This window comes from Lepeophtheirus salmonis, chromosome 11, assembly GCF_016086655.4.
Source record: "Lepeophtheirus salmonis chromosome 11, UVic_Lsal_1.4, whole genome shotgun sequence".
In the NCBI taxonomy this organism is placed as follows: Eukaryota; Metazoa; Arthropoda; class Copepoda; order Siphonostomatoida; family Caligidae; genus Lepeophtheirus; species Lepeophtheirus salmonis.
Genome location: NC_052141.2, coordinates 1,941,175 through 2,013,263, shown reverse-complemented (window position 1 = coordinate 2,013,263; position 72,089 = coordinate 1,941,175). Strand labels below are relative to the sequence as shown.

Here is a 72,089-nt window from a genome sequence, read left to right as displayed (position 1 = left end):
TCCATTAATAATACTTGATTTTTTGTAATGTCTGTATTTTCTTACTTTAAAGAGATATCCATAATCATATTATGTACATTGAGACATATTTTACTAATTACTAAAATAGAAGTACTCTGTGGCACATTATAAAGCTCAAATGCCTACAGTTATTTTACTTATAATTAAATAATGACAATATAATTTTGATACATCAAAATGAAATGTTATTATCCTTCTATAGTTGGTAATTGGAATGATTAATTTGTAATTAAATAATGCATTTCAAGACGAAGAAATAGCAATTTGTACAATTTGCTTATACAAGTTGGAACTTGTACAGACATCAAAACTTGTACAGTATTGTATTAATATGAATTTGAAATGACACTATATTTTTGTAAATTTTGCAAACTAACAAAATTATAGAACTTTTGTTTTCAAATGATTATTTGACAACTCTTTTTTTTAATAAATTATTTTGCATAACTTGCTCCATCTTCTTTGAATTCCTTTTTGTCATTCTGCGCGTGGGCCATAAGGCAGGCACCCATTTTTGTTTTGCAAACTCTTTATTTTTGTTGTCATTACAAAAATTATAATCATAAATTTTGTAACAATATCTACTTCAAATGATTTTTTAGATAAAAAGATGTTTTACATTTAATTACCATCAAGATGTGTTATATGATTTTATGAATATGTTTATGATCGTTTTGTTTTAATTTCTTATACATATGTACATGAGGTCATAAACGTCTGTCCCATCTACTCTCAGCTGTCATCCATCTCGTAAAAAGTAAAATATATGTGGAGTGATCCTGTTCCTTCGATAAAAAAAAAACACAAAAATTGTATACTTCTATAAAGATAATAAATATTTCTTGTGTTAATCCACGAGTTAAAAGTGTTACAAAAATATATTTATAGATTGGAGAAGCCAGCTGCTCCCTTGGTAAATTGCGCTTCTGTTTTTTAAATCCACATACTTGAAATGTCATGGAAGTTAAAGTATAAATGCTTATAAAGGAGACATCCTTTTTTAAAATGATATTTGTTGGGAGTCGACTCTCTTAAAACGTTACACTCTTAAGAGATTTAAATAAATAGCCAACCCTTTAACAAATATAGCTGTTATTTTAGAAAAATAATTTGATGTCGCGGATTTAATAAAAATGGGTTCAGAAAGGCACAGCCTTCTTTTCCTTGGGGCCCATTTCCAGACTACGTCTGACTGGTGTTGTTATTATACTAACATTTTTGTATCAGTTCGTGTACCAAAATAAACCTGTGTACTTTGTTTATTTTCGATAAATTGTAGACCTACTATACATTGTGGAAAACAATGCCTATTGGACAATTCACATACGTATAAAGAGTGGAAACCCAAAACTTGTGGTAGCATGACTAAGTTACGAAAAGGTGGTTTCTATGGAATCAAGAAAAGACAACTCTACACCAATTAGTACTATGTCTAAATGCTATATTTAGTTATATTTTTATATATTTATGTCCTCGTTCCCAAGTAATAACAGCCTCGACACACCGGTGAACTGACTGACAGCTCTTCACGATGAAGAGACTATCCATGGCAGTCCTTACTGTCAATATATCAGTTCGAAGTGAATCCACATTTGACGAGAGGTGTGGCAGACATTATTCTTCAAGATACTCAAAACTGCAAAGTCCAGGGGATTGATGTACTAGGGGAATAGGGTGACATAGGGGTAGGCCAGAAGTTACCCATATTGTTGATGCATAAGTTTTCATTATTCTTGACTATATGGGTCTGTAATGGACTTATTGATGTTGTAGCCAACTGGGGATGCCAACTGGCTCCATTAAACCATTACTTCAAATTTTTCAAGGTAATAAACCATTTTTCAAATTTTTCAAGGTAATGTCTTCGATTTTTTTTCTAAATTTTAACCGTTTTTTTTTTGGGTATTTTTTTACATAAATAAAAAATTATCTTTGCCTAAAACCGTGTTAAATCTGCAAAACTAACTTGTATTTAATTTTCGTACAACTTCATTTTACTTGCACAAATATGAGTATTTGAGCATCAGCATTTCGTTTGCAATTTCTTCCCCTGATATGATTGCAAATACACTTTCTTTATATGAGTATATTTAATCACGCAATAAAAAGTGAAATTTTAAGAATCAATATATTTATTTTGTTAAAAACACCATATTTTTACCACTGCCTTATTATGGCTCATTTGAACTAGACCGTTGCATTTTTAGACCTTTACAAGTCTCTTTGCATCCCTTGAATGTGTGATATAATCTTCTTTTCATGTGACATGAAAACATTACTCAGAAGAGATGGAACGTGTTATAGGTGTATTACTTTTTTCAGATTGGAATACGGTTTGAGTTGTGAAAATATGCAATTGTCCTTTGAAAATGAAAGGACATTTATCCAGAACGTTTAATATGATTCGTTAATAAAATAATAATTGAAAACATGTCAAGCCTGTATGTTCAATTTGAATTGTACTGTTTCATTTCAAATTGGAAATGGTATATAAAGTGGGGCCTTGCAACTTGTAGTTGCATGACTAAGTTACGAAAAACCTGATTTTTATGGAATCAAGAAAAACAACTCAAAACCAGTTTGTTATACGTGGAAATACTATATTTTTATTCAATATAACCTCCTTCACAACCAATAACACCCTCAACATATCTTTGGTAGGTTTGGCGGTTCTTGGCAATGATGAAAGTGTGCTTGGCGTACAATACTGTCATAATAGCAGCTCAGAGCGAGTCCAAACTTGAATGAGATGTGCGGTAGACATTATTCTTCATGTCACCCTAAATTGCAAAGTCGAAGGGGTTAAGGCCAGGCATGTAGGGGGACAACATGCAGCCGTTGTTGCAGAAGGTTCTACTCTTCTTGGCTGTAATGGAGTTCTTGATGCTGGATGCAGTACAGAAAGAGACGCAAATAGTCTCTGTAGCCTTTTTGGCTACTCACTGATCAAAAATTGTTTAAAAATCTATCAAGTATATAATTGAATTTAAAAATTTTTTAAAAATTGTGTGATTCAATCACGTTATTACCATTTCATATTAGCGAATTTTTAATTTGTTTTTTTCATAATAGGTAATATTTTGTTTGTTTATAGATATATATAATTTTTTTTAAATATTTTCCACATGAAAATGAGTAAAAGTATATTACTAATTATAACTAATTAGTATTCAAAAAACATTGTTGGTCCAATTGAACAATTCATTGAAAATGTTGATTTGATTGCAAAATCTATTTTTAAGTAAAATTTAAGAGAAAATTCAAACTGTTGGGGTTCAGCATAGTTTTAAATAATTTGCAATTTCTATGGAAGACAATCTTGATAAGCCTTGGTAATAAATAAATCTTATATTGGATTTTTTACCCAATGTAATGACCAAACTTTTTCCGCACTCTTTCTGAGAAATGCATAAGTCATAACAGATGCATTAATTTATTCATCTAAGTGTTAGTACTCTGTTTATTAAGCCATATAATACTATAAAGTAAGTGGCTTTTGGAATTTTTTGAAAAAAAAATATTAAAAAAATATTTTTTTGAAAAACTTAAATTTTTGGTCAAAAATTCCGAAAATTAAATTTTATGTATTCAATTTTTTGAAAAAAAATTTCAATAGTCTATATTTATTTTAAAAAATAATTGACTAAATATATATTTTTTTAATTTCAAAAATCCACAGTTAGTTGTATAAAATTAAATTTTTTGGAAAAAAAATTCAAAACTGTTCACAAAAAATTTCAAATATAAAATTTTTATATTTTAAAAAATTCAAATAATAATTTTTTCAATAAAAAGCAAAAGATATTTTATTGGGGGAAGGCCTACAACCCCTCCACTCACACTCTGCGGAAGCTATCTGTAAGATTTTATGGAAAAAAAAATAGTATTTATTAGATTTAAATATATATTTTCAAATAATCAGGCCTTTGAAATTCATAAATCACTGTTTTTACGTAATTATTTAATTCAAATATCAAGCCAATCAATTACATGCCCCTTTTTTAGATATAGCCTAGAGGTAAGCCATTCGACTAATTCAATTTAAATTATAGGCTTGTTTTTGGTTTTTTCATGAAGATAGAGCAAATGGTTAAACAGCATTATGATCTTTTGTCAGTAATTTCTCAGTTCTTCTACCCCATTTGTAGCGGCGTGTATGAGCCTTCGCTTACAGGTATCTAGTATGTATAGTATTAAGCCTTGCATCAAAAATGGAACAACAATATTTTTTCCATTCCCTTCGTTTCTCTAATTGCAACTCATAAAATATCAGAGCAAATAACGAATTTTTTAATAATTTTCTCGGATATCGATACAATGCAGATATTGAATATTTTGCCTGGTATATTGGTTTTCAGCCTACGTCAATACTTTTATTCATGACTGAATACAATCAGATCCTTTATATTTTCTAAAAACAAAAATAAAATCACGACTTATAATTCAATTTTTTTAGACATTAATATTTTTTTTTTTGCATTAATAAAATATAACCACATAGAGAAAGAGCCGTAAATGGTCACTTACAAATTTTTATATAATAAAATGTGTGTAGTACATGTAAATTAGGGGTGTTACTTTTTTTAGTTCGAATTTATGTGGTCCGGACCGAAAAAAATTCAAATCGTGGACAGATATTTTTGGTCTTAATCTATGTAACGTTTTTCTCCACACTCCGGATTAATGGCTACTTACAGTAGTACCCGGGATTGGCCAGAGTTTGTGATGTTGGCTAAACGACAAATTTTCCTTTAATCCTTAGAGGTACTCTCGATTTTCATGAGCACACTTAACTACTCAATACAATAATACTTGTATCAATTCATATGACGCGTTCTCTACTCAAGAATGATATAATAATAATTAGAGTTTGAGGAAAAAACATTATATGTCGGGATGAGTGATAAGTACTTTAGTCTTAAGAAGGCAAACTAACAAAAACAAACAAAACTCATTCCAACATACCAGCGTTATCATTTTATTCAAGTCTTAAAATATACGCACATGACTTCTAATATACATAAGAGACCAATCACAAAAGCAAACACACTCTTGTTATACGCATTGTTAGTATTTGGACCAGTATATTTTTAAGGATGCAAGTTTGATCTTATCTAGTGGTCTATATTTCATTTTTTTTAACTTTGAAAGAGTCAAATTTAAACAAAAGTTTTCGATATAACATTTTACTTCATCAAATCATCTGGAAACAGTGCTTGACACAACTTTTATTACATATGTGAGCCTTCAAATCTAAGAATTGCCTCAATACGAGACCAAAATCTCTTGAAGACCTTTACTATATAGATAGTTAGACTCGAGCTTGGTCCACTCCTTCTTGATGGAATACTTTAGGGACTGGACACTCCCATGAGAAGTAGGACACACCCTCTCCTACACCTAGATAGAGTAGTACAAGGGGTTCGTGTCCAGAGTGGAGGGCCGACACATGACGAGGTCCCAAAAGTCTGGAAAGTTGACTCTCAGAAAGGCATGGGTCTTGGCTCTGTGAGGGCACGGAGCTCCATCTTGAGTGAAAACAAAGTTGTCCCCGAACTTTTCTCTGGCCCAAGGCAGTAATTTCTTATGCAAAGTTCAATATAAGCATCTGCATTGAGCCTCACCATGCTCTCCACAAAGCCCAAAACCATGGTTAAATCTATATTTTTTGTTCTGAAGACATGTCTACCTGAAGCTGAGACATTTTTTGGAATTTTGTTTGTGATGTAGCCGTTGTTGTTCTCCTTATTCCCAGTGGCATCAATGGGGAAATTTTTAGTAAACCTTCTCAAAATTTAGAATCTTCTTAGCCGCTCTTACAAACCGTCTCGGCTTGCTCTGTTCAGAGATAAGATTTTTTTTTTTTTTTGTCATTCTCCGTTATTTTGCACCAATTTCATTCCGATTGAAAATAATAAAATGTGTACCCCTAGTAATATCAACCCAGCATTCATCAAGTACACTGTATTCAGTGCACCCTGTACATTTGATGATATACATCATGGAGCACTACATATAGTGCACCCGGTGACTCGTTTTCTTTTATTTACACTTCTGATTAACAGACGTAGAGAGAGACAAAGTTTGCTTTATTAATATAGATATAAATATGATTGATGCAACACATTTAACATCGAATGACGTCATTTTAGTCCAAGAAAATCCATCCATACAGATTTTTCTTTGAGATCGGACCAGATTGAACTTTTTTGAGGAACGAATATGTTCGGTCCACCAAAAATGACAACGGCCTCAGACCGGTCTAGTATGTTCAGACCGAAATGCAAAACTAATTTATATATAGGTCTATGTATGCATTTCTTTTTAATACAATATTGTTATGTCATTTTTTAGGTAATAAAAAATTGGGTATTTTACCCATTAATCATTTGGTGTCTTTTCTTCGGCTCTATATAAATAATATAAAACCCTTTATGTAATTCAATTTGTTCTATGCATTTCTATTAATGGGAAAAGTCCATTAAGAAATAAAAACCTTTAAAAAAGGCTGAACGTCATGTAACTTTGAGTATCTGTTTTGTTGAGTACTATGTCAATAACCAAGGGGTTTCCATCATTTTAATTAAGAAATTCATATGATTTCAATATAAATAGAATCTTGAACAAAAATCAATAAAAGTTGAAAATCAAAAATATATAGGGCTACCCATAAGTCTTGAGACAGCAACTTCAAATTAATATTTGTACTAGACAGGTTTTTATTTTGCAATTATATTTAATGCATATGATTTATGCAACCTTCATCTTTGTTTGTTGTTAAACAAACTTTTTTCTAAAATGTGTTCTTGAACTTCTAACGATAACGTTATGAACTCAAAGCGCGCCATCATTTCGCTTCATTTTGAAGGAAAGAGCTGTATGCCTATTACGAAGGCCCTGAAAGACCTCAATGTACACCAGTAATCGGTCCAATACACGATCAAGCAGTACAAGGAGAGTGGGAGTGTCGATAACAGGCCAGGAGCGGTTACCCGAGGTCCATGAGTACACCCAGGTTGATCGAGGCAACGAGGTCCAAGATCAACCACAAGAAGAAGCGGTCCATTATAAAAATAGCTCATGTGGGTGGTGTTTCCAAGGAAAAAGGAGGATGAAGCCGTATCGTCTACAAAAGTGACAGTCCTTATCAAGGCCAGAATGACCTGAGAAAAGGTGCATCTGAAATTTTGTTTCTTCATATACAGGGTGCATTTTTACAATTAAGATTTTTTTTAAACCCGTTTTTCTTGGAGACCCTTAGTCGTAGAGCTTTAAAAACCAGTTTCTCAGATTCAGCAGACAATTTTGTATAAGTTCTGTCTAAAAAACCTTGAAAATGTCCTCCGAGTACGTCCCTCGTGAAGCGGTCATTGTCGCTCTCTGTGCAGGGAACACAAGCAACGAAGAAGGCAGATCGATCTGAGTCTAAAAAACGTACTCTGGCCTTTCCGGAGGAGCTCCACGAGAAGATACATGACGATCCCAGCATCTCTATGAGGAACCGGGCTACAAGGATGAATGTGGATGAGTAAACAATCAGAAAAGTTGTCCATGATGACCTCAGGTGCAAGAGCTACGTGCTCAAAGTACGGCAGATGCTTTCCGAGGCCATGAAGGCCAAGAGAGCAGAAAGATGTCAGAAGCTGCTTGTTTCTCTTAAGCCTTTAATTACGACAAAGAACTTTTGCTTCCTTTTGGTAGGGGGGGATGGTAAAAATCAAATTCAATTTTAGCCCTACTTCTGGGATATAAAAGCATCTTTTAAGCACTCTACAAAAAATATTTTTCTATTGCTGATCGTTTGAGTATCCGAAATATTTCGATGGGATACCAAAAATAAGGATTATATTTTTATGTATCACGTAAGAAAATGAACTTTAATGAAACTTTAGAAATTCAACAACATAGCTTTAAAATTGAAACTTCTGAAATTCAGCGACATAAATTTAAAATTGAAACTTCTGAATCCCTTTACAAATAGAGAAACGCGTTAAAAAATCATTTCCAAATGGCTCTAGAGGTCAAAAACACTCTTTTGAAGACTAAAACTATAGAAACAGACTAAAACTATAGAAACAGAACTTTTCTGCTAAAATACAGCAAAAATTTTATTTTTCATGATGACTGAAAAAAAATTGAAATTCAGCCAAATAAATTTAAAATTGAAAAACTTCTAAATCCTTTACAAATAGAGAAACGCCTTAAAAAATCATTTCCAAATGGCTCAAGAGCTTTAAAACTCGTGCTCAAATACGGCAAAAATTGAATTATCTGGTCACCCTAAAAATTACTAAAATAAAAATTTGAAAAGAGTTGACCTTTTGGTATTTTATTAACCTAAAATGTTGTATAACTATTGCTTTAAGCAGAAAAAGGCTTTAATGATCATTGACTTTATAACAAACCACGCAAGTCTTATAAATTTATGAGAGAAGAAAGTTCCATGCACTTTTTTGTTACTTCAGAATAGATAACTCATGAGAAAAACGTATTTCTGTAGCCAACAAAGTTTTGTTACATTTTATAAAAAATGAAGGAAATTTTCAAGAAGAACAGATGAACCGAAAAAAATTGAACAGGTCCAAGCCTAGTAATCTTTACATGGCAAGGTCTTTAAACCAACATGGTCTGTGCAGTAGAAAATAATATACTATTCTATTGACGTTACTTGGGGAAGAAGTCAGGAATATATTTCAAATGAAATAATTCTGAACATTGATAAGGAATTTTACGGTCTCTTGGTATTCCTTTGATATTTCTAAAAGCTAAAGAGTACTTGATTTGTCCCCAGGGTGCTATATTTTCTTAAATAATTTCTTTAAATACTAATTGTAAGATAAAAAATAGATTCTACTAGCAAAGGGTTAGCCGGCGTTGCTTGGGCCAAGGACATTAATAATACTCCATCATATTCCTTTATTTAGACCACTTTAGTGCGGGCGAGTATTATAATATAGCGCCTGTATGTAATGTAAAACGTATTATTTTAAATTTTAATGAAAAATTTTTGTCTGATAAAATTTCTAATAACATAGCAAGATATACAAGTATGCATGAAAAAAATTGTTTAGATGAGATGTCCATCTATTATTTTTGTCTAAAAATTGGTAAATCCAAATTTGCAAAGAAAATTGCAAAAAAATGTGTTTGGCACTATTGCTTTTCCGAAAAAAAAGTAGTAATTATCATTTATTGGCATTGTAAAAAGAAACACAAACATACCAATCTATTTTTTCCTAATTTAAAAACAAAAAAGTTATGAAAAATTATGTCGTCTATAAAATAACCCGTTATAACCAGTCTATTTGCAAATATGATAAAAATTATGAAATAAACTGTTTCGGAAAAATTTAAAATAGTAATATTAAAAGATTGGGTTCATTGGGTAAATTTAGAAAACGTACTTAATATAGTTGTTTTTTTTAGAGGTAAGTCACTCAACCTCCTATTTAGTCTCCTTGATCTTCAAAAAACATTTTTTTGTGTTTTAAATATATAATTAGGATCCTTAAATCATCCCTACCGAAAATTGGTAACCCTGTCTTAGCCAGACCAGGTTCAAAAGAGGCACCCATACAAAGTTTCAGCCTCTTAGGCCCAACGGGTGGGCACCCATCAAGGACACACACACAAACTGTATTTTATATCTCATTAATATTTTATTGATTATTAGTATTCCTTAAGTGTTGTCGTCCTAAGATGACCATTAACGTTAATTATAAGCATTACCATAAATTGTATTTTTAATTAACTAATTATTGTCTGTCATTGTTGATTCGCCAAAAATACCAAACATATATTAATGGCTTGTTTAGCATCATGGTTAATCAGTCAATACATATTCTCAAATCAAATGATGTCAAAAAATTGTCATAAACAAGTCCTATTGCTTTATCATCGTGGGTTGAAACTATCTTTGTTTGTCATCCATTGTTCATAGTTCACTATCTCTTCATTGAAAGCCAGTTCATCTAGAATGACCATCATTTACTGATTACATAACAAACATTTAATATGCCAATCAAATGGTAATGATTTCGCAAGGAAAGTAATCGGTGGATCTTTGAAAAAGAAATCTTTAGATATCAAGTCAATCATATGAAGAAAAAATACATTTTTTTCAAAATTAAAGAATACGTGATATTAAGTTAAGATGTAATCCTTATAGTCTGAAGTTAAAAAAGTATGAAATTTTAACATGGCACTCTTTAAGTTTAAATACTAGCTGAAAATAATAATTATTTTTATTTAGTACAGCTGTCATCATTATTATTGTATTGTTGAAGAAGAAATAATAAATTGGAGGGGATACCGATGCATCGGAATCGGCAAGAATCGGTCTTTTTGAAGTATCGGAATCGGCCCAATACTGCCTATTCCGGAGATACCTATACATATTTATTTATATAGATTGTTTGACTTATTTGAGCTCATTTTAATTATGGATACAAATCAATGAAATAGCTATATTAGACGACGTTGTTCAGACAAATTAAAAAAAATAACAAAAGGGGGGGAAAAATATAGAAAAAATTATTCAAATTTACAAGTTTGTACAGGAAATTTACATGAAAGTCAAAATTCAAAAACAACCACATTCTAAAAATGTGGTAATTTTTGAATTTTTGACAACATTTGACTTGTATAATGAGTCGTTCAAAAAGTCTGGGAGCTGGGTTTACTCTGAAATCATTAAGTAAATGTGTACTAAATATTTCTTTTTGTATGTTTGTTGAATAATATTATTTATAACAGAACTGAAGTCGAGTCCACATTTTCCGAGTCAAGGGGGAGTCATCAGTATCCTTCCCGGTCCATTAAAAAAGAAACGAGTCCAGACTCGAGCATTGTTTTAGACATATTTCAATTCCTAGGGCATGCATATAAAACTCAGTTAGGAACTGGAGACAGTTCATGACCATTTGATCTTATGTGGGCCGAGGCAAGAAAATAATAGACAAAACCCTATTGTCAGTGTTGTAAGTTTTTTTTTATCAGTGAGGCAGTTGAAATTAGATCAGAGATCCCTTGGCGAGGAGGTTTGCTTTGAGTATCTAACAAAGGAAGGGTGTCAAGTTTCCTAATTTGAGCCAACTAGAAAATTAATTGACTCCTGAGAACATAAAGAAATTAATTTTTTTTAATTTAAATTTATTAACAACTAATTAAAAGTTAATCATTAAAAAAAGTAATCAATTTTGTTATTTGTTTATGAAATTACTTTATACGTATTAAGGAATCAGTATCAGAATCGTCCAAAAAGATAGTATCGGAACTGGCTGAAAATTTTGTATCCGTACATCCCAACAATAAATATAAAATAATCACCTCTGCGTGATAGACGAAGAATAATTCTGAAGATAACATACAAGTGTTGAATATATTTGAATCTCTGTTAATAGTTCAAAAAACTCCATTCCAGTATTCATTATTTTTGCTCTAGAAAGTGGATTTAGAAGAAAAAGAGAAGGGCCTTAATGTTTTCAGACAAGGAATGGATTTTGATTGTATTTTTTTTAACGGAGTAGGCACGAGTAATGGAACTTTGGACTTAGATATAATCACATATTTTAATACTTGTGAGTACGTTTGTGTGTTGTTTAGACTTTGCTTAATTACGAAGAATCTTCAGGAGTACTGTATACTAAAACAATTAAGTAATGCACCTAAGTCACTGATGAGTGATCAGAATAGGCAACGAAGCAGAGGGACCAAGGAGTCATTGTGCCATTATTTAAAATAATTGCTTCTGGCGTACCCTGATGATGAGTGAAAGAAACAATTCTTAACTCTATGAGACAAGATCGTAAATATTTCATGCTAAGTTTTTACGACTTACGATAACGTCACAAAAACTACTCAGTCATTATTATTACTAGGGACGGATTTTTGTAGAGTGCGATGAAAAGGTGGGAGCGAAACTGATGATATTATTTAATTAAGACCCTTGTTAACAACAGAATTAGCCCAGGCAAATACTATAATTATATTTAAATTCACATATATTTATTTAATTATGCTTTTTAAAACAGTTTACCGCAAAAAAAATTGAATTATTGATTCAGAGAACGTTTATTCTACAAAAATCACACCTATTGTCATCATTTGTACATAAGAGTTCATACAAAATGCAACTAGGAATTAACTTTCAATATATCACAAATACATGGGTTTAAATGGGTACTTGCTAATAAATAAAGACGCTAATACTATTTTCTTAAGATAGACCAGCCAACAATTAATTAATCCAATATTACACTGTAATGCATTTACGAGTAATATGTCATAACTTTTTACATTGATGCTCGGAGGACGATTAATACTCGGTGCTATAACTAGTTTATGAGATACCACATTCTAATAAAGGATATCTTACAGAGTAATAAAGTTTACTGGGCCCCTAAAAATCAAAACCAACACGACTCAATGCATTTCCCCCCTTAATTTTTATCTGATTACATGGAGCATATTTGCTACACTAACACAAAGCACTAAGTAATATCACCAGATTTGATACAACATATTAAAAACAAAAGATTGAAAAAATTATCAGCATGAGTGTCAATTGAAGAAACATCTTAAAGCTTGACTTGATCCAACGAAAGTCAGTCTAATATAGTTTAAGAATAACTGAACTTGATATTTTTTAATTTTTGGACCAAGAACAGGTTGTGAATCCAATCTCCATAGAGCGTTTTCACTGACGTCATAAATGGCATCATAATGGAAGGCAACGCCATCTGGGGGCAAATAGTTGGTATTTTTACTACATAAAATGTACAAATGTAGACAATAAATCTTTGATAAAACCTTCATTAAATGGCTTTCAGAATTCAAAAAAAGACTTACTATCTGCAATGAATACAAATTGATGCGAATGAATAACATTGATATTTGAACTAAAAGAAAGTATCATATACTAAAAATTCCTAGAAATGGCATCTTGGTATCGATTAAGAACGGTTAAAGTAAGATAATTAAATAATAATATTTTATTTTTTCCATTGTATAGTTTGATTGTCCACACTATGGAAATAAAAATTTATTATAAGGTAATACCATATTTTTTATGAGATTTTAAGGTCAGATATACATATAATAGAACTTGGCAAAAGAAGGATAGATTTTGATAGACAATAAGGTGTGAGCCCTTTTATTTGTTGGTTCTTTTTTGAACTGATCCAATAGTTCACTATTTTCCTTAATATTTATGAAAAAAGAGTTTATATTATTATAAAACAAGGTTGTTTAAGCCCACAAAATGGCTGACATCAACAATGATGACATTGACTAAAAACGCACTTTTAAGTAGTGATCGGACGATCCAAAAAAAAAATCCCGATTCCTATGCGATAATTAAAAAATACACTTTTGCTATCATGGGAGTCCACGAGATTATATTTTATGGGGGTGGGGGGGGGCTTGGTTTTTAGATTTTTTTAGGAAAAATATTTTAAAGATTAAATTTTTGGAAAAAAAATTCAAACATCCCAGTGTGTGTGTCCTTAATTTTTTTTTTTTTTTTTTGGAAGAGTAGTCAAATATTTTATCCAATTCAACGTTTGTGTGACAGAAGATATTTTTTCTAACTTAATAAAGGCAAATATATTATTTAGAGCTTATAAGAGAAATAAAAAATCTTCCCCTGTTTTCAAAGCCGTGGAGTTTGCTCTATTAAATATTAAATCAATGATTGCTAAAAAGTTAACTATTGACTCTCCGTTACATGTGGAAGAATTAAGAGCTATAATGATAAGCGCAGTTGCTCGATATGCAGCACTTTCTATCAAAATCCCTCAGTTATCATCTTTGTCGTGGGCATGGACCGGAAATATCATCAAATTTGTTCCTTCGAGGTCCATGCAATATTTTAATCTCATCAAGTCAATAATTAGAAGACATCGTCGTTTTTATTAACGTTAGCTGATGTTTAGAATTTTTTTTTTTTTTTTTTTTTTTTTTTAATATTATATCAGGTTATTTTACTTCAGAACATTAAATATGAACTATGATGTTCATTTATGTTTTTTTAAACGTAATTGTCCTGTTGCTTTTTATTGATATGATCTACTTTTATCTTTATGTGTATTCATTATTTACACTGTTTGTAATGTAGAAAAACAATAAATTATTTTAACCAAAAAAAAAAAAAAAAATTATCATATAAAATTTTTATAAAAATTCAAATATTTTAATTTTTGGGGAAAAAAATTACAAAAACGCCAAGCTGTTATCAAAACAAAAAAAAATCCCCAAAAAATTTGAAAAATTAAATTTTCAAGTAAAAAGTAAAAATTCCTTCATTTAAGGGAAAGACTAATAGAAATAACACCCGATTCTGTCATCCCCAATTTCGATTAATCGTCCCATCACTACTCATAAATACACTTTTGTACCGCTTTCAAAATATCCTCTAGGTTTATAAACAAGTCTTTTTTTTTAATTATAACAAAGCATTTTATTAAGATATGTAGCTAAAATGTTAGAATCCAGTTTAATTAAATGGGATGTTTCTAGACTCATAAACGAAAGGTAACAAAACAAAAAAAAAACCTTCTGCAAAATACATAGATTCAATGCTCATTTTACTGTCCATAAAATTAAAAGAAAATATTTTCATAGCAATGATACTTAAGATTAATTTTTTTTACGACTGCATAGAATATACCTAATATAATATTATTTAAAAATATTGTATGATTTCACTTTTTATGATAGAAGCATTATTTCTTATTTCCTTTAGCATATATTAATTATGATTAGGTAATTACGCTCATATTATTATTTTATTAATTTAATGGGTTATTAAGTTCTCGATTGCATCATTTATTACACTATATATTCAGGTGCTTGTCAACACAAAAGCAAACTAGAACGCTTTTTTGTTATCTCCGACAAATATTTGTCAATTTAAACCATTATTAACCCATTTAAAGTGTCGTAAATTGCATTTAAAGTTGCCAAAATCGATAGTCACAATAGATCCAGAAATAAAAAGGTTTTATTCTTTTGAAAAGGGTCATATTTGGGGCAATATAAGTCTCTTAAATACAAAAAAAGTTTTTAAAGTATAGACAAAACTATTGGGTATCTAAAATCCTACATAAAATTTGAAAGCAATGTGTATGAAAGATTGGGCAGTAGGTACAGTGTTCTGTTGGTAAATTATGTCATATACCTATATAATTCCTGACATATTGTCTATATGAACCATTACAATCACGACAAGCATAGTTTATATTATTAGGGGTTCATCAAGTCATCAAAATATGGGACTTTATATCAATTTCGAGAAGAATCATCAATGGAGCTGTCTAAAAGAGCAATCTTCATTAATCTTTAGTGTGCCCACATCGCGATTGCGGAAAGGACCAGGATCACTGGATTCCATAGGACTACTATTTGAAGAATTGTGAAGTGTTGTGAATTAAGCAATTAAGCTTTTAGTTAAAGCTATTTTTGTAGAAAATTGCCTAGAATGATTGCTTCCTCAAATGAGGAAGAAAATTTCCTCGAAAATTTTCCTAATTTAGATTGGCCCTCAACCTAGTGATGAAGTCATAAATTAATTCCCCAATTGCTCATTTTATTTTGTAAAGTGTAGACTGTTCAATAATATTGAGTCAGCAGGAGAAAATGCCTATGGCATTACTCTACTCCTTGCTTGAAATTCATCTTCTTCCAGCTCCAGAGACACACTGAGGTTCTTGGAACCATATTAACACTTCCGCTCCAGCACAATGCAGCAATAAAGCTTTCTTTTTCCCCGCTGACATCTCCCCAAAGAGTGAAGGGTAGCTCTTCAATTCGTGTCTGTCCAGGACGCCCGTTGGAGACCTATACGAGCGCCACTTATGTTCAAGGGAAGAGGTTGGTGTATCCCTTAATATCCCGTAATCGATTGTCACGGCTCCTTATCTTTGGGAAAGGAACTGTATGGCCAGAGGTCGTAAAATGACTAGTCCTTATGGTCACAGTCACTTTGAAAAAGGTGGTTATGAACTTATCTACCAGTTTAGCCTTTTTATTTCCTTCTAAATTATCTACGTTCTCCACAAGTTTCATGCTCACACACGCATCACGGAGCTCAGCGAATTCCAAATTCGGTAGGTATTTGACTATCCTTGATACCACGTGTATCAAGATAAATACCTTATGTAAGTGATTATTTTAGCATTCCGACGTGTACCCTTTGGGGTGAAACTGTGAAATAGTTAAATTAAAAGGTAGGAAAAATAGAGTTTAGTCGTAGACTGTATTACATTCCATAGAATAAATTGTATCAACCCGCCTTGTCACGTCAGAACATGAAGGGATATGAGGTCCTTGTAAGTCTAAACAAGCTCTCCAACACACAAGGTTACCCAAAAACCGCACTCCTATGTTCCTAGACGGACTTGAGCTAACCATAAAGGCTAAATCCATGATGACCCCCAATGAGAGTTATACAGGGACGTTTGAAGGAGTGGGTCTGTCACCCCCCAAATTAAGGAATTTTTACTTTTTACTAGAAAATTTAATTTAATTTTTAAATTTATTTTCCAAACACATTTAATTATTTTTTTTAAACAGCTGTAGATTTTTGAGTTTTTTCTCGAAAATTTAATTACTTGAGAACAGCAGTTTAAATATTTGAAATTTAATTTTTGATTTTTTTTTTTTTTTAAATGTATTTGATTTTTGAAATTTTTTTCCGTAAATTGAATTTTGTGAGAATATTATAAATAGATTTTTGAAATTTTTTAGAAAAAATTAATATTTGAAATCTCTTTTAAAATTAAAAAATTTAATTTTTCAATTAGTATTCGACTTTAATTTTTTTTTAATCGAAAAAGCTAATCCCCTCTCCCCCAAAAAAAAGCACCTCTGCAGACACTTGAAGTGATCGGTGGCTGAACAAAACCATTCAATGAGCTATGAAAGATTTTGGATGGAAGTTATAATGTTAAGTAAAAAATAAACGAAATTTTTCTCATTTCATTGATTTTCGTTCAAGATTATTTTTCATCACATATTTACTTTTATTTAATTTTTCAAATATATACATACCTACTATATAGGTACTTAAAGTCAACCTTATAAAATGTACAAGTCAAACAGCTTACATAGAAGGAATAATTGAAGAAAAAGGAATCAGCATATTATTTGCTTAAAGTAATGGAAAAAGTTAATATATTGACGAATATTAAATCTAATATTTGTTTCATTTTTCATGTATGTTACATAAATCTTAAGTACATTAATATCTTGGATTAACCAAGGAATACTCTATATATTCAGAGTATAACAAAAGAAATCCCGCGCTTTCGATCTATCTACTTTATATTAACATAAAATGGTCATTTTTAAAGATTTATTCAAAAAAAATAAACTGAGCATCAGATAAAATCATTGAGAATATATTTCACTCAATCTATCGCACAGCTTACACGAACAATGTTATTCATTAAAGTCTTAATATAATTAAAATTAATCATGTCTGGTCGTGGTAAAGAGGAAAAGTTAAGGGAAGGCAAAGTCTCGTTCCAGGCGTGCTAGTCTTTAATTCCCTGTTGGTCCTATAAATCGTCTTTTAAGGAAGGGAAATTATGCTGAGCGTGTGGGTTCCGATGCTCTCGTCTACTAGGCTGTTGTCATGGAATGTATCGCTCCTGAGCTCCTTGAGTTGACCAGCAATGCTGCCCGTGACAACAAGAAGATTTGTATCCCGTCATCTCCATTTGGCCATCAGTAACGACGAGGAGTTAAACAAGTTGTTCCCTGTGTGACTATTGCCCAAGAGGGCGCTCTTTTCAACATCTGGCCCAAGAAAACAGAGAAGCCTTCATAACTAACTTACTTAAAGTCTCAAATTATTTCTCACCGGTCCTTTTCAGGCCCACCACTTGAATCCTTTCAAAGAGGGTTGTTTGAGCTTGTGATTATGTCTAATACACAGTATTAACTATTTAAAGTTAAACTCTCTAGATTGTTTCCTTGTACAAAATTAATCATATAAGTTCTACTTCTAGTGACTCAGAAAATAAACTTTTTATGAACACTGAAAAAAAAAAAGAGGTCCTGAACTACGTTCAGATCCTGGAAATTAAAGACTGATATAAATTCGTATATTCCAGGACGATGGAGTCAATCAGGAAATTAATAGTAATGTGAATACCTCTGTTGACCTTTGACCTTGGAATCAAGGTCAGTCAGGACAAAATAATTCATCAGATTCAGGTCAAGGGAGTAAGGAGGCAAAGTCATTGGACTCCTATTCGTAGCAAGAGCGTCCGGAGGGATGGGCTGTAGGGACTATCACCCTCCTCCCCCCCAAAAAAAAAAGTTTTTTTTTGGCTCTTTACTTGCAATTTTTTTTTTTTGGCTCTTTACTTGCAATTTTTGGGGGCATTTGGATAAATTTATGGACTATGCAGCAGAGTAAAATATTTAATATTTGAAAATTTTTGTTAATACCAATTGATTTTGCATATTTTTTGCAAAAAATACCCAAAATATCATTTTTTTTTTCCTTTAAAGTAAAGGATGTAGTCAAAATTAATGTATAAGCCCTTCGAACAGCTGACTTAAATTTTATACTAAAAACGATTTATGGACTATGCAGCAGAGTAAAATATTTAATATTTGAAAATTTTTTGTTAATAGCAATTGATTTTGCGTATTTTTTTGCAAAAATACCCAAAATATCATTTTTTTTTTTCTCCTTTAAAGTAAAGGATGTAGTCAAAAATTAATGTATAAGCCCTTCGAACAGCTGACTTAAATTTATACTAGAGAAGAATGCAAAACTACATTCCCACTTAGACATCTCAGACATAAACGATTGAACACAAAAAGGATTGATGGTTTTTGAGACAAGTTTGAACCTTATCAGACAAGTTTAATAAAGATAGTTTATAATTAATCGAGTGTTCCTTGTCAACCCGCCGTTTGAATTAACACGGTTTCTCTTCTGCATTTTATACTAAGGAGTTGTGTTGTGATAGCCCTTATTTATTGGTTCTAGTGCAGTTCAGTCTTAGGACTGTTTTTTAATACCTTCAGTCCTTTGTATTGTCCGTTCTTGAACTGATTAAAAATATATAGATAAGTGAAATCATCAAAGACCGAACTTATAAGTTCTAAGATTGAACAGGACTGGGCCGAGACTAAACTAGACGGGATTTAGGGTTGTAAACCGTCCCTTGAAAAACTGAATCGTCCCGTATAGGAAAAAAAAGCACCCGTCCCGTATTCAGCTGAAACAGGACGCACTTTATCTAGTATTACTTTCAGTTTTAAAAAAATGGTCGGTAAAATACCAATGGAAAATGAATAACAATCCGCATTATATGAAATTGTCCAGTAAACATGTTCCCAGACCATGTCCTGCTCTGAATAAGAGCATATTCACACACGTGTACGATGACACAGAATACTCTGATCCCATTGGCCGAGGAGGAACTCTTGCGCACGTAGAATAACAAAGTAGCACAGCTGACAGTGTCTCAGACACCGACAAGACCCTACGCAGGGGAAAAGTTTCTAACAGCCATTCAACTCACACTCCTCTAATGAAAAAATAAAAAGTTTGCAAAAATACCGGGAGGAATGGGATAAATTTAAAATATGGATAGAAAATGTGCGTGAAAGCATCTATTAAGTGCACTTCACGGTATGTCGTCGAACTTTTTCTGTGGCCCATGGTGGCCTGACGCACCTCACCGCGTAAGGAAAGGTGAAGGTAATCGGTTTGTCCGACTCCGCCAATGAGGTGTCCCTTATTTTATAAGGTAAAAAAAATCTTTTTTTTTTCTATTGTTATAAAAGCAAAAGCTTTGCCTATTCAAAAAATGACTGTGTTTTATACAATACTAGTAAAAAGTTACCTGGCGTTGCTCGGGCTAAGGAGGGAGAGAGAAATCACATTCAAAATGGTCAAATTTATTGAGATTTTTTTTTTTAAATATTTGGAAAATACTTCTACATTCTTATAATTGTAATATGAATGTTTCGTTGATGTCGACAAAGATCCCGATAATTATCATGGATTCTTCACAATATATCAATCCGGTTAAGTAAGGTAACCTACAAAATCTCATCATCAGCCCCCTTCCCCCCCCCCTAAAAAAAAAAAAATACTCTTATTATTGCCTGTTGTAGCCTTAGTAGTAGCATTATGAAAATTTAAAAAAATTATGTGTTATAACCTTCCAATAGCATACCAACATATATGCCTCCAAGGAATTCTCTAGATGAGAAGTCTATCTTTATTTACTTCAAAAAAATCCCAAATAGAAATTTGCGAAGAAAATTGCAAAAAAATAGTGAATAGGGTTTATTAGAATTGTAAAGTAAACACAAACCTATTAATATTTTTTTCATATGCAAAAACAAAAAAGTTATGAAGAATACTGTTGTCAAATAATTAAAGGTCGATGATCACTGCTTCATTTTGTAAATATTGCAAAATTTTGTAATAAAATGTTCTGGAATTTGAGAATACTCCGATAAAGATGTTGCGTAAGTATTATTGTGTGCAAAAAACATCGTCTTATGGATTTTCTTCTTAAAAACTGAAAATTGACATTTGATGAAAAAATGAAGAAAAAAAAGAGAGAAAAAATGAAAAAAATTTAAAAATTATTCAGGAAATGACAGATATTTCAGTTAAAGATCAATTTTTATTGCTCAAATTTATATGCAAACCAGTCTAAAAACAAATTTCTACACACTTTATTCTATTTACTAATCCCATATTCCATTGGAAGTTCATTTTTTTGCACTTGAAATAAACGAAATAGCAATTTTCACGGATTTCTTTTTTAGACCATAACTTTTTTGCTTTTGAATAAATTTAGAAAACGTAGTTATTCGTTTAGTTATTTTTTTAAACGCAAATCACTTTTTGATAAATAACTCAACCCCCTATCTAGTCTCATTGAACTGCAAAAAACGGTTTTTGGGTTTTGGATATAGTATAAGCCCCCTAATAGGACCTCCCCTAAAATGGGTACAACATTCTTAGCCTGTCTAAGCTCAAAAGAGGGACCATGCAAAATTTCAGCCTCTTAAGTTAAATTATGTGGGAACGTATAAAGGACATCTACACACACAATCACAATCTTTCTTTTATATACATTTTATACAGAAAATATTCATAAAGTTAAAACCGTCACAACTATAAATGTTGCACGACCCTTTGTGTATTAAGAAAATTGACGAAAAAAGATCACACTAGAAAATTTAGGTAATATGTTATTTTTAAAGATTGTACATAATAAAAAGGATAACAGACATTTAAAATTTAGCTAATATGTTCTTAATCTAAAAAGATTATTATTTTTACATCTATGATATATTTATTTATTACGGACAATGTGAAAAATAGTGCATTTTGCAAAATGCCCGGTTTGGCATTTTAGCTTTTTTTAAAGCAGTTTGGCCATGAAAAATTAAATTTGGCATTTAATTATATTTAGTATAAAATTAAAATAAATTTGTATTTAATAGTTTTGTTTTGTATAACCATTTTTTTAGGAAATTTAACTTAATGGGATATGTGGCCCATTAAAATATTTCAAGTGGCAATGCAGCCCATTATATTAAAGGTTAGCCATCCCTGAGGAAGTACTTTTTTTGAAATTTATATAATATATTCAGGCAATCAAACTATAGTATGATAAGAAATTGGAACATTTTATTTTGCAAAATATTCCTCCGTAAACAGGCTTTGAAGGAGGATCAAAATCTATCACTACCACTATCTTGAGAATCAAGAACCTCTTTGAATATCCTATAATATAACCCAGCCCATGGATTGTTGAATTGAACCGCTTGTCCATATTACCCGTAACTTGATACTAAGACTTTGTTGTAATTTTGCTTAGCTTTGATTTTGATTAAAACCCGTGATAGCTCATTTTTTTGTACGCGTGAAGTTATGCTTTTCCCTCAACTTGTTTGTTTGTTAGTCAACAGGACTACTACAAAATTTATGGATCGATTTTGATCAAACATGGTACGAAGAATATGTATACCAAGTGGTACATTAAAATCGGAACTCTTTCAATTTAAACTTTGACAAGGAATAATTTATTAATTAACAATAGAATTTCTACCAAATTAATAATATGAATAGATGTGTGTCTGAGCTCTCATAATCATTATTTTAGCCGCGCTTCCAGACGGCGGTGGAAGACATAGCACCCGCTGCGGATGTAATCTGTTGTCATGACGTCCCAGTGATGGCCGACAGTGGCTTTTGAGGGCCTCGGTGTTTGGATGACAGACACTACATACTCTCAACATATACCCCCAAAAGCCTAGGGGGTTGGTATCAGGGCTGTGAGGGGCCTAAAAGTGTCGAAAGTGGCCCCTTTATCCATAGAAGGTTCTTTCCAAACACTTTTTTATATATCTCTGGTCACTTTGGTGTGAAACCCCAATATTTCTTGAGGCAATTGGTCTGGCCTGTTTTCTTTAACTCCTGCGTCTCCCGTTTGGCCTTTTAGACAGAGCCCTTCTTCCCCTCGAACGTTTTGGACTTGCTGACTGCGTAGACGGTGGTCCTTGAGACGCCCAACTGCTTAGAGACTTCTGTCGGGAGTTTTTTAGCATCAAAGAGTGTGCGAATGGAACTTTGTCGATCACGTTCAAGTTTCATTTTCTCGACTTGTATTTAAGCTAGAAGGTTCAAGTTTCTTTTGTTAAGTAACTTATTGTTCATTCATTAATATATTTTGGAATATGAATTAGTTACAATCTCTCAACATTCATTCATTATTAAATTAGTAAGTGTTTAGATTTCAATGGACCACCCGGTAATCACCGGTGAGATGCCATTAAATTTTGCGAGTCAATGTAACTGAATGCCCATTCTATTTTTTTTTATGAGATGTTAATGTTTTTTTGCTTTGTTTTTAACAAAGATTTATGAATATTTATGTTTCTAAGTCTTAATCTGTTGAAGGAATATTAAACTTTAATGTTTAATTATATTTATTCAAATGCAACTTCACTAGTGAATTTTCGATAAGTTATGTATATTATTTGCTATATAAATAATAATATTCTCCGTCCAATTCGATTGACATGGCATGTTCTATCTTATCCATCATTTCCGGAAAGCACAATGATTAAAAACTCTCTTCTTGTTCGTTTCATGCTGATCCTTAAATCCCAGAGCCAAAAAAGTTTTATCCAATACAGTCCACCAATTTACAAATTCTGAATAATAGAAGTATTTCTCAAGCTCAGGTGAATATTTTATTAGAATTTTCATTTTTTGATTTATTTTAATGACACTTTCTTCCTCCACAAGTCATTTCTCTACTTTGTCATTATTTTTGCTTTTGAATACTTTAAAGATTTTCCCCACTATTTCACGGTGTTGGTCATCTGCTCTGAAGGTACATTGAGCTATATTTTCCAATCCTTTATAATATCAAAATTTTAATGGTCCGATGTGATAGCTTATAAATGATTTAATGTACCCATAACCCATGTAGAGGGTGACCATAAGTTTTAGGAGAACAACTTCAACTCATTATTTCTCCAAGACGAGTTTATAGTTTTTAATTATATTTATTGCATATGATTTATGCAACTTCCATCTTTGTTTGTTGTTAAACAAAAAAATCTAAAACGTGTTCTTGAGGCTCTAACGACGACATCATGAACTCGAAGTGCGCTACTATTTCGCTTCATTTGAAAGGGAAGATATGTAGGGCCATTAATAACGCCCTGTGTCCAAGTCATCGGTTCACTACACGATCAAATGCTACAAGGAGACAGGGAGTGCTCGCCAGATGTCCACAAGGACATTCTCCTGAACAAGTGTAGCGTATTAAGGGGGTAAAAGCTGAACTCAGTGATGGTCTGGGCGAGTGTCACTTCCTGCAGGATAAAGTTACCCTTGATCTTAACTCCTGAGGGTGTGAAGGTTAATCAACTTGTCTCTCTGGGCATATTACAGTCCCAAATACTTCCTAAGATTCAGGAACAGCACTGGGAAGGGCCTTACGGCTTCCAGTATGACGGAGTACCTTCACATACTGAAAAGTCTGTGCAGGAGTGGTGCCAAACCACTTTCGAGTACTTTTGGAGCAACGAAATCTCAACGTAATGGACTTCCAGGGAGGTTATACGACTTCCTACCACAGCACTGATGACTTGAAGGTCACCATAGTGTCATCATAGGAACACTTGTTGGAGGAGACCATCATAACAGCGCTTAGAGCAGTTCTGATGCGTCTGAGAGCTGTAGTTCTGCAAATTGTGTCCATGTGTAATGAACTGACACAAATTTAGAAGGAAATTTCATTGTGATAGAAATGGTGTAAAAAGATGTTTTGATAAATAAATGTTTGTCTACTTTTTTAGCTGTTGAAGGTATCCTAAGACTTATGGGTCATCTTGTAGGTATTGAAATCTGACTTGGTATTACCTCCACAACAAAGGGGCGGTTTGTTTATTTTTTATTCACTAGGATTACGGCAAAAGTTACAAATTTACTTTGATCTAACTGTATATAAATATAATTAAAGAAAGAGGCTATTAAATTTTGAGATATCTTGGTCAAAGGTCAAGGTAGCACACAACTTAAGAATTGCATAATCGACCATAACTTTGGAACAAATTGAGATATACAACTCAATTTGATTGTAAGCGGAGGTTTTTCACTCTACCAAGTGCCCATTTTAGTTTAATATTAGGTCACTTGGATTTTGATGTCGTTCATACCAAAGACCATTTAAATTTTCTCATTTAAAAAAAGGAAAGAAAATTAACACTATTTGAAATGAGAACTCATTTATATCTTCTTCGCTCAATAAAAAGGAAGAACAATATATGAAGCACAAAGAAAAGCCTCCAATTTCCACATTAAAGAGATATAACTAATCTAATTACTTTTGTCTAGTCAAATTTTTTGCTTGGGTGGTCATACAAAAAAAAATAATGCTTATTTCTTCAAAATATAAAATAAGTAAAAGAGTTTTTTCATCTTTTTCATTTCTTTATTTAACAAAATATATATATATTTGTTTTAGAAATAGTTGGTGTTCTTTTCAAGAGGCTTTTATGATGCCTTAAAAAAAAGACATGACTTGGATAATGTCGCCCTATCTTTCTTTCTTTCTTCATAAATTTCAGTTGTTTTTTTTTCTTTTTTTTTTTTTTTTCATAAATATTTTGTTATATATAATTTATGTTAAAGTCCATACCTACGTGTCTTGCCCATTAATTTATCTAATTATCTCTCCGCAGTCAGAAATATGATAATTTCATGGAAATGTTGTGCGTGTCATATACAGGGAGCGGGGATCAAATTGTCGCCAAAATATTTTTCTACAAAAAACAACACAAAACATACATTTTTTAACTTTTTTATTGAAAATCAAAACTATGACGAGCATATAGGTATAGAGTAGCCATTCATTCGATATAATCACCGTTGGCATCAATAACGGCCTCAATACGGCCTCTGAACCGGCCGCAGGCTCTTTTGACCATCTCATTGTCCATGTTGCCGAATACCTCCTTGATGGAGTCCATCAGGCTGGCCTTGGTGCTATGGGGATGTCTGTTGGCTATGTCTCTCAATATAGCCCCAGACAAAATAGTCCAAAGGATTAAGATCGGGAGAGAGTTAGGAGGCCACAAATCCTTGGTTACGACGTCATAACAGTTCTCGGTTAACCACTGCATGGAGATTTTGGACACATGGCAAGGCGCTGAGTCCTGTTGCCAGATCCAGGTAGACCTCTGTATTGACCTTTAGACCCGTTTCAAACATGTGGGGAGGCATAACATGACCTTCACTGCTGACCACCCCGAACACCATGACCATTGCAGGGAACTTGGTCTTCATTGCCTTCCTCACATGGCTGGTGCAGGTGGATATCCACCTGTTGTTCTGCTTGTTGACCTTCTGATCTTGACAGAAATTCTTTTCATCAGAGAAAACCACAGCATCCCGGGCTGCTTTGGGTGCTTGAGCTTGTTGAGCAATTTTGTTGACTTCATCAGCCTGTTGTCCTTTGCCTTCTTGGTCAAGATCCTCAGATACACAGTCCCTTATTGTTTTCTCATGGCAGCCCAGATCCCTCGCCATGGCCTTCATGGACCTGGTAGGGTCATCCTCAACCATCTTCCTCACCTTGTTGACAAAGTCGGTGTCCCTGACCTTCCTGTCGGCGCCCTCCTCCTTGGGTGCCCTCTTTATGGTAGCATCAACATCCCAGGTGTCCTCTAGCTTCTTACGGATACGCTGAACAGTCCGTAAATTCACTCCTAAGGTTGAAGCAATCGTTGAATTGGAGATTTCACCTCCATTATTAACCAATGCCATGACTACGGCGGAGCTCGAAAGCTCCTCGTTCCACTTATAGCTCTTTATCTCCTCATATGATGACGGCATGATGCTAACTGAACTACGTATCATTAGCTGACGAGAATAGCTTTCCTATTTGGTAACCGGTTTTTATTTGATAATGTCGTCTTCAAGTTATCAAGGTTTAAAGTAGGCGATAATCTGATCCCTGCTACCTGTATATGTATAAGGTGTGAAAGCTATTTCTGCAGCGAAAAATTGTGTATTCTTTGAATACGCAACTTTCTCTCCAACCAGTTATAAAATTAAAAAAATAAAACAAGATTCTGAAAGTTAGATGAATTTTAATCCATATAATCATATCCAGTGTCTATTACAGTCTGTATACGATGCCAAAAACGAGAAAAGGCCTGCCCCATTTGTTATCTTGGCAAATCCTGGAATTCCTTGTTGATCCGACTAATAAGTTCGTCGTTGGTGTTGCAGGGGGTTCAGTTAGTTTGTCATTCGATTACGTCACACACATGCACACAAAAACCCATCAGATTTATATCCGGCAAGTTTGGAGGCCAAGACTACAGCAAGATGAAGTCATCAAAATTATTTTGGAGCCATTTGACACTTTTTTTATGTGTGACATGGAGCCAAGTCCTTTAGAGGCCTCATTTCTCTCCTAACCTTTCGAACGAACGTCTCACTGAGTCTTTGATTCCAAACATTTGTTATGCTGTACCTCCCGGCACAGATTTAAAAAACAACAAGAAAGTGTGTCAAAAATACAACATGCCTCGGAGTATGGTACGGACCGGTAGATAAATCTGCATTATTAACCCATTAAGACCGAATTGTAGATTTTGAAATAAATTGATTCACTTTAATCTTCTTTAAAATCTGTCATTTCTATCATTGTCCACTAGGGACGCAGTGTTTTAGTACTTGTAGACAACATGAAAGCAACACTCTGGCGGAACCAACACGAGTAGGTTGTAGAATTTGAGTTTGTTTACCGTATGTTGTTGGCAATTGCATTATTACTATTTCCGTTAGCCTTACACCCTCATTTGCGAAAGGTAAAAAAGGAGCAAAGTGGACACAGATTGTAGGACTTTCCAAGAAAAATGAACATTTTCTTATATGTTTGCATAAATGAGTGAAACCTCTGAGTACCTGGTATTCCAACACAAAGTTTCAATGTTTAAAAGACACAATATTCCGGCCCATTATGAAACTCAATAGCTTTCAGAGAACTGAGAAACCCAATTGCTGTGGAAGTCATTCAGTTGTTCTTAGTGCACCTGATGTTGAAAAAAAATAGTGTTTTAAAGTTCCATGAAGCTGTGATCAGAGATTTTGCAACATCCTTACTATCACTCCGATCAATTATTCGTAATGCACTTAAATATAGGTTTAACTGAGTAAAATGTTAATTAAATTTCACATACTATTTTGGAGTCTTAGGTTATTCATTAAAAGGAATAAAGGTTTTTATGAATGTTTCTTGGCGCTAATTAATAGTATTCGTGACAAATAAAAACAGAATAGAGTAGACTTATTGATACTTATATGTAATTTTGTCCGTCATCTATTATGATAGTAAAACTCGACTGGTGCATCCATTTTTAATATTTTGTTATATTGCTTTCAATGTATTTTTTCCAAAAATGTAAATTTTAAATACCCATTTCGATAATTCTTCAAAAAAGTCAAATTTTGAGGGATTCCAAACGGGCCTTCGTCCACGCATGAGTCAAAAATTTTAAACATGGTATTTTTTTGCTAGGATAAACACCCTCAGTAAAAATGATCAAACCGTGATGACCATTCTATAAATTTCCAACATGATTATACACTTGACTTGAAATTGAACATTTATTCTACAATAAGAACAATAAAAAACTAACTTTGGACAAAGTTTGAGACTTCTCAGTCTAATTTTGAGATGTATCACAGACAGGGCCGGTGTTATAATTTTTTTTTACAAATTTTGATGTTTTTTCTCGACTAATATTTACATTTTTGAATACAAAATAGTATATTTTATTTTTTCAAACAGCCAATCTAAATAGTAAAAAATTTTGAGTGATATAGCATTTTTCTTACTCATATACAAAATCCCCCTCCCCTACCCCCCCCCCAAAAAAAAAAAAGAGACTAACAGCGCCACTGACGTTCAATCTTCTTGTTACATTTTGTTTTTATTATTTCTCTTGATCATTGAAACCACAAATAATTGAGAACAGCTGAAACTCCTTAAATTATTATGAAGAAAGTGCACGATAAGTTTTTATGAAAAATATATAAAAAAGTTCAATTTAGGACGGTACACAAGGGTTATAAATATCCAATTACGACCTCAAATTACCATTTTTTTTTCAATAAAATTTATCTGTACTCCGTAAAAAAGGACGTGAGAGTCCTTAAATTTTGCAAAAATATGTTTTATATTGTCCCCATATAAAAAGGGTATTGTATGTGCAGAGGAGATATTTAACCGAAAACGGGGTAGTCTAGTATATATATAAATATGTATTTCATCCACAGTCAAGAACTGATAGCAAAGATGAAAAAGTTTTTTTTTAAAGGGATTTATGAGATAAGTTTTTGGGAGAGTTTTTGTCGTTTTTGTTTCTCCCCAAACCAAATATAATGTTCATATTTAAGTATTATGTCTTTATATATATTCGTTGTCTTTATTTAATGTTATGAGACGTGCAATGTTTTCGGAAATATTTAGTCATTTGTCACAAAATCACGTAATTTATTAGTTAGGTTGTATTAGTATTTAAAGTCAACGAGTATTTGAGAGGCACGTTGGCTCACACCTTGTTGAAGCAACTTAAGACATACAGAGTTGGGGACTCAAAACTTGCAGGAGTACTTAATTACGATTTTATACATACTTTATTTTGTTAGGACGTTCCTTTCTGCAACCAAACGATAGCTGAAACAAAAGCAATCAAGTTTTTCTTATCCCATGCCTCCAAGGTTAAAGATGTAGGAGCAACAACAAAAAGGTAACCCGTGTGCACTAGAGTCCTTCAGCACTGCCCTAAATTTCCCTTGACTTTGCAGTTTAGCGTCCTCGAAATGAATGTCTGCCTCACTTCTCAACCAAAAGTTCACAAGCAGTAACAGCCTCAACACGCCGGCGAAGAGATTGGCCTATCCATGGTATATCACAATGTCATGATGGCAGAGGTGTGGCAGACATTCTTCTCCAAGACTCTCGAAACTGCCAAGCTCGGGGGTTGAAGTAATGGCCAGAATAAAACTACATGGAGGCAGGCCAGAAGTTTTGATTTTTTTTAGTTTGTTATGAACTTATTTATGCTGTAGAGCCATTTTTCTCCGACATTTTTACCCTTAGAGAGTTTTAGGATAAAAAAGTAAGTTGTTATGCTTGTTTCAGCTGTTGCTTGATTGCATAATGAAACCTTGTAATTAAATGCTACGGCAAGTTTTAGGTCAGTAATTTGTATTTGATGTGTAAAATATTTTCCACCGGATATTATAGACAAATATTTATAAATATTGAGCCATTTTTTTATATCTCAGTTCAAAGATTGGTACTTTTTTTACAAAGATTAGTTTTATGCTCTTGTAACACACATTTAAATAACGAAAAAGTGAGTTCCTTAATTTAAAAAAAGTTTTTAATAGTATTTTTAAAAGTTTGACCCTTGGCTCAACATCACCAATGTTTTTATGTCACTCTGGAAACGACAAAATGAACAAAAATATAAGTATTATTAAATATTCTACTGGTAGTTAAATTCCTTTATATTTTTAGGCCCTCCTCTATCATAAAAAGGCCCTACTCATAATGTAGGTATATATAAATAAGTACCTACACTGTACAATAAACAACACTCATTCCACCTTTACAGCTGCTTCTCCAACCACAATACAACATATAACCATCATAAAGTAAATGTGATTTATGACTAAGAAACTATCCATTTGATTAGAATGGATAATCGTTTAAATACTAAGTATGATAATACAAAAATGAGAATAAATTAAATATAAAAATCGTTAAAGAGTTTTACATACCCGTAAAAAAAAGAGAATTTATAATAAAAAAGTTATTGCTTTAAATCTGCTTGGTACTATTGCACAGATATTTTTTTGCCATTCATAGAGAAATACATACAAACATAGGTGCATACTTTCATATATACCGGGTAGAAAATAAAAATTTACACAATTATACAGTTCAAAATTCATTTATCCATTAGCCGGCACGTCCTATTTTATTTGGTTCTTGGACAATTGATACAAAACATTATTTTAGAAGGATAATTTGCGGAATGAACCCTTTAGCCAAAGTAAATTTGCCGAAGGACAGTTGGCCGAATTGGAGTGGATCTAGACCCAACATGGGTTCTTTCTCACACATGCTACACCGTCTAAAACTACCTTAAGAGCAATTTGGGGTGGAAGGGATTTTGGTCAAAGGACTTCTAGCCGCAACAAGTCCTAACCTGACCCCCCGGGCTGTCTTGTGTGGACAAATGTGAAGCAAGTGGCCTGGCCCTGTCCTATCCAACATTTCAAATATGGAGACTCTAAAACAGCTGTCGACGTTCAATGGAACAACATTTCTGCCTGAAGTCCGTCTCTAAATCCTTCTGTCACCGTGTTGAGGCCTGCATCAGCGATAATGCTGGAGTCCTTGAAAAATAAATAGACGATACATACAACAGTATTACTTTTTTTTTTTTTAATATTGTTGTGATAGCAGCCTTTGCGATAGACCTTGAAAAATTGTATTAAAAAGTGTACAACATATAAAAAGTATTCAAGAATAATATGCAAAATGAGTAATCTTTTATTTTTCACCCGGTACATAAGTATGTATATTGAGAATAATTTTTAATTTAATAGTCATCAATGTCTCAGGTAGAGAAAAAAAAGGAATAAGTCACTCATATGACAATTTTAGGCTTCAAGAAGGCATTCATGAATTCAAATAGTTTATGCAGTCAAGCCCCAACATCTCATCTTTATAATAGTGTATATGTGCCTCGTCAACACAAAAGCAACCCAGATGATTCTATTCAATATTGAATGTGAATTTCATTTGTATTTTTTTACAAAGAATCGTTTATTTACAAGTTATTCTTTTTAACCCTTAGGATGTGTTGCAAATTACACTTAAAGTAACATAAATTGATTGCCACAATAATAAAATCATAAATCGATCGATTTTATTTAAAAAGGGTTATATTGAGAACTATATAAGTCTATTAAATCAAATAAAGTTTATAAACTATAACTAAAATTATTGGGTACTTTAACGAATCTCCTTAATTTAAATACGAAGCCTATAATTCATTCAAATACATATGTGAAATATAGGGTTATGTATATATATAAATGAGGGTAGTCTGAAAAGTTTCCAATCAACAAATACAAGTTATTTTTTCTGATTTTTTTTTTCTAAATGGTATCTGTGTAACTTTATCCACATATCCCAGCGATACTCCCGTCACAGTAACTCGTCCAAATGGTACTCGGCGTTTTTCTCTGCAAAATTATTGTTCACAAGACATTTTTTGGTTTACTACTCAGAGTTGGATTGACTTAGACGCGTACAATTTTTACAAAAAAAGATTTTATATGTCTGCTATTCTTTGCATCTATTTAAAGGTTGCACTTTCAAAAACAAATATTAAATGACAGTTCAATATTCAATTTTGTCCATTTTCACAAAAACATCCACATGAACTCCCTTAAACGATATTTACATAACAATTCTGTGCCCAAAAAGTCAGGAACTTTGATGAGTAACAGTCATATGAAATAAGGAAGGCAGAGACTTGAAACTTGCAGAAACACAGGCCTCTGTTCTCTTGGGAATGGGCCACCCTCACCTGCTAGGGGGTTTCTGTTTTGAAATTTTTTTGCCCTCTTCGGGACGGGGACTTATCTTGGTCTTTTAATCATTTTTTGGTTCCCTAAACAGGGATCCCTTGTGGAACATGTTCCCTATCGTTATTTCCTCTCTGCCTCCCTTTGTATATTCTGTTCTAGTACGAATATTTACATTCATATATGACAATTCAAAAAGTTGAGGCATATACATGTAAAATAAAATAAAAACAATATACATTGAAGTAAAATATGTCAAAGGGATAATGGAATAGTTTAATATTGAAAATAATAGTTTAAAACGGCATTGGCTCCAACTTGTTAATCATGCTATTAAACGTCAGATGGCCATCCGATAAAAATCCTTGGAGAATGTTTCAAAACCTATCATTTCTCCATTGTTTAAAATTATGCCATTCCATAAACCAATTGGAACCAAATATTTAACTAGAGGTTAAAGATATTGGGTTAGTAAATATAAAATTTAGAACTAGTATTTTTTTTTTTTAAATGAATAAATTAAACTTAACTATTCACTCACTTTACCCGCGCTATGAATTGGGGAGTAGGCTACTGGCTGAAAAAGAATATTACACTTAATTTTTTTAGACTAAGTACTAATGGGATCCTTTCTTTGATTTTTGTTTGAAATTGCTTTTATAATGATTCACTACATTTAAAAATCCTTTCAATAAAAAGGTACCGCATTTTATCCTCAAAAAAAAAAAAAAAGAATCTTAAAAATGTATTCTAAAAAAATTAATTCAATGGAGTGTCAAATTTGCAAGACAATGGGATTTTTTTTTTAAATACATTATCCATATGAAATCCCGTAACGAGTAAAAAAAAAAAAATTTTAAGGGCTCCAAAATTAATGTTGTGTAAATGCTCATGAATTGCATCAATTTCTTACTCTTTTATTGTGACAATCAATTTTGGCTAATTTAGGTGCAATTTAGGACACACCATAAGGATTAATAAGAGTAATTTGTTAATAGACATTAATTATAATTTGCCAAAGAATAAAATTAATTCTGAGAAAAATCCTTCTGCTTTGATTTTTTGTTTATCGGTCGCATATAAACTCTTATTTGATCAGTTCGAAACCCCTAACTTATGCTGTGAACACAACACATATCAAAGCAACAATATAAAAAGAATCTAATAGGAAAAAGTCCCATAATTTTTTTTTTTCATAAATAAAAGCAGCCCAATATTTCATAGACATAATTTAGTCAATTATAAGTTGTATTCAAATTTACGGGATGAATTAAGATACTTTAGAATTTAAGCTATAGTTTAGAACCTTTGTTTGATTTATGAGACATATATCGGCACCAATATAACTCTTTCAATTAAAATATGTCCATTTTGACATTTTTTAAATCTAAGTATTAATTTTAGAATCTTAAAGTGCAATTTGCGGCCCTCCCAAAGGGTCAAAAAGAGTCATTTGCTCATAGAAATTGAAGATTATTTGTCAAAGAGTACAAATGAAATTCGCACATAATATTGATAAATATCATTCTACCTCGTAGTCCATTGAAATCTGAACACTTACTAATTCAATAATTAATGAAGGTTTAGGGATTGAAATTAATTCATATTTCGATATATTAACACATAAATAATTGGTTACAAAACAAAACATAGTTCAGCTCTCCACCTTACGTACAAGTAGAAAAAATGACACTTGAACCTCATTGACGAATTTCCATTCGCGCACTCCAAGCAGTTGGCCGTCTCTAGGGCCACCGTCTAAACCGTCAGCATGTCCGAACCCTGGATAGGAAGAAATACTCTATCAAAAAGGCAAAACTGGACCTGGAGAAGTTAAAGAAAATATCCTAGGCCAATTCTCTCAAGTCTATGAGGGTCCATGCAAGAAATATCAGGGAGAGTCCACTTTTAACACCAGCCATCTCTTCCATTGTAAGAATTTTTTTAATTCCTTTGAACTCTTTTTGACACTCCCCCCTACAACCCTGATGTCTTGACTACAAAGGCCCTCATATCCACTGTTATCCAACACTGAGAGAGGAATAACTCCACATATGGCGCAAGGCCTTTTTTCCCACCTCGAAGCCATCATTTCAGCTAAAGGCGGCTACATTTATGATTAAGAGAGATTAGACACACATGTATTTAAAAATATTAATTTTGTTGAAATTCTATTGTTATTAATAAATTATTTCTTGTTGAAGTTTAAAATTCAAAGTTTTGAGTTTACGGCCTAAATATATAGAGGAGTGATAAATAGGGGTAAAACGGTTTGATTTTCAAATTAATTTTTATTATTATTATAATATATATTTCATAAATTAATAATAGGAATAATTATCACTATGAATATTTAATTACATTATTAATAGTTACAAGCCATAAACAAATTAATTTAGGAGAAATCAAATTAATCAAACTCTTTAATGTCTACCCAATAAAATATTTAAAAATAAGTAATTAAATACAAAATAAATGTTCCAATTTCCTATATTCTAAATTAACTTCCGTTTCCCACAGAGATAAAGAATTCAATCCATATTTGTACGTGATTGTTTCATGACATAATCTTATCATATTTAAGAAGAGAAATAAATTAACAAAAATTAAAAATAATTTCTATTTAAAATATACACCATTTCAAAAATAGAAGGTCAATGGGGTCATTAACTGTAATTGAAAAAATACACATTTTATTGCTGGATTTGCTGAAAAAGTGGGGAGGGAATTGTCTCCCTAGAGCCACCGCCCTAAGCATTGGATTGTCAAATTTTTAAATACGAACCAATATATTGATCTAGATGAGAAAAATGAAATTTACAACACTATATTAATAGAATAGAACGTTTTGTCTGACGTCATAAGTTGCACAATAATTGAAGGTAGCCATTTTGGAGTCTAATATTTGGTATTTTACTGCTTAAAATGGACAAATTTACAATTAATCTCGATACAACTTCATCAAAAATTAAAAAAGGACTTATACTTGTATTGGATAATGCTTGATGTCAATGATAAACATTGATATGAGAATTAAATAAAAGATATATGTACTGAAAATCCCTAAAAATGACTCGATTTGTACAATTATTATTATTTTTTTTTATTTATGGGTGACAAAAAGCGTAAGAAAATTAGAGTAAATTTAATTCGTTTTTACCATTGTAATAGTTAATTTTATATACAATATTAAAAATAGATTATATAACGATGTAATCACATAAATTTAATCCATTTATTGTCTGTTATACTAGGTGGTCGATTGAAATCTGAAACCTTACTAATTCAAGAATTAATTAAGCTTGAGGATTTTTTTTTAAAAGCCCAATAGGCATACACTTATTTACAATTCTGACAAACAAAAACGAACAAACATTCTAACTGAATATAACACACTCCTAAAGTATAAGTGATATGAGTTAATGAAAAAACAATCATAAGAAAAACAACAATAAAAATCACAGCTTCTTTCATTTTTTTCTTCCGTACTAGTACCTAAAATTCCGAATTAACGACCATTGTCGGAAAAAATTAGCTAAAACATCGATTTCTTTTCTCTATTACACCTTCCAAATTTGTTTGGTATGGATTTCTTGCTACATCTACAAGAATATATTATAACTTGCGCTTTACTGATGATGGCCTCCACCTTAAAAGCCCTGGGAAGATTCAGATGGGTGGCCACTACCTAATCAGTTTCTGACGTTAAGACTTGTAGTTTTTCGTTTAATTTTACTTGACACATCCTTATCAAAGGATTCATCCTATTACACTCCTAGAAAATGTGGGCTGACGTTTCTATTTTCTCGCTAGAGAATGTGAAGTTCATACTCTCATCCTCGTTATTCGACTTATTCGTATAGATTTGTTTTGGTAGCAATTCTGTAGTGGAACCATTTTTGCTTTGACGACGTAAAAGGGTTTTTAAATAGTATTTTTGTTTCGAAGTCAAACCTCGGGAGAGCTATTCTTTCCAACCGCTTGGTTACGAGCTTTTCTGCTGAGTTTTCTCCCCAACCTAGTAGTTCCGTTGGTATTCTTTTATTTTTTATGATCCCCAAAAGGAGTTGGTGGTCCAAAACGCCAAGTTCCTTTGTACTTGAGGACAAGTGAAGTAGTCCTCCTGTGATTTATAAAGTTTGGAAGGCCAACTCCTCGTTCCTTCCAAAGCCAGAGTTCTCCAGTGGTAGTAATATTTAGGAGTGAATAGTATTCATTCCTTAAATCCAGTTTTGGTTATAGTTGAGGGGTTCTTCTTAGTCTAGGATCTTGCTAACTTGCACAAATGTGTTTGACCACCCTTGAGACATTCTTTTCTAGTACTAACTAAGCTTGTTCGTCACTTGAAGAAGGTCTAACGGCCCTTTGAATATTTTTTCCTTGAAAATACGTCCTCTGGTTTCTTTGTCCTTTGACTTAATTAATATCGCCCAAAAATCTTTACTTGTACTAATTCTTTTGAGCCAGCTAATGTTCAAGGTTCTCCAAAAAAACAAAAAAAAACAGGTGGACAAGTCCTAAACCCCATTTTGAGGTCGAAGCAATCAATCTCGATTTGCAAATATCCTTCCTTCGTCCTTCCCATAGAAACTTATCCTAAAATGGACTAATCCTTCGACTACTTTGGTAATTATACTTACCACTTTATCCCCGTTTTCCTGTACTGATTCTTCCTCACAATGGCAGAAAATTATAATAGCCAACAGTGATACAGACTCAATGTATGAATAAAAGTTAATTTGCCATAGATTTAAATACTTGTGTCTTTGATAAGTTGACCTTTAATCCAGATTCCTTTCGGAATTGGACCTTTGATTAATGGGTTAGAGATCACTTTTTCGTATAACAGATTAATGGCTATAATGAACAATGAAGGCAATAGTGGGTCACCCTGCATGCATCCTCTATTTATTTTTTCTTATTGCCAGGCCAATCGAGTATTGAAAAAGATAATCTAAGAATTGTTCCCACTTTTGAAATGTAATTTGGAGATAAACCAGCCTTGTATAATTGGTTTAAAATAAATATATGACTTATAGAGTCAACCACCTTCTCAAGTAACGTTACAAACTCTTTATTGGTCTTTCTAATCCCTTCTATCGCATCTCGAAGGGATCTTGGTATGTCCACTGCGAATCTTCTTTCCATGAAACCCTTTTGAGAGGTGGACACTATATATGGTAAAACTTTCTTTAGACGACTGTTCAAAATACGCGTTAGAACTTTGTAGGTTGTATCAAGTAGTGTAATGGGTATACAGTTATCAATACACAAGGATCTTTACCATTTTTTAATTATTTTTTTTTGAATGAGAGTTATAATACCATTATTCATAAATTTGGGGATTGTTCCTTCTTCAATTATTTCAAAGAATACTTCCTACAGAATGGGGCTGAGACGTTTTACTTGCGATTTGTAGAACTCAAATGGGAGTCCAGACGGGCCTGGAGACTTAAATTTTTTGAATAATTATTTAAGATTGAGTTATTGAAATTAACTTATATTCCGATATATTCAAGCAAAAAACATTAGTTATATAAGAAAACAAACCTGAGATATCTAGCTTACGTATACGTCGAGAAAACGACACTTAAATTGGATTGACGAATGTCCATTCGTACATTCCTTAATGGTGGGCGTCTCCAGAACCACCGTCTACACCATCAGCAAGTCCAAAACGTTAGAAAAAAAGAAAGGCCATGTCAAAAAGGGCAAATTGGACCCGTAAGAGTTAAAGAAAACAGGAGTCATGCCAATCTCTTCAAGTCCATGAAGGTGTATATAAAAGATTTTGGGGTTTCACACCAGACTGTCAAGAGAACTATCAAAAAGAGCCTGGAAAGAGCCTTATGAGGGTAGAAAGGCCACTTTTGACATCAGCAATGAAAGAAATTCGTCCCCTCCGTTGCAAGATTCTTTTGAATGAGTCTTATGAGTACTTTTGAACACTTTTTCGTTGGCATGTCGAGGGGAATGCCTACAGTTTTCCTCATCCAAACAACAAGGTACTTAAGCCACTATCAGCCAGGGCCGTGACGTCATGACAGAGGACTACATCTGTAGCGGGTGCCAGACCTTCCGCCACTGTCTGGAAGCCACAATTCTGCAAAGGGCGTGTACATTAGTGATTAGGAGAGCTCAGACGCACATCTATTCATCTAGTAATCGTTTTGTTCAAATTATATTGTTAATTAACGATTTATATCTTGTTGAATTTGAAAATTTAAAGTGTTCAGATTTTAATGGATTACTCGTTATAATCAAACTAAGAAATGGATAAATAAATTATTTTTAGACAGAATGGTCAATTTATATGTTGATCTCTTCTTGAAATCCAATAGTTCACTATTTTCGATACTAGGAAAATTGCCGAACAGGAAAATTGACTGCGCAGAAATTGGCCGAAGAATAAATGGCGAAGGGGAAATTGACTGACGGATAATTGCTTCAGGAGAAAAATTAATCAAAGCGGAATATTGTAACCAAAAACCTTTACTTTTCGTTAGTTTTGAACATCCAAATTTACTTATGTATAACTAAAGCAATAAAACTATTGAAATTATCTTAAATCAACGAAGTTTTTTCTTAAAGACACTTAGGTTTTTTGAAAATGCAATTCATCAACTAAGATGAATATATCTGCGCCTCAATTGATCTTTTGTTCCATAGCCTACTTATTCAAAAAAAAAGTTATGTGGTTCAAAAAAAATTGTGAAAGTAATTGTGAAGTAATTTTAGACTGTGACAAACGTTAAACTTTAAAAAATTAATAAGTTATTGTGGAATGATTTAGAGGTTATCTAGGAAATTTGAAGTACCTAAGTATGTTTAGGAAGTTTTTTGAGAAATCAAAGCAATGATTTTAAGAAAGAGGCATTGAATATAAATAATACTTATAAAAACAACCGACAAATAATTTGCAATATGTTTAGGAAAATTTGAGACATTTTGAGTCAAAACAATTCCTACTGTTAATTGAGCCAAAAGCAAAACGTGTTGTAACTCTCCCCATTCACCCTACATTACTGTAGGGTAAGAATTTGAACTCAGTGCTAAGTTTAAATCTCATTATCTTGGAAACCCTGAGATCTATGTTTATGAAAAGTGTGTCCTTCAGACTCAATAGACAAAAAGGTACAAGAATATTAAAAAAATCCTTAAAATGTCCATCGAATACGAATGCCGTGCAGCTATGATTGTGTGCCTCCGTGACGGCCACACCAATATTGAATAAAAATCAAAAAATTAGATAGTCCCTATATATTTTTTATGTATAACCATACTGCCCAATACTTCAAAGACATATTTGGGTCAATTATAGGCCTATTATTCATATTACTGGGATGACTTAAGACGCACAAGAATTTGAACTATAGTTTAGATCCCTTATTTGACGTAAAATACTTATATGGGCCCCGATATGGCTCCTTTCAAGAAAATTTGTAAATTTCCTATTTTTTATTGTGTATTTTGGCATCTTTAAGAGTGGAAAAAAAGATATATGTTTTGTTCAATTTGGATTGACCACTAAAATCGAATGTCCATAGGACTATATATAGTGCCTAAACATTAAAACAATCTTGAAAAAAAATCAAGAAAAGGATAAAAAATCCCAATGTATATTTTTACTTCATATCACACAACCCAATATTTCATAGACGTATTTGCTTTAATTATAGGCCCATAATTCAAATTACTGGGATTACTTAGGATGCCCCAAGGTTAATAAAAATACAAGGTCAGACCATCATGTAATCGGGCTTGCTAGAATTTTCAATTTGATGTATCGTACCGACTGCTAGGTAAGAAAAACAAAATTTGAAAAAACACGCAACCACTCATGTACTATGACGTCAATATTAAAAGTGTGGTGGAAGTCAAACATCACGCGTTATGGTATAATCTTGTATTTCTATTAACCTTGAGATGCCCAAGAATTTAAGCATAACAGTGTTGACACCTTGTAGGCTTTTATTATCTAGGCAGTGGTCAAAATGGAAAAGGAGTTCTTCATCAAGGCCTGACCAAGGTTTAGGGGCTTGATGAAGGTTGTAGTTGAAGCTAGAGGTGGTTGGTTTGAGTGATTGACTTCACTTTAGATCCCTACATGTCAGAAAAAAAGATGACTGAATTAATCTTGGGAAAATAGTTGTAATATACATTTTCCTTAAACTTCCTGGATTTAAAAATCTCAGCCTGTATAATAGTTGATATTTAAAAAAATTGAATTATAATGGTGCTATGAATTGAATTTGCAGGGAATTGTCGGTTCGCCATTTTTACATTACTTAGATTGATGAAATTATTGATCATGCATTTTTTGTAACATGAAGCCATTTATTTGCTCATGCAATACATTGTCTTTCTACCTATTGATGAAAATCCAAGATAAAAATATGACAAACCATGTCTGATTATTTTTTTATCTATAAATTTATAACATTATTTTTTCCACCGTATTATTTTTTCAAGTCCAAAAAAAAAAAAATGCAATTTCTCTCAAGCTACATATACAGAGGATTTCCTTATTTGATCATTAAAGATAATGTCTCTTGTGGTCTCAATGCCTTTTATCTCTTGAGGGACAAGACAAAAATAATCATTATAATCAATGTACATATATCTAGAGAGAAAAAACATGAAGAATCATGTTTCTTTTAATGTCAGCGAGATAATTAATTAACTATACATACGTGTACTTTGATAGGTAATCTTGAAATTAAATGATAAGTAAACATGTCAAAAATTGAGTAAAATCGGGTGTCTTTAAAGTATTTGAGAGTCAAGACTTAATATGTTATCTTTTATTAAATAAAACATTAATAAGGAAATCTTGCCAAATGCGTAGGATCGAGCAAGTTTCTAGAGAGTTTTTAAATACAGTCTCGCAACCTTTTAGAGGATAAGGGAGGATTTATTTGAGGAAAAATTATAAATTTTTTATTACATATGTAATATTATAATGTTATGAGTCTGTAATTGATTCCTATGTAATTTCTTGACACTTTTATCTTTTACATAAGGAATTGAAACTCTCGATATCTGAAATATAGACTGCATTTTTGGTTTTCTCATAGGAGTCCATTTTTCTTTTGTTGTGCAATTATTATGTACCTTTGAAAATGTTGTAAATCTTCGTGAGTGTAAATCAAAAAGAAAATTATTGTCTGAAAACTTTGATAGACAATATATCTTGTTACAGAGATCGCAAAACAACTACAGTGCTCCTTCCTGTCTTCTCACAGCGATTCCTACTTTCTTGTCAGCTGTCGATGCCCTTGTCTCACTTGATACGTCATGGCTATTTCATAATTTATAATTTTTGATAAATAAATGAAGTAATAAGGGATATCCATCACATATTCACATCGGAACCAAGAAACATGGAACGGAACAAGCTAAGATCAATAGGGACATTTACGAAGAATTGTTGAATGCATGACGTCATTATTCACCTAAATTGGTACATTTGCTGTGGCATGTACAACTGGGACACACCTCCATTAACGAGGATATTTATAAAATGTTATTATAGACATTTCTGCGAAGATTGGTCTTACTCACACTTAATTGTTTATTTCCTATAAACAACCAACAAAAAGGCATCTAAATACAAGTTATATACTAAGTACTGTAAATATATAAGGTTTATAAAAAGAAAAAAGATCTATGACTCAAGTGGAAAACAAAAATGAGGGGAATGCCGTCAATAGACGTCCATGTATTGTTGTGTCGGTCTGTATTTATTCGGTCCAGTCCAGTCTCAGAACCGGTTCTTTTGACTCTCAGTCCTTGGGAGAGTCAGTATTAGAATTGATTAAAGAAAGAAGAAATAAACTTGAGTGACGTCACACAGTGCTCTATTCCTTTAAAAAAGCGCCCCAAAACTATAAAACTTGATATTCTATATATTGTTGTTTACAATTACAGTTGAACTTTAAGTTTTATATTACTTATTTATGAAAAATATATTAACTTCAACGGATTTCATATTTTTTTTTAGCATTCATCTTTATATTTATGAAAATAATTGAATTATAATTTATTTATTGATACAGGGCAAATAAACACAACCATAAATTTGATCTTTTTCATTAAATCATCGTTATAAATATTGATTTAGAATCTGCCCATAACTTTATATTTTCTAAGGTAAAATAACAGGGGACACTGCTTATCAGAAGACGGTGAATCTGATCTGTAAGGGTGTTAAATCTTGATGCTTCTCCACCTTCTACAGAATAAAGGCCAATTGGAAAAACAGATGATTCAAGTACTTGTTTGCCATGCATTAGATGGAGGCATAAAGTATATAGAAATATTGTTTTACAGACTCGAGGAGGGGAACATGTTGATTACAGAAAGTATCGTCCCAAAATAAAAATTGAGATAGGAAAGATTTAACCATGACAAAAGTTGTGTCTTGGCAATAGAAGTGAACATACCGGTAGTTGCATAAATACGCGAACTATTTGTGGCAAATAATTAAATTGTATTATAAAATTCGTATGACGTATTTTTTTTTTAGAATTATATAATACAGAATTTATTCTGCTATAAAATTTAATATAATTACTGAATATAACCCCATCAGCTGCTCTGACACCCTCCAAGCCCCATGGAAGGCCTTGCACACATTGAGGATGTAATGGTCTTCCATGGCTGCCCATTGCTTATTGACGCTGGCCTTCAATGAGTCAAAATCTTCTCAATTTGCCACCACACACTGTAGTCAAGGGGATCAAACCAGGTGATTGAGGTGGCCAAATGTTTTTGTGAAGGCCTCCTTCACCTCATCCACATTGATTTTCCGTGGTTTGCCGGTCCGAACACCCTCCTTCAGATATTTTCCCTCCTTGACAAGCTTCTGGACCTTCAACACAGTAGTCCTGGATAGTCCAGTTTCCTTGATTATCTCCTTGACAGACCTACCGGCGCGGAGGAGAGTGGCAACCATATGACGTTTGGCCTCGTCATTCATCGTAAACGAATTTGTTTGATGCGCGTAAGAAAAACAAAAACAATGCCAAAAGATTTACCGAGTTGTTTGTGTTGGAATTTTTTATTTCCGGTTACGGAACCTCGAGATATAAGCGTTTAAAAATTAGTCCGCGTATTTATGCAACTACTGGTATATGCATATATTTTTGGGGAACCTACTTTTTATGTCAAACAGTGCGCGCACAAGCCTTTATTGCTTCTTGAACCCTTGGAAAATCCCTTGATAATTTTTTTAACTACATAAGGTATTTATTATAAGATAATACACATATTTTTTATAAATACAGTTTTTTAAATGACGCATGACCAAAAAAATTTACTTCATAGGGAAACCGTTGAGCGTCAAATTGGGAGGGGTGGAGTTTAGGGGTATCCCTCAAAAATATATTTTTTCTACTTTCATTTCAATTCTCAAGACGCAAATTTCACCACAGTTTTGTTTTGATTGATACCCGCTATAGTGCTCAATCTTGTAGCACACTATAAAGCAAAATCCTTATTTTGGAAAAGTGCGCAAATATGGGGAGATTTATTTTTATTTTATACCCTGCATTGATGATGTGTCTAACTAACCTCATTGAGTTTTTGTTGTGCACACTTGTTCTTCTATACTAAAACATTAGGTATATAAATAACTTTATATATTTAATTCATAAAATAGTAAAATTTTCAAAAAACAAAAGAGTATTTTTTATATAAACTAGTATGTATATAATATAAAACTGACAAAAAACTACTGTAAAATAGTTATTTTTAACGAATGCAATGAGCTATTTTTATTAAAAAATGTATTCGAAGCTCTAAATAACCTTCAAAACTTAACTGGATTATAGAATATTATTGGTATATTCTCATACGTATAATATACTCTTGAATTAAGTTATATAAAAAAACAATAATACTTTTCTCTAAATTGTTTTTTAATGCCTGAACAACAAAATATAGACATATTTTTATTTGATGTATACAAAAAAATCTAATTCAAAAGTATTAATATTCAGGGGTATTGACCGTTTTTTCTGTAATATAAAGCATTATACGCATCAAGGACCGAACTTTACCAGTTTTTAGGACGGATATACAGGATTAAAGACTGAACTAGGGGGGATTTCAGTCTTTAGTCCTAAATAAGGAGAGACACAACATGTACTTTTATGTATCTAGAATTCTATGAGTAACGATAACGCTCTGCAACAAAATTAAGGTTTTGGAACACCCACCGGCTAAAACAAATATTTATTATTTTTAATTTAAGCCATAAAATGGTCATTCTAACTTTCAATCGCAGTAGGTTTGACATTTAAATCCTTCTTTCAAACACCACTTTTTTCTGTATAATTTCGATTTAGAGTCATATTTTAAAATTAAATAACTATATAGATGAAAATTTAATGTAATAACAAGTGATAAAAGACATTCCAACATTCAAAAGATAAATCCTTTTTAGTGAGGTAAGGGCGTGTTTTATCAAGAAAAAAAAAAGAACATAATTCGTAAAAATAAAATGTTAACTCATTTTTTGAAAGAATCAATTAAAGTAACCACTGCGAAAAATTTTAACATCAATTTTAAAAATCATTTTTGATGAGGACTCCTTCAAATATTTCAGTACCCAAAGAATTAGATAGTTTATGACATTAATTGTTTTTCTTACAAGTCATTTACAATCCTATTCGAGTCTTGAACCTCGATGTAAAGACGTGTCAAACGTATTACCATATTTTTTTGTTTCACATTCTCTAAGGCGTGATTTTTACACTTTTTCCAATTTAGACAAATTTATCATACCTTCTCATGAATAATGATCAGTAACACAGAGGATTTATTATAAAGTTATTAGTAGAGACGTGAAATTGTCAAAATCATTGTGAGCGTAATCAAAAAAATCGGTATAAGTCATTAAAGAGAACGTATATTGTATATTAATAGAGCAAAAATTATCTGCATATATGCATCTTTGAACCAAATGACGGTACTTCTGTTCTAAATATAAGATTATAGTAAATCTAGATCTTTCAGTAGTTTAGAATATAGCATGCAGCGTATACATAGTGCTCCCTAATATATCCCTATAATATACAGGGAGCTCTGTATAAAATGAATTAAATCTTGCAACGTTCAGTTCAACTTATACTAAAAAAGAAAAAGTTGGAAGTACTTTATATAAAATTTTAATAATTTCAAAAATGAATGTGACTTTCGATAAGATTTAACAACAAGTTAAAGTAAAGGCTCTTTAAATCATATTATTAAAAAAATTATAAACTGCTATAGTTATTTTACTTTTTACTTGAGGAGAGAACGTTTATCTATTGAGTGAGTCAAGTGTGTTCATAAAAAACGGAGTCTAACACCCAGGATTTGTTCTATATTATTAAAGCAAAATTTGTATGTTCGTCGACACCTTATAACTCTGGGGCAATAAAGGTATTACGGGTAGTATAGTTACAGATAAGCTGCTCTCCTTCAAATCTTTCAGGATTACCATATCAATTTTCGATTTCTTTTTCTACATACGCAAAGTACGTATGATTTACAACTCTACTCATTCTCCGAAATGTTTGAGCACAAATTAACTATTTGTCTATGTATACAGTTTGTTTTACTCTAAGGATCCAGGGTATTTGTGGGCAAACAGTCCATAAAAATATATTATTCATTAACGATCCAATTATGGTTCTCATTCTATGTACGAGACGAATGGAACTAAATATAATAACATAAATATTTCATATTTAACAGAGGGCTGTTTAGTTACACAAACAAAGTACTTATGTATTTATGTACATAATATTCTAATTGAATGTTTCTTATATTTACATATATAGGTGCCTACATGTATGTGTAACCCCTTTGACCTTGACTAAAGGGGTAAACAGGCTCAATATTGACTTATTCATGATGGAAAATAATTCATGAGAGTCGTGTTCGCTCATGATTTCATTCATAATAGCAGAGAAGCATGTTTTACGAACATGGTTATTCGGAGGTCATCTGGTATACATATCTGCATTTCTCAGCAATCCTAGGAATAATTGAGAGAAGGACTGGAGACAGAATTGAGACAACTGTTAGCTGCAGGCCTCACATTTCATACTTATTGTTTTATGTCTGTGATTGAATGGTTTGTTCAATGAAGTTAAAGGACTTAATAAGGCGTGTGGAGCCAAAACTTGCCGTAACATGTCTAAATTAAGAAAAATGTGAGGAATCAAGAAAAGACAAGTCACAAATCAATTGGGGATATGTTTAAATACTATAGTTATATATATTTTGTATTCAGTATATCTTCCTTCACAGGTAATAACACGCTGGCAAACGGATTGTTTATGTACAACGCTGTCATGTTGTAAGCTCAAAGAGAATTCAAATTTGGATGAGAAGTGCGGCAAACGTTCTTCTCTAATACACCACAAACTGTAAAGTCCAGGAGTTGAAGTCAGGCCTGGAGGAGGGTCACATGGAGGCGGACCAAAAGTCAGTTATGTTGTTGCTGAAAAAGTTTTTGTTCTTTTTGGCTGAATAGAGCTGTAATTGAATTTTTGTAGTCGTAGGAAGTCCAGTTGGAAATTCCGAAGGTCTCTGCAGCCTTTTCACCACGTACTCTAGCCAGGAGAAGATCAAACACGGGTATCGGGATTACCTCTTTGTTATTACTCCGATATTTTACGCTTAAAGACATTGGATAAAAACAAACTTGTTCACTTTGTAATCAAACCCCGTAATTAAATTATAAATTTTAGTTTTTGTATCACTCTGTACAGTCAACAGCTAATTCAAGACAAAATTACGAAAAAAACGTGATTTTGACTGAATCATGGAAAGACAACTCACGACCAAATTGGTGATATGTTTAAATACTATATTGAGCTATATTTTGTATTCAATATGTCCTCCTTCATAGACAATAACAGCCTCAACACCCGAGAGCAGGTTAGGAGTTGTTGGTGATGAATGTCGCGTTCATGATGTATCCCCCAGTCATGATGGTAGTTCGGATCGAATCCAAATTTGAATGAGAGGAGTAGCTAATATTCTTTTCCAAGACAATCCAAATTGTAAAGTCAAAAGGTTTGATGTCAGGCTTGGAAACGCGCCACATGGAGGCAGGCCAATAGTCAGTCATATTGTTACTGTAGACGTTTTGGTTCTTGTTGTCTGCAACGGGCTTCTTGTTGTCGTAGGCAGTCTGGAGATGCCTTCTTCGCAATGTGACAGATGAGTTGTTTTTTGTTGTTGCTCTAACATTTTTACAATTAAAGACATGGAATAAAAAATCTATATTAGCTGACTTTTGGTTGTGTAATGAAACATCGTAATCACAATTTGGATGAGAGGTGCGGCAGAAATTCTGCAAGACGTTTTAAACTGCAAAGTTCAGGGGGTTGAGGGCTGAAGGAGGGACAGATGGAGGCAAGCCAAAAGTAAGCCATATTGCTGCTCCAGAAAATTTTGTTAATCTTGGCTTATGGGGCTGTATTGTACTTCTTAATGTTGTAGGTACTCCGGATGGAGAGGTCAACTATTATTCTGTCTTCAGCTCTTTTTTCTTATAGTCCTTATTTGGATACATTAAATAATGAGAAAAACAAAAATTATAAATCCAACATTTAGAAAATTTAAATAATAAAATCCACCTTATCTTACATGTAATGAACAAAAATGTCTATTATTATAATTGTACAGTAATATCATGAAAAGAAAGAGAGAGAAAAAAGATAAATCAAACTAATCGTTTATGGAACACATGATATGTACAATTTAGAAATACTTTTCCTTCCAATAATCAATTGGTTCTCAAGTTATAAAAACTTGACCTTATACTACATAAAATTTATTGAATGAAACTCACAAAATTAAATTGATGAATAAAAAAATATTGTTTAAGGATTTGTCTTTGTTATTTTTAATTAATATTATTAACTACCATGATGGAATATATTCATATTTGAAGGTATATATACGTGAATTATTATTTTATTGTATCTTTTTTTAAGAATCATAAAACCATATTTCATAAATGCGTGGGTTTTTGTGGAATATGATTAAAAAGTTGTAAAATAAAGCTCATTAATATTTGTGCAATAAATTAGTCAGACTTTTCAAAGTTGTATTTCCTTGTGGTTATAATCTCTTGTAGCTCATAGATATTTATGGGTAAATAATATTTATAATGGAATTAGTCTCGTAGTGAATTAATGATGGATACCTGTAATAAAGGTTTTCACTAGTGTAGGGCTTGGGTGAGAAAATCCTAGGCCTGTCTAAAGCCACTATAAATTTTAATGGACCTAGCTTATTTTATCCTTATAGAAGTGTGTCCTAGAATGGTCTTAATGAAAAATTCGGTCTAGATAGTTTCCAAACATAAAATCGCTTTGGATCATTCTGATTTAAAATTTAAACGAGACCAATTCTATAGATTAATAGTTAATAATATTTTATCTGGTTTCGATCTGAAAATCCTTCGACCGGTCTGAGACTTTAATGAAATTTAGAACTATTTCTATCCTCCAAAGAAATTTGGTCTAGACCTGATTATTTAAAAATTCGGCTTAGATTAGTTACAAACTAAATAAAAATGATTTAGATTGGTCTTACTTAAAATAAGGTCTGTACCAATTCTATAGATTAATTGTTGAGGACGTTATGGTTCCTGTCAAAAAATCCTAGACCTATCTGAGACCATTGTGGTTTTTAGTGGACGGAACTAATTCAGTTCTTTTTATAAGTTTGGTCTGGATCGGTCTTACAAAAAAAAAATACTCATAGATCGGTCTAATTTCAAATTCGGTCTAAACCGTTTCTTTAGATGCATTTTTGATGGCATAATGGTTTCAGTACAAAAATCCTAGACTGTTTTGACACCTTCATGATTTGTAGAGGTCCGAACTAAATCGATCCTTTAAAGAAGTTTAGTATTTTCCTGTTTACAAAAAAACTTTGGTATCGATCAGTCTTGCCAAAAATAAGTTAGTCTCACTTAAAATTCGGTTTTGGACCGATTCTTTAGAATAACTTTTGATGCGTTATTGTTCTCGTTATCTCGTTATATATATGGATACTATAAACTAACTATTGATGAAGTCAGTTGTGTACATCGACCTACAATAAGGTCATATGAAATTAAAGGTGTTGGATAAATCATAATTATACAATTCATAAATCAGGATATTATGGGAGAAAAACGGTTCATAGATTGAGACCAAAAAATGATTAATATATTGAGATCGTTCCTCCATTTGAATACAATTAAGTTAAAGTGTGAGATCACAAAGTATGGGTTCAAATGGGCTTAAAAAATCACTTAATACCGAAGAAAAATAATTCGGCCTGGATAGGTTCCTAAGAAAAAATGTGTCTGGACCACTCGTAGAAAAAATTGGCCTGCATCAGTCTACATACATATCAATTTGAACAATCAAGAGTTTGAATTTAATGAGATAATCAAAAATATGAGAACAAATTGGTCTATTAAAATTTGTTCTTCAAATAAATTGTTGCTAATGAATCAATTTGGCAAGGAGAGCAAATTCATTTATTTGGTAAGGATCTTGGAAGCATTTTAAATTAACTTTGATAAATAAATAGATGCAAAAAATTACAAGTAATAAACAGGAAAATACAATCACTTAAGCGAAGTTTATCATTTAATAACATGATTTAATGAGGAATACAGTCCAGTTCAGTTCAATCTCGGTACAGTTGAGTTCTTCCATCTATATGAGTCCTGAAACTTAATGACGTTACTCAACTTTAATAATCCTTTTTAAATCAGCTCTAGAACTGAAAGTCCAAAGGACTTATGGTCTTAAGGATAGTCCGAAGGCTGGACTTGAGTGATTGAATAAGGACTATTACAACATTAAAAGAGATTGTAACCTCATTACTAATTTTATTGTCAAGGTGATTATATATAAGGTATGTCGATAAGAGATTTTTTTACTTTTGTTTACTAGCTATTTTGATGACGTCAGAGAGGAGCCAATTTAGGAGGAAATTAGACCAAACGAATTGTATTTATAGATAATATAGTATTTAATTTTCTCATCAGACATGACTATTAGTGTAAATTTTTACCTTCCTACGATTACTATACTTAAATCATAAATTAAAAAATTAAAAGTTGCTTTCAATGAAAAATAGGTCAGAACATAAATATTCAAATGAATATACAAAAATAGTGGACTTTTGATGGATGTGTATAGGTTGCCACAGTACAAATGCGCCTAGTACCACTAGAAGAAGATATCATTCTTATAATAATATGAGTTTACACTTAATAAGAGTCAGTAACACTGAGCTTGACTCCGTTGTGACGTCATCAAATAAGTTGTCAACTAACGTCAACCGGATGCGTTGCAAGTCTCTTATCAACACACCTTATATACAGTCACCTTGGGGCACCTACTTTAGTTGAGATAGGATATAGTTTTGTTGTAATTATTTCCAAATTGAACTAATTTAGAAAAGGGGCGGTAACCAATTGGAAGGATATGTTCCACTCCCTCTAAGTATAGTTTAAGCATATAATACTAGAAACCTGTAAGCGCGCCCGCAACAAATGAGGTAGAAGAACAGAAAAATTACTACAATCACATAACATAAGTAGACTATTTGTCATATATTTAGGCAAAAAAAAAGTGTTTATTACATGTGAATGGTCAAATATATGAATATATATAAAAAATGAGAACTGTGAAATTAAGAAATCACAGTTTTTATCAAATTATTTCATTCCAATTTCAAGCGTATCACATGACCTCTTTTTTAGGTACATTCGACTATTTGAATCTAAAAATATGAAAAATGGTACTAAGAACCTACGTTATGTTATGTTGCCATTTTAGTACTTTCGCAGTTCTTTTACCCCATTTGTAGCGGGCATGCTTGAACCTTCACTTACTGGTTTATGGTATTATATAGTTTAAGACACGCACATATTATGACTCCAGTTTATTTTTGGTACTTGTCCCTTCCCTATGACAAATGGAGAACATGGGGCATTGCAGATAATATATATGATAGAACATTTAAAATAAATTCGAAAAAAAAAAAAATGTTTCGTAGAAATGTTTTCTAAACTTTCGTTATGGAATCATTTACAAAATATATACGTAATTTCTTGGCATTTTTTTCGGATTTAAAAGGGGTTGTACTGGGTATGTATTTGAAATCTGGACACTTATAAAAGAGATGCATAAAGAAAACACATGAGGGGAATTGAAATTTCCTCCCACCAGCCGAGAAACTGTGTGTATTGATACCCCGCCAAAAAAATTAACAAAATCAGTCGAAAAATGGCCTCACAAGGAGGAAAAAGAATCCAGATAATGCATATACATCGTGTGGAACACAGACAGATCTGACACATGATTTAGGCAAGAATGCATACCATTTACAACGTCAAGGTGACCATTAATGACGATATTGATATCGAGACAAGCTGCAACAAGATGGTGCACCGGTTCAACCAGTAAAAGTTATAAATTCCTTTTTGGAGATCAACAAACCATTCTGGACGAAAAAATGGGGCCACCGTATTTGCCAGATGTCAAGTTGCTTGACCTTTCACTCTACCCGCATGTCGAGGTAAAGTCCTGCCAGACAAGGGCACCGAATCTAGAAGCGCTCAAGGATTTTGTGGATAAGCTTTGGAAATTCTTGAACCTCAAATTACATTATTACCGCCTGTCAGAGCTTCCAGAGGTGCATCAAGGTCATTATCACATTCGATGGACGCTAAATTGAAGATTAAATTTGGCAGCACATGTGCCAAGATCCGTACAAACTTTCGTGAATGTATTTCTCCTAGTTTCCCCAACTAAACTAACTAAAATTACATATTTAAAATGTATTGTTTTCAATTATACATTCGGTAGAAATGGGGAAAATCCTGGTAAAGGGATATGTAAGTTCCACTCCCTCAAGTCCCTAATTTAAGACATAGAAATTTAAACAAACTGCATGATTTTTGAACTTTTGCCATCCAAACAGCGAAATTAGGGGAGAGGGAAGGACCATGGGACATTTTATATGTATGTACATGATATTGCATAGAACAGTGGTTTTCAACCTTTCAAATAATATAGCCCACTTTAGTACTAGTAATCACACAACGACGCCAACTCTGAAAATATCTTATTATAAAGGACTGATTTTTTAATTATTTTTTTGTAGAAGAAACTGCCTTGTATTGCAATTATAAATTATTTGTTGGTGAAGTAACTATACATTCCATAAATTATTCGTCAGAGAAGAAAATCACTCAGTTGCCATGATGTTTTAGGTCATAAGAATACTCCTACAACACTTACTAAGGAATTTTTGATGTTATTTGGAGCAAGAAAGACCTTCCTTCAAATCTCTTTGACTTCTACCAAGCAGCCTTGACTACCATTGACAGGGTATTCTTACTAGTCTAAAAATAAGCTAATTTGGCATTACCGGTGGGAAGAACAATAGGGGTCGAGCAACCAAAACAAAACAATTGCCTATCTGACTTAGGGAACTGTTACATTTAATATCACAATATAATTCATAAAGCTGTCTAAATATACATATTTTTCACCATATACAATGTTCATATTTATCTCCAAATACATTTTACAACCACAAGGCATTGATGTTGTGACCCCATTGGGTGTCGAGAACCACTGGTATAGAACATTAAAAATGAATATATACTGTGTTACTCAAGTCCGCATATGAGTGATTTTTTCATGAACAGAGACTTTGAAAATTTTTGATATTGTAGTAAATAAAATAGGCTCTTTAAATAAATAAAAAAGATTAGATTTACCAGAGAAGTAACCTCGTAACCAGGCAAAATATATTTAGCAACTTCATAATCGAATTGTACATGAACCTGTGTGGCAGGAGAATATACAAAGTAGGAATTTTAAATCTGGAACAAGTTTAAGCCTCAATAGTTTTGCAACCCTGACATCCATGTTTATGAAAATGTGAACATTCAACTGACAAAAATGTATAAGAAAAATACAAAATCCTTGCGATATTCTCTGCATACTACCGCAGTGCACCCATTATTGTGTGCCTCCTAGGCGGCCGCACGCCCCTGTGCGCAAATGACGTCATAGATCATTATTCTAAAGAGCTTAAAGTGATGTTAACAGATCCGGTGTAATACTATAATTTTAAATTAATGCGGTTTGTCCGAATCAAGTAATTGGGACTGGATTTATTCTGGGAAACCCAAAAATTTAAGACCTATAGGGTAAAGGAAATATGGCCTTTTAGCTACCCGGATTGGACCCCCTTGGACTACTATATCTGGGCCGTCTTGGATAGAGACTTCATTATGGGCCCCATCATGCAGGAGCAAAAGATTTAGATTTATTAATTTTTTTTAAATTAATTGTAATCTTTAAATTTCCTGGATTTAAAATTCCCGACCTGTACACCATTTTAAGACAATACTTAGAATCAGCCCATTTTGTTTTACTTGCAGCATTACAAAAATGTAATGCAAAAACAACTATAAATATGTTATACAAAGTATGAAGGCTTCCTGGAATCGGTTACAATAATTCCTTAGCTCTCATTTACCCAAATAACAGCATTTGAACCTCTAGGAATCTCAATAAATTACATGCAACATACATATACTAAAATGAGCTGTCAAAAAAATGTTACATTTTAATTAAATATGTTGTATCTTTTACGACCACGTTTATTTCTCCTCAAATTATATGCACTTCATTGATTGCATGTCAATATTTGAAGCAGCATCAATTATGAAGCATGACTTTTCACTTTATTACCTCCCTCATTTCATTGGTCGTGCAAAAGATGTAAAGATGAAGAAACAAAAGCGTCAAGGAAATGAAACAAAGTAGAATTAGTCAAAAGGGTGATAAAATATCCCCCGAGATATAACTATTTTGATAGAAAACTATGGGTATGAATATAATTTATGAACCTAGGAATCCATTATTAAATATACACATAAACCTTGGGTTTTATTCGAATAAAATATGTATGACGCATGTACAATAGATTGCAGTAATACCTTGGATTAACAACAACACTTGTGTCGTCAAATAAGTGTTCACCAAGGCTGTCTCAGAATTGGCTTGTTAGGCATTAATCACTTATACTTTTTTTTAAACTGCCTAATTAGTTTTTATATCTTAAACTTATTTATGATTTATATAGACTGAAAATAGAAAATTGAACTACAGTAATTCATATTATTTGAATTATTATTATCAAAATTAAAATATTCAAATTTCTTATGACCTCAATTTTGATTTTAAAAAAAGTTTGAAATAAACTAACATGTACTTGATCAACAGTTTAAAAAATGTCCCAACTCTTATGAATATGAAACTTTGGAAACATCCTGTATCGCTGTGCCACAAATCGTGTTTTTTTTTTATTATACCAGGATGGGATCTTAAATTTAGGATACTTTTCTCTCGAAGTTTGGTCAACTTTATTTACGTTTTTATAACTTAAACTTATTTTAAGATATATATAGACTGAAAAACGAAAACTGAACTACAGTCATTCATATTATTGATTAGAAATTAACAAATTTAAAAAAATATATAAGTAGTTTATAATATATCACTTGTTTTTAAAGTTGTACATAAATTTAAAATAGTTTGTTCTTTCTTTTTTTAGACTTGCAACTGTCGTCCTTTTGCTCTTGATACTGCTGTTATCAAAATGGCGTCGATAGTCCCTTTTTAGGGGTTTCAAATGAGATCATCAGAAATTCAAATATTCTAATTTTGACTTCCTTTTTAAAATTCTCACACTTCAAAATATTAACGTACCAAATTTGAAGATGTTAGCTCTTGGATCAAAGCAGATATAAGAAAAAGTAGCGTCCGGTAAAAAGTCATTAAAGTGACGTTAAAAATTGTGCTCTGAGACGAGTATCTATATCTCAGAAACGACTCAGAATTATGTGCTGAAATTCGGCACACTTAATTTACAAATGTATTTGAGTATGTGTGTCAAAAATCATAGAAATCTGAGAGGGTCGGATAACATGCCCTCGTTGATTTGACTTGGAATGATCCCTCTGGGCCTTTTTGATTTCCAAACTGCAATCATTATTCTTTAGTTCTTGAAGATATACTAATATATAAGTAACAACGTTCCATGTTTTTAATGAAGATCAGAGAGTAAAACAGATGATTTATTTGGGAGTTATAATCGTGGATTCAGAATAGAATTGATGATCGATATTGGAGTAAGTTATACGGACCATTCATATGTATAACAAAAGTTCTATTTTCTCTTTCACAATACAAGGAGATGGGATCCCACATTTCATGCCCTGCAATGCCTTCAGGAAGTCTGGAGTGCGTTTTTTTCTCCCAGAAAGATAATGAGTCTTCCTTGCAGGTGTTTCCTAATTTGCAAATCTTGAAATTATTTCATAAATAGATATACTTAATTAACTTTTAATATGGTACCCATAGATTATGGGTCCTGAAACGTGAGTAGGCAATGGAAACAAGAGCCATTTCTAAATATTAGCATTCGAGCAGGATGGAGTCAATCAGGGAATTAACAGTGATGTGAGGAACTGTACTAACCTTCGACTCAAGACATCACAAGACAAAATAATCCATCAGATTCATGTCAGGGGAGATAGAACGCCAAATATCCCTGGATAACCAGTCGTAGCAATCCTTCTGCAGCCAATCCTGAGTCATTTTGAAGATGTAGCAGAGGGAGCACCTTCTCTTGTTGATCATTGTCATCTCTGAGACCTCAGCATTGCTAATATCCAGATTTTTGTTCACCAAAATCATGACAACAGACTTTCGTTCAGCCTTTGAAAATGTAGTAGGCTTGAAATCTTCTGTTGTTTACTACATTGCTACTGTATTTTAGCTACTAAGCGAAATGTTTATATGTATATTTCACCCCAAAAAAAAAGGCATTGCGCAATTTACGTCATAACTTATAATTGACTTTCGGAGAGGAAATGCAGGATTTTGTGAGTGAGAGAGATATCCTATACATAAAAGTCAAAACCATCACCATCAAAATAAATAACAAATCAATATAATCTTGATCCTCATAAATACATTCCTACTCTATGTAGGTATGTGTGGAGTCATAGCTAATGGAATGCTCTAAGTGGATTTCACTTTATAAGGCCAAACTTGACAGTATCATATAAAATACATTGGTACATTTGTGTACAGGGTGGGGATATAAAATTCGAAACATGGTTAGATCTTAATATCTTGAAAAAACTTGAGATTCTTGTTGATGAAAGAATGTGCTCATCAGATTCAACCCATAAAACTGTATCAGAAATAATACAAAATTCTTGAGATGTCCTCCGAATATGAATGGTGTGTGGCCATAATTGTATGCGCCCGTCCCGGGTGCACGCCCAAGAAGATGATTGAGTTTACGAATCTGACCAAATCAACTGTTTATGGTGTTACCAATGTATTATAAGAGTATGAAGGGTCGAGAAGACCTACAAGGAAGACCCATGATCGTTCTGAGAGCAAAAAAAAATGGACTCCAGACCTCTTGATATATTTTGGACAAAGGAACTGTGGCCTCATAGCTCGTCGGATCTTAACCCCTTATTCTGTGCCACCGTGCCAAGGAACATAATAAATCCACTCACAATGACGCTAGGGAGCTTAAATGAATATTAACAGATCAGGTGTCATGCTAAAATTTTAATTTTGTGCAGTTTGTCGTAATGGGGACATTGGAACCGTATTTATTGCCTAAAAACACACATGTTGAAGACCTTTATCATGTTTTGGACAAAATAAATGTTACCTCCTAGCTCAACAGATCTTAATCCCTTGGACTACTATGTATAGGGTGTCTTGAAGAGAGAGTCCAATAAACGTGTGCAAAACCCTGTTGATTTCCTTGGTGGCTTTCAAATAGTATAGGCAGTGGACAATATGGACAAGGAGTTCCTCATCAAGACCTGTGCTAGGTTGTAAGCTGTGATTTAAGCTGGAGTTGGTTGGTTTGATTGATTGACTTCACAATGGACCCCTTCATTGTCAAATGTTGAATTAACTTTGGGGAAATTATTGTAAATACATCATCCTTAAACTTTGCGGATTTTTATTCCTCACCCTGTATATTTTACATGAGATTGAGTATTTTTTTTTTTTTCTTATCTATTAAACTAATATTCAATTATTGTAGTTTATATGCTGAGACAAATTGCGTTCATTTCAATTCAAATGAAACTTGACACGATTATCACAAATTTGTCATTCATTTTTCCGAATCAAATACGCTTTTTGATAATTTTGGGTTTGAATTTTTGTAGTATTTTTGCCCTTGTTATAGGTTTAAGACCTCTTACCCCCATGAAAATTAATTAATTTCGTTAGAATCAACCATATTGAGTACAAATATGGGCTCATCTTTTCTATGTGATCATCTAAGCTTGAGAAAATGCAATTTAAAGGCCATTAAATAAGCAACATATTTTATGTGTTTTATTTGAATAGGAATAACCCAAAGGTTAGTAGAAATACAAGGTTATGCCATGATGTAATAGGGATTGGCAAAATTTTCAATTTCATATATTATACTGACTTCTGGGTATGACAGACTAATTCTGACGTCATAGAGTATAACAGTGGTACAGTAGTCAAGGAAGGTCATATATAGCTACTCTGTGAAACATTTATACTCTTTGACGTCATTATTTAAAAACGTGGAGGAACTAAAATATCAGTCAGAAAAGCAAATAACCTTGTATTTCTGTTAACCTTGGGATAAACCTTTGATTTTTCAATGTTTTTACACCAAAATAGTTGATTAATAATAATACAGGTTTCATTTACTAAAGTATAATTGGTTCTAGAACATCTAGTTTAGGGATTCTCAACAGGCAGCCCGTCGAGGGATATCCCTAAGGACCGTTATAAGAAAATCGATCCTTAGGACTATCAGTTCTCGGAAATGTTCCTAAGGAATGTCAGTGGGACTGGACTTGACCGCGGTCCTCAGGCCTAAATAAAGACTGACACAACACTAGTTATAATTAGTGATTTATCGGTCCTTATTTATTCTGTCCAGTCCAGTCTTTAGACCGGTCCTTAGGACACTCAATCATTGGGATGGGTGTTTAGAACTGTCTGTCCTTGGCACAAGTCTTTAACTGTCGGTCCTAGAATTTTTCATAAAAATATCGATGGTTTATTAAGCCAAATAAGATATATGACATAGATATTAAGATTATTGAACATATCTTGCAAAAAATATGATTTTTTTTCATTATAATACGATCATATTCGTATTGATACTTAGTTATATATGTAATTGTATTCTATTATATAACGGAGTAATTAAAAAGGAAAAACACCTTCATCAACGTCACGAGAGGTCGATTTTAACTTCTTTAAGGACCAAAAAGTGGAACTTGACTCCATGGAACCGGACTGGACTGAACCTCGGTCTTCGGTCCTATATATGGACTGACACAACGTAAGTTATCAATCTAAGTCCTTGTTGGGCTCTAGGATCGACATTGGAGTCATTCTTGCCTATTGCTTTGGTTGATACGGCGTAGGACACGTGTTTATTTCCTTTATCTCACAGCTAATTTTATAAATGTCATGACAGCTAAACTGCTCTCTTCTCAAACTTTTTTCAAATTGTCAGGGTTACCATGCTTATTTTTGGTTCCTTTTTTTACGTGGCAAAAATCCTTATGATTTAATACCTTCATCATTGATATACACGAAATAATTCAACTGATCTACGAACTGGTCACCAATAAGGCGAGCAAATGTCAACAGATGAATAACTTATACCAAATAGTTTTCATTAGAGTGGGATACCACTCTCTGTAAAAGATTGTGTTGATCAATAACTGTGGGCGACCACTCGTTTAAAAAGGAAGAAGACACGAGAAAGTGGCTTCTAGCTGTCTGCTTCCATTTTATATTACTATTTTTCATCATTATTCCTATAAATAAAATTATAACGATAAAAAATGTGGTGCGTCCTTGAGAGGTCATTTTAAAATAGGTAGTAGTACTATGCATTAAAAATAAAAAGTATTATGTGTCAATAAAACTGATTTGAATCTTCAATCAAAGGGCATTTATGAATAAAGTTATTTCATATAATAGTTGAACAAAGAAGTAAGTGTAGATTATACGATGGATATTTCTGTCTAGAGACATAGATTATATGTAGATGTTTCTTATTGAGACATAGAGTGAATTGCAGATTGTGCCAGTCGGAGAATGAAAGGTTTTTCTTTGCAAAAGACATAAATTTAGGATATTTAATAACGGAAAAAAAAAATGCTTTTAATAATAAATAAATTATTCATAAACATATGTCTTTAAAAAAAAAAAATTGGAACTGGACTTGTGAATGACACACAATTCGGAACAAATTGATACACAGGTTTTGCTAAACAAAATATCATGCATATTATTGAAAATAAAGTGAGTCCCCTATCCAACCTACTAGGCTTTCTATTCTGGAATTTCGGCATCCCATTTTCTTGGGATTTTTGGGTGTTTTACGTCTATGATAAATTCTAATGGTAAATCTTGCTTCAGATATTTGATAAATAATCTTTGATTATGTAGAGGTAATTTTGTCTTTATACATAAATGATTTCAAATTAAACTGTCATTCAGCATAGGATAGAAACGGATACTTGGAGAAGAGAATATGTCCTCACCAAGGATAATAGAAATACAAGATTATGCCATCATTTAATCTTGTTTGCCAGAATTTTCAATTTGATGTAGAGTACCGACTGCTGGGCAAGGCAGACAGATTTTGAAGTCTTTGAGTATAACAGCGGTACTCTAACAGTAACTGTCAAGGAAGACAGTATATAGGTACTCTTTGTAAGAGTTATACTCTATGACGTCAATATTAAAAAGTTTTGTGGAAGTCAAACATCAGTCGGAAAAGAGTTATTGTATAACCCAAGGTTAATAGATATAATAGGTTAGACCATCATGTAATCGGGCTTGCTAGAATTTTCCATCTGTTGCATTGTTCTCGACACGCAACCACTCCTCTACTATGACGTCATTATCAAAAGTGTGGTGGAAGTCAAACATCAGTCGTACATGTGTTATGGTGTAACCTTGTATTTTATTAACCTTGGTCCTCATCTAACTACGCAGATATACAGTGGAGAAGATAATTATTTGATTTCTTGCCAAAATCGTTCTATAATTTTAATAGTATGTTTATTTTACCATTGAGACATTATATGAATTAAAAAATTAGGTGAAGTCCTCCTTTTCCCTCTCAGCCTAGAAACATCCCCAAAACATAATGGTCCACCAACAAGCTTAAAAGTAGAGAGGGTGTTATTTGGAGTTACACTCAGCATTTATCTTCTTCCAAGTATAATAAGTCACATTGATGACGATAAGCTCAATTTTGTCTTATCTGATCACATCATTTTTTCCTAAGCCTCCACTTTATCATTTAGGTCTTCATTAAAAAACTGGTTTAACTTATTGAGGCCAACAGAAACTACACTGTGTGTGAAAAGATGTTCAATGATTGAAATCTACTCCTAACTTTTTGTTTATTGAATATATCTTAAAAAATGACAATTTTATGTTAATTTAAAGTAGATGGATCAAAAGCCCTGAATTCCGTTCTTATACCCTGTATTCATATACTTTCATTTTATCAATAAGATGGAGTTTTCTCGAATTTTAAAATAATTAACGTATTCATAATTAATAGTCAATGAATGAATAAAGGTCAGGGTGTGATTTGTACACACTTTTTCCGTTCTTTGTGTGGAAAACAGGAGTTTTTGCGCCATTTCGTTTATTTTCACCTCAGATAATTTATTCATTTTTTCTACTTAGTTGTTTATTTTTTAGCTGAAAAATTCATTTATGCAAAATGTTGCTTATAGTTAGATAAATCCATGAGTAGACTATTTGCCGAATACACAAATTGATGAAGCAATTTTGCCGTTAGGGCATTTTGCCGAAGAACTAATTGGCAAAAAAAATGATGTTTTTTATACATTGATATAGAAGATTGCATATTTTAATGCAATTTAAAATGTTAGTACTATAAATAAGTTTGTTCATATGCTTTACATATATGTAAATTAATTAATATTATTTTGCAAAAATGTTTTTTTATTAATTATTTCATCAATGATTATTTTAGGTATAACCACAACAAAGTAGTATGTGGTTCGAATAAAATTTGAATCTCTGCCATTGAAGAACTCTAAATCAATTAAATAATAAATAAAAAGAATAGCGAACCACATTTCCGTTATCAATTAATTATCAATCGACATGATGGGTTTAATATAAGAAAAGACTCATGGATTGAGGGTCTAGTCTGAGTTAGATCTTGTAGGAGAGTCTCTTATATGAGGAACTTATTACCAGGATGGTGGTAGACCTGTGACTATGGGGAAGGGGACAATCCCTCCCCCTCACTTGACTAAAGCATTGTTGTCAAATTAGTCGAAAAGACAACTTTTTTGTCAGAAAATTAATGTATGTTAAATTTAGGATATTTTTTAAATCGATTTTTTTATCAAATATATATGACAATGTTTCCTCAAAAAAAAAAATGAAATTAAATAATAATAAACAGCCAAATCCTAGGTAGAATATCACATAACTAAATATCAGGTCGAATCTAGACCATACATCGTTTATACATATGTGGTGCTTCATTATATAAAAAATCAAGAAAAGGAGAAAATCCTAATATATTTTTTTACTTTATTTTTTCATTGCAATATTTAATGCAATTATAGGCTATGTATTCAAATTTCTGGGATGCCTTCAGATACCCAATAATTTCAGCTATCGTTTAAAACTTTTATTTGGTTTAAGGGACTTCTATCGGCCCCAATATAGTCCCTTTTAAATAAAATTAATTTATCATTATTTATGGTGACAATTACTTTTGACTACTTTAAGTACAATTTGCAGCCCACCCAAAGGTTTAATCTCATGATCAATATTGACAATTATTCACCAAGGAATACAAATGTAATCTACACTTCATTTTGAGAAACGTTATTCTATATTTTTTTTGTGTTGACGGCCCGCATTTACGGATTATAAATGTTTATATATAAATATGTATCTATTATATATTTAACAACAACTATGGAATAATGACAATACTGCCGTAATAGTCAAAATATGTATTTAGTAGACATCGTTCATCATCTTACGTCATAAGGTTAGAGTGATACCCATATGTAACGTCATACATAGTAAATAAAGACAACTTGTCCATTTGTAAATAAAAATAGTTAAAAGATCATCATTTATCATCCCCCACCCCTTTTACAACATAGGAGTTGTATTTCTATATATATAAAACCAATTTGACCATTTACTCGATGAAAATGAAATGAAAATATTTGGTGTGTGTCATATTTTATAGGATATTTTTGGTTTAACAATAAAAAATATATTTATATTTATAAAAAATGTCCTTATCATATATAAATGATCATTTCAATCCCGCATCTTTGACACACAATAGATATTTTACAAGAAAAATAAATCTTTCTTTTTTATTCCTTCATATTTTTTTTTTTTTTACAATTTATGAGTAAATATTGTGGTTTCGAAAGTAAAAATGGAGCTGATGTGGGCTGTCAATAAAAAAAGGGGTTTCACTATTTGGTTTTTAGCTCGGACACTGAAATAAAAGAGGATTTTTTTTGTTGGTTTGTTTTTTCCATTATACAAGGTTGGTCCGAAAAGTTTTCTACCTCAAGGTGAAAATGGCAGCACTCGTAAATAAAAGCTACTCACATTTATTTAATGTCTGTTGACAGTTACTCACTAAAATTTCAGCCATTTTGGATATGCAGTTGTTATGGCGCAGTCGTCTGAGTGAGTTGATGTGAGGGATTTTGTTAAAATGGACGGTATGGAGTATCGAACTGGCATTATTATTTTTTTTTTTTTTTTGACAACATGTAACTTTTAAATAGTTTCAAATAATAGCAGAAATATAAATGCTCGTTGAGAGTAAATTTGACGCGTCTAAGTAGATACAGCACGGAGTAATTGAGGCAAAAACAAAAAATGTATTGTGAACCAATATTTTGCAGAGAAAAACGCTGAGTTCTATTTTGGAGGGGTTACAGAGATGGGAGCACCCTGGGAGAAGAGTGTAGAGTTACAAAGGAGACTATGTTGAAAAATGAAATAAAAATTCAAGAAAATTGTTTGGCATCTTTGTTAGGTCAGAAACTTTTTAGCTTTACTCCATCGGACCTAGGAATGGACATTTGAAGTCCATTTACATTAATTATATTTCCTTCTCTAGGAACGAGACATGCACATTGAGCTCAATAGAATAATTTCTCCCAAGAACGTTGTCCATTGAGCTACGTCACTCCACATGTAAATATTGTGGCTTCAAATGTTAAAATCGAGCTTATGTGGAACATCAACACAAAAGCAAGTCCGAATGAGTTTCACAACTTGGTTTTAGCTCTAGCATTGGAGTAAAAGATTATCTTTGAGAGAAAAAAAGGAGATTGGAAATGAGAGGATAAATGAATACCGTTCAAATATATTCTCTGTGCATTACTTCCGCGAATAAAGTTCGCGTTTTTGCTTAGGTTTGTTTGTAAGGAGGATTATCTAAAAAGTTACTGATTAATTTTTGTAAGACTTTGTAAGAAGGTTATACAGGGTTTGCAAGCTATCTATGTCATTTCATTTAGGGTGATCTCTTAGGCAAACGCAGGTACTTAGTTAGCTGTTTTTTATTTATATATATATATATATAGCTTGTTTAAACCTTGCACCAGTTGGGAAAAATGTAATCAATAGACAAATTGGTTGGCCAAAATATTTGGAAAAGGTAGGGTACCCACCTTGGAATCCACTCCGGGGGTGAAAACAAACAATTTTTCGAACTCTGAGACTCATCGAGATGTTGGTTTTCAAGGATAGGAAGGAGTTTGAGGCCACATAATGTGATTTGTGTACCCTGTATATGTTGCCAGCAAGGGGCCATTAAATTTTGAAAATGCAAAATCGAACATAACTTTTGAACAAATTGGCTACAATAAAAAAATTATTTTTTATCCTTTCAGATCAAAAAATATTTATATATCAGCCCATGACTTTTTAGGAAGAGGTCATCTAATTGTGAAAGGTCAAGATCACACAAAATGTTAAAACGCTAAATATACTATAACTTTTGAATAAATAGAGATACATGCGTCAAATTAAATTTTGAAAGCTTAAGGCAATGGGCAAGGTTACAAAAAAAAAAAAAAAATTTAAAATTAGTGTCATTTCTTCTAAATTTTTATGGAAAAATATTTTATGTGGAGATTTGCGCTCTATCAAGTTGTTTTTCTTTTTTTTCTACATGCGCTAATCTATGTTTGCAAGAAACTATTTTAGGTAGGTATAACAATTTAGATTTGTAGCCTTCGCCCACGAAGTTGAACGCCTAAGTTTGCTTGTTTGTCTGTGAGTAGGATTATTGAAAAAGTTAAAAATCGATTTTGGTGAAACTTTGTGAAAGCCTATTTATTTTTCAGAAATCAAGGCACATAAAATGTTAAAAACGAAAAAAACGACCACAACTCTTTAAAAAATTGAGATGAATAATTTTATTTAAAGTTTGAGAACACGAGTCAGAGGTCACACAAAACAAATTGAGATACATTCTAAGCCTAAGAGCTCACACTATGATAATTTCGGGTAATTTTGTGTCAATCCTTATTTAGGACTGAAGACTCCAGTCTTTTCCAGTTCAATATCCGTCCGGACAAAGTTCAGTCTCGGTCCTTGATGGTGTCACACACCTTTATTTCTTCTTTTTTTCATCAGTTCTAGTAATGAAAGTCCAAAGGACCGACGTTTTTAAGGATCGGCCCCAAAGACTAATAGGACCAATTCTTAGAGTGGACATGAATCGAATAAATAAGGACGGACAAGACACTAATTACGGGCCTTTCTGTATCTGCCTTTCTATAGAAAAGGCTGAGAGATGCAAAAAAAAAAAAAAAAAAGATATATATCTATTTGACTAAGGATCTCCTCCCCCAGACATAAATATAGAGAGTGACACAAAATTGTAAATATTTCTACCCCTCCCCCCCTCACCATAAAATAAAATTATTAATTAATATGATCCATTTAAATTGTGAGTCTATTTACAAAGGTAGATTTTTAGAGGATAGATCGACAGTATCAATAAATAAATTCCTTTATCAATAGTAAATATTAGGAATTAATTCGATAACAAAATGTAAAAGTAAAAAGATGGTTTAGTATCAACCATCCTGAACATACAGGGTGAAGATTTTCAATTCGAAAACTTTAAGAATAATGTATATAGCAATTTATTCCCAAATTAATTCAAAAATCAATTGGTCCAAGGTCAATAAAATAGAAGGTATCTTTGTCAGAAAAATTTCTGATTTGTTGTTGAGAGGAGCAGCTGACGTATGATGTAGTTGGAAAATAGAATCATCTAGTTTACAAAATGACATGACATAAATTTAAAAAGAATTAGATATCCACACGTGTTCCTCCTTGAAACGTCTTCCAGAATTTCTTACTCGTAAAATAAGTGCTATAAATTGTGCTCTGGCTACCTGCTTTTCCTCTCACATTGACTCGGATCAGGAATATTTTGCGATCGATTTCCTAAAAATGACGGTATCCGTTGCAAATGGATTCAAGCCTGCCATAGGTAAGATTCAGTTAAGTCTACAACTGTCAGACATTTTTAGAATAAGTGGTTTGATAGAAACTTCACGGCTGAACTCATGCCAAACTATAGAAGGAGTTTGAGTAACAAGGTCCAGAAAAGCTTAAACCCCAAAGCGTTTCCCACCCTTCACTTAGTTCCCGGGGAATCTTGTAAGAATAATCGTGGCTGATACATCCAAAATTAGAAAAAAAGAAGGGTATACTTTCAAATTTAAATTGAGTCAATACAAACTTGTTTATTGTAATTAAATGTAATTTTTCTAGGCTCTTAGCCACAAATAAAAGTTAATCAATAACATCAGCAAAAAAAAATTGGATTTGAGTCTTCATAATGATTGTTCTGATTAATTCCCTTTACCTGAGACTATGGAAGTTGAACATTCATCAACAAAAATGCACGAAAATGCCCTAGTTCAAGGTAATATTGAGGGGGAAGAATATCTTAATTGGAGGAATGAGAAGAAAAAATTACTTTTGAAAATAAGTAGGCTTCAAAAATATTAATTTCCCTTCAAAAGAAAAATGTGTACCAGAATGTATCAGCAGCGATTTTCATCAAGCCACGTCAATGGGGTTATGAACAAAAAACTGAAATGAAGAAGATATGTAAAGTTATCTGATTTTGAGATGAATAGCTAATCTAATTTGAAATACAATGTTTCAACAGATTCTTCCTTTGGACTGAGGTATTCAAGAACTTGGTTACATAGCAGGATACCTGGTTAAAAAGTTTAAAGCTAAATACTCTGAATATGGGTACAAGGGCACGATATCATCCTTTTTGTAGTGCAGATATAACACTTTGAATATCAGCTTATCCAGAGGAGAGTTGACTAAGCCAGAAAGTTCATTTTTTACTCAAATGAAACAATTCTAGACAATTTCCAACCAACCTCAAGTTATTGAGTCATTCTCCAAGTGTCTGCTCCAAATTTCCCTCAGGATGTCATTATAAAATATGCTCAATTAAGATTCTTCATTAGAATTAAGCAACTAAATAATGGTCTAGACGTGCACAAAAAACAAAGAAACTGGGCGAAAATTAAAGAAATGATCACATTATATAACCTAATTTCTAGAAATTTTATGAAATTTCTTATAATTGATTAATAATAAATGTAACATATGTTAAACTTTTATGTCCAGATGATTTTTAATATTATGTTAAATTGAATAAAAATAAACATTTAATCAGTTGATTATGAAATTACGTTATAAATTAGACAAAACAACCCCTATTACCACTGATTTGAATGACCCAACTTACGTCATAGTGTCAACTTTTCTTAACAACCCTTGAGTGTTCAGAAGAGCATACCTTCTATTCTTTTTACCCTGATTTGTTCTTACATTTAGAAGTCCATAGTGAAGTAATTCACACAATAACAACAACAGTCTCCAAACTGATCCTGATGCAACCCTTTATGAGGAACTCCTCATCCATGTTGACCACTGCCTCGATAATAGAAGCTCACAAAGAGTCTCGAGTCTTATTTTCACTTTATTTTGACTCTCTCTCAAAGAAACTCTACACAGAGTAATTTAATTAAGTTTTAAAAATGTGGGGTTTCCAAAATAAATCCGCCAACAATGAATGAATTGGACTAATTTCCCCAATTCAAAGCTCTAGCATGACACCAGATCTATTAACATCAATTTAAATCCCTTGCATAATTATACATGGATTAATTTGCGTTTTTACGCAAGAGCCCGGCATCAAGATACACAATAATGGCCCTGCAGCCTTCGTATTCGGAGGACATCTACAAGATTTAAATCAACTTTTGTCAACTGAATCTTATGAGCAACCTTTGATTAATATAAATATCAGAGTTATCAAAATATTGGGGTCTATATTAATTTCGACTCTTCCACTTGTCAATTTATAATTTCCACTCTTTTTTTTTTTAAAGTATGTTTTTGGTGTTATCAACCATGAAGTCTAAATGGTCGAATAGACAAGTCTCAAATGTAGCAAGTATACGTTTAAAATAACCAATCATGTTCTTATGATATTTTTGGGGCCTCTGAGGTCATTAATAGCGTGTTTTTGAACAAAATAAAATCTCGCTTTTCTTTACTTCTCCTTCTGTCTCTTTCTACATCCCTCTCTCAGTCTTTTGATTCTACCTTCATTCTGTGTTTCTATTCTCCTCTATTCACCCAAAAATGAAGACACCTTCTCCTAGTATTTTATATTTATGTCCATATGAATTAATCAAATCCTGTGACTTTATTTATTTATTGAATTGCAATAATTTATTACAACTTAATAAATCTTTTCTAACCCTTATTTTCGTAGTTACCTTTTCTCCTATTGGAAATGACTTCCCCCTCCCTTCTCTGTTTTGTGTTTAGTTACATATAACTGCACAAAACGTTTTCCTGATTCTAATCTGTACTCATGATTTCTTTAAATGAAAAATATTATTTTGTAAAGACACGTCAAAAAATATTTAAGGTAGGACCGTACATTTGTACTTTTATAAATTATTTTTGTAGATTTCTTTTTAATCTATATATCAGGAGAGTTACTATCTAAAGCTCTATAATTCCATTTCAAATATATATATATAAAGGCTGTCAACACAAAAATAAGCTAGAATGTGTTTTATCAAAATTTAGTATAGATTAATTTTGTATTCGTCAATAAATTTCCATTGTCAATTTCTATCCACAAACTATTCTCATGAACCCTTTGGATGGATTAGAAATTAAATTTAAAATAGCCATAATTGATTGTCACAATAAAATACGGGGTCGATCAGGTAAATCCAGACTACCTTTAACTGCATCCTGATCGGTAAGGGAAATAATTTGAGGGTTTGAAATTTTATTTATAAGTTCTAATAATACAAAAATAAAAATTCAATGAATATGTAGCCATTTTTGCCAATCATTCGCTCGATACGAGGCATAAAGGATTTGCAGGCCTTGACCACATCCGCGGGAGATACTTTGTTCAAGTACTTGGTGATGGAGATGTTCAAGGAGTTGGTCCTGTTGTGTGAATTGGCAGAGACCTTCAATTCTAACTCCCCTTAAAAGAAGTAATCCATGGTTCATATAGGTGGAGGTAGAGGGCCACAATACAAAATACAATCGAGCGTGGAAGTCATAATAAAAAGGTGAAAAAAAGAGTATTTGTATAGCACTGTTTAAAAACTGTATGTAAAAATGAATTAAATATGGCGTGCATTTTGGTCTACTCATACTAAAAACAAGGCTTAGACTTTACATACCTAAGACTGTGCTTTTTTCAAAATTAAAGATCATGTAGTAACGCTTGAAATAAGTCCTTTTTGATCTTAGAAATAATAAAAAACCAAAATGGTATTCACCTTCAACCTAATTTTTCAAGAAAAAGAAGATTTTTGACCTTAACTTTGAATCTTTTCAGGATCAGATCATTTCACATCAAATACTATAAATTTAATTATAAAATTAGTAATAAAATTTAAAGGCATTGCTTAAAATGATCTATGTCAATCTTATTTCCATACTAAAAAAAACAAGGTTAGATTCTGGGAAATCAAATACTATAATTTAATTAAAAAATTGCTTAAAATGATCTGATCCTGAAAAGATTCAAAAGGTACAAAAATCTTCTGGGCTTAAAACATATTAGATTGTTTAAAAATCTGATGGAATAAAGGAAAAATCGGTCTTTATCATTTGAAAGGAACAATTCGGTCTATTTTGGTCAAATAAATCGGTCTAGAACGATTTGACATATAAATTGCTTACGACGTCATCCATATATTCAAACTGTGAACGCGGTATAATGACGTCATACGAAATTTTATGATAGCTCGGACAAATTTTCTTCCGTAGTCCCTCCTAGAATATGAAACTCTGAATTCGAGCATGTCTTTAGTTGGAGGATCCTTTTTAAAATTATATTCATTTTCTTCCATTTAACTTCCTGTGATTCCAACTATTTGAGAACACAGAAGTCTACTGAATCCAGTCTTAATGAATTAAGAATGATCATAAGGCTTTTCAATTGTCAAATTAAAGCATCTCTAAATTTCAAATTTTTATATATTTTAATTTTATAACCGTCATTTCATAATATAATATATAGATGGATTGATTCTGAATTATTCTGAATGTTATATGTGCACAGTATTTGTTCTGGAACATATCGTATACTTTTTAGATTTTCAAGGTTATTCACATATTTATAATCTATGTAAGACCTTTGTTTAATATAATTGAAACATCAATCACAGTTGATCTAGAAAAAAAAAGAAATTCGCTCTGTCAACAACATATGAGACTGATAAAAAGACGTTCCAAAAAGTGAGACCAAAAAATATGAATCCACAGTCTGGACCTACAAATTGGTCTAAGTCAGTACAGGAAAAATCACTTAACCTTATAAGGACCAAATTATTGTCGGGCAAATGTTTAATTTTTTTAGCATTAATATGTGTCCTTATTATATAACTTGCAGAAAAATTTATTCACTTTTTATTTAAATGGAATATATGTGACAATTTGTAAATAGATGATGAAACCTCCCCTCATCACATGGCACATATACGTACCCATTAGTGGCTCAGGCTAAAAAACAATAAATTATATTCCATATTACTATAATTTTTTATTGTCCATAGCTTACATAGAAGTGGACTAATGACACAAATTAGTTGCGTAAGATGCAACATAGCTCTATCGGCATTTCTCACGATTTAAACAATGATGCAAGACGTTATCTAGGCCGGTTTGCTTATGATTGAGTACGCCACAACTCCAGTTGTTAAAATTTTGTTCAACAAGTTATTTCAGCAAGTTTTTGCATTGGAACTTAAATGCTCCAATGGTCCTTTTAGGGTTAAGGTCGAACCGAAAAAAAAATTCGATGCTACAACGAGTCTGAACACTAGTATTTATGTTAGCTAGGGGGTCTCAAAATCCCGTTTCTTGGAATTTTACACCTTTGAAAAATTCCTCAGAAATCTTGCGTTTGATCAATTCACACTAAACATATGTAAGCTTCCCTAATGTAATTCACTGAACAAAGAGTTGGATACTTTTTTAATATTCATTTCAGATAAAACAAAACTACGATTTATGTAAACTACAGTGTAAATGATATACGGAGGCGATTGGTTTTTCCCTTAAGGTGAGGGGGGCTGTTAATATTTGTTTAAAATATTCAAGCTGACATCTGGAGATGCCACTCCTTGAGATGCATCCCAAAATCTTGGGATATTGACGTTAGGTTAGGGATGATTTTTATCAAAAAGTCGAAATCTTTGGATTTAATACATGCAACAATCATTAATTACTTTCGTTTGACTGTATTAATTATATATTTAAACTTTGTTTATCAGTCATAAGTCTTTAAGAGTTTACTACTCGTTCTCGTTTTGACTGATATCAAAAGTGGCTAAACAATATATTAGAAAGAATGGTGTGACTTGTTCGAACTACAGCCTCCTATGGCCTTAATAACAAAATTTGAATAGGGGAATGTTCATCAACGATACAAAGATAGGCTTAAAACCAAAGTTGTGCTGTTATCGGTCTAGCAGTTCCAGCAGATCAAGCGGTTCCGCTACTTGAAACGCAAGAAACGGAACTGACAAAGTCAAGCCAAGACTGCAATATATTGCTTATCGGTCTCGGTTCTTGTGCTTTTATAAAGAAAATACAATATATATGATAAAAAATTAATTACCTTTAATAAATAAGTCAATTTTAGGAGTTTTTTGTCTTCAATTGCAGCGTTTTCCAATGATTTTTGTACGTTGCCAGTTGTACCTGAGTTCCAAATAGCAAAGGGCTTCATATGGATCTGGAAAAGTGGTTTTAGGCACCAGACGGTGTAAATAAAAGAGGGAAGGGCCAGGGTTTCCCAAAGTTTGCTATATCTCTAATACATTTTTAGCTGAATTCCCCCTATAAGAAACCTGTGAGCTATGTATGAGTAGACTGAAATGAATCCTCAATCGAACTACCTCCCCTCACATCCTCCACTTTGAAAACCATTGTCTTAAGCAAACTTAGATTTCAGGGCCCCTGTTGGAATTTGGGGTACTTCGCAGGGTACGTATAAGGTAGCTATGGCCCTGTTTGTATCTGATTTCATTTCCTGTGTACAAATTTTCTCACGACGGCCCTTATTTCAAGTGTCTGTTACCAAACAC

The 72,089-nt window shown here is 32.4% G+C and overlaps 1 long non-coding RNA gene across 1 annotated transcript; it reads right to left on the bottom strand.

Moving 5' to 3' along the window:
* Positions 1-35,335: 35,335 nt before the first annotated feature.
* LOC139906607 (uncharacterized) lies at positions 35,336-41,058 on the bottom strand. The gene is made up of 3 exons (XR_011782246.1): positions 40,903-41,058; positions 40,484-40,578; positions 35,336-36,588 (listed from the first exon to the last, which is right to left on the bottom strand). It is a non-coding gene; the product is annotated as an uncharacterized lncRNA (long non-coding RNA).
* Between the last annotated feature and the right edge of the window lie 31,031 nt (positions 41,059-72,089).